Genomic DNA, 60,948 nt, shown 5'->3' on the forward strand with positions numbered 1-60,948 from the left:
TCATGGGGTATGGATTACATCAGAAAGGGTACCGTTGCTACCACCCTCCTTCATGTCGGATGTATACTACCATGGATGTTCTTTTTTCTGAGTCTGAGATGTATTACTCTTCGGCTTCTTCCAACCCTCCTCTTCAGGGGGAGACACTGCATGACGAGCAGGTTTGGACCATGGCTGCTGCTACCACTGATCTTCCGTTGCCACTATTAGCCAAGCCCGCAGTGGCTGCACTGCCAACCCAGCCAAGAGAAGCAGCATTGCTGCCCACAGAACTAGCAGCAGGCACTACAGTGCCATGCTCACCCACGACAACAGTGCTACCACTTGCCGATCTTGAGACTTTTACTAATACTACCCCCTTGTCTCAAAATATAGTACCACCAGATGACCATACGCCAGAGAATATTCCTGAGGTAAGATTTACTATCCCTGTTGATGTATCCGATGTTCCGAATTATCAGTTACCTTTCAGGCACAACCAGGGAAAGCCACCCAATTGATATTCACCGGAAACAACGAAAGGCTTTAAATATCCCATCGCCAACTGTATGTCATCACATAAATTATCAGAACCCGGCAAAGCTTTTGTACAACAAATATCCAATGACAGCACACCAAGTTCATTGAAGGAGGCATTATCTGATGATCGATGGACCAAGGCAATGGAGGAAGAAATGGATGCACTTCAGAAAAATCAAACATGGGATTTAGTTCTGCTACCCCGAGGAAAGAAGAGAGTGTGATGTCGATGGGTGTACACCATCAAGTACAAAGCTGATGGGTCGATTGAACGATACAAAGCACGATTGGTGGCCAAAGGATACACTCAGACGTATGGTGTTGATTATACAGAAACATTTGCTCCGGTATCAAAGATTAATACGGTAAGAGTGTTACTTTCGTTGGTGGCTAACTTAGATTAGCCATTACAACAAGTTGATGTGAAAAATGCTTTCTTACATGGTAATCTTAAAGAAGAAATGTACATGGATATTCCACCTGGTTATGCATCGATTTCACAACCCAGACTAGTGTGTAAGTTGAATAAGGCATTGTATGGATTGAAACAATCACCTCGGGCATGGTTTGGTAGGTTCCGGACGGCTATGAGGAAGTATGGGTTCAGGCAGAGCAATTCCGATCATAAACTTTTCTTGAAATGTCGAATGGGTAAATTGACGGCACTTATTATTTATGTGGATGATATGATTGTTACATGTGATGATAAAGAGGAAATCTCAAGGCTGAAAAATTACTTAGCAACTGAGTTCGAGATGAAAGATCTTGGTGGATTGAAATATTTCTTGGGCATAGAAGTAGCTCGATCTAAACAGGGTATATTTCTATCTCAAAGAAAATATGTTTTTGACTTGTTAGCTGAAACCGAAATGCTTGATTGTAAACCGGCTGACACCCCTATAGTCCAAAATCACCATATTGTTGTGCACCCTGATCAAGTTCCCACTAACAGAGATTGTTATCAAAGGTTAGTTGGGAGGTTAATTTATTTATCTCACGCCAGGCCTGATATTGCATACGCAGTAAGTGTTGTTAGTCAATTTATGCATTCTCCGAGTGAGGCACATATTGGTGCAGTTGAACGCATCCTACGATGCCTGAAGTCCTCACCAGGTAGAGGTATCATGTTTTCCAAGAATGATCATTGCCGAATAGAGGGTTACACCGATGCAAATTGGGCAGGCAACGTTACTGATCGTAGATCCACATCTAGTTACTTTACATTTGTGGGAGGAAACTTAGTGACTTGGCGGAGTAGCTTTATCAAGTGTAGAGGCGGAATACAGGGGTATGGCAAAAGGAGTATGTGAACTATTATGGCTTTAGAGGTTACTTGGTGAACTTGGGTATCCTTCGAATTCCGCCTCAGATTTATTTTGTGATAATAAAGCAGCTATCGATATCTCACACAACCCAATTCAACATAATCGCACAAAACACGTGGAAGTTGACAAACACTTCATTAAGGAGAAGTTGGATGGGAATATTATTCAATTCCCATTCGTAAAGTCAGAGGATCAATTAGCGGATATCTTAACTAAAACTATTGCAAGTCAAGCGTTCTACAACTCTCTTGTCAAGTTGGGCATGAACGACATTTATGCACCAACTTGAGGGAGAGTGTTGGAGAGTTGACTTTTTGTAATTAGTTTAGTTACCTTTTTTTTAGTCCTTATGATCAGATTGTAATTAGGTTATTTGATGTTTATTTCTTTCCTTGTAAATCACTCTTGTACATTATATATTTTCCTCCTTGGTGAGAAAAATGATATCAGAAAATTAAGTCCAAAAGATAAGCTCTAATAAGCAAATAGTATCTAAAAATCACCCATCTTAATACATATCATACGATAGCTAAAGATTTAAAAGTATAAGTTGTATGGTGCATGTCGGTAGTGGCGAAACTATTGATAAACGAGAGGATGCCTATGATTTTTTGTTCTCAGATGATTTAGAACATATGGAGTATAGCTATAGACTGAGAGCGAAGTCATGTGCTTCGAAGTTTGTAACCCCCTATGATATATATATCAAACCGGCCTCCACTACTACATGTTCCTCTTATCGTCGAGATTCTACTATGTAACCCGAAATATATCTCGACTATTTCTACAAATCTTTCGTCTCTACACCTATAATGTGCTAAAGATTAGAAACCATAAAGTTGTTAAGTTGTCCCCGCCATTTGCATGGTTGTATACAACTCAATTACAATTATAACTGACACAAAGTGAACTGTCCAAAACGACAAGAAGTATATAAAATGGTCACGCACTTTAATCATATAGCAAATGAGAACAAAAAAAACTTGATTCCTCCTTTTCACTTTGAGACCAAAAAATAAACCCTGTGTGTTTTCATTTTCATGGAAAAGAACTTCAAAGTTTTCAAAGTAAACGCAAGGACAAAAACCTTGGTTCTATCGAAAAAGAACCCCTTTATTTCATTTTCGTCGAGTAGGGTTAGATTAGTGATCAATCAAAAGATTTACCCACTAATGTACCATTTTGTAATATATATTTTTGTTGGAGTTACTTGAATGGTTGAACCTTATCATAAGAAGATTTTTTAATATGTTTGGAACATTTAACACTGAGCGATATGTCATATGTTATTATACAAGTAGATAAAAGTTTTTTTTCTAAATGTCTCTCTACTTGTATAATCACATTTGACATATTCCGTGTTCCAGCACAATGAAAATCTCTCAACCATAAGGTCCGGTCCTTTATTTTTTAAGAACAAAATCTTGAATTTTAGTTATCGAATGAAGATTGAAACAGAGAGGGTTAACGATGGCCCATATTTTTTTTTTTTAAAGAAAAAAGTGGAGCAATAAACGACAAACCAACACATAAACATCCGTAATAATTAGCTAGGTTAAGTTCTTCACTTAAATAATCCAATAACCTTTTTCTTTAAGCTGTAAACAGCAATTGTCTTTCCAACTTTCTTTTGGGGGAAAAAAATCAAGTGAGTTTTATCGAAACATTTTCGTTACTGTTCAATTTTAACGAAAATGAAAAAATCATTTCTGGTACTATTGATCACTTAAAACATATTTTTGTTCTTTTGATTAAAATTCAAAGTTTTCAAGCCATTTTCATTAGTTTTCCTAAAAATGAATATATGTTGATGATAAAAGGATTGTAAACTTAAAATTAGGTAAAGGAATAAGACCTAATTCATGAGCTAAGTTCTTGAACTCCATAATTTTTACAAACAATTAATGTTGAATACTTAAATTACATATCTCTCTAAGTAGCCATCAAATGTCAACAATCTCTATCTTAAGGGATTTTTAGACGAGCCGTGTACGTGGAGAAAATTAGTGCGAGATCCTATATTTTAGTGTGTATTTGTGTATATTGATTTCACTAGGATGAACTCTAAGCCCTTAGTAAGCATTTTTTAACCAAGTTAGAGACGTGTTATGCTATGCATATTTCACATCACACCTGATGATTAATATTACGAGTAAGCTTTTGAGTTGGAATAATGTAGATTAGCACTATATGCATTGCATGGAGATGACTAAGTTATGTGTTAGCTTGCTAGCTGATTAAGTTAGGAGGTGGCAATAAAGTTACATGCAAATGGGATGTGTAAGTGAGTCATGGCATGAGCCGTGCACGTCAGGCAAACATTTATCCATATATAGAATATAGATGTGCTTGCCACCATTTCATCCTATAGAATGTGTTGTTTTGCGGTCATTCTTGTACTATTAATAGGAGCAAAGGCTCCATGCTTTACTACACGCAAAGCTTGAGGAAGTATGCAATGCATGCAGAGTGCTTGCGTAGAGAATGAGGAGAAGGGAAAAAATTAGAAAAGAGAGAGTAGAAGTGAAAAGAGAGAAAGTAATTGGTTGTTTAATTTGGTGGGATTTGGTAGATAGTTGTCTTGCTAAGGTTTTGTCAAGGTTCTGATTATTAAGGTGTATGAGATGTTTATGTAATATGTTTAAAAACTTCTTACTTTTCAATAATGTGAAACCACAAACTATTGTGGATTTTACTTTATTTCTAAATATCTCTCTATTTTCAAGTCAAGCATGTTTGATTTCGTGTAATCGCTTTCGATGTGTATGTATACATTTTATGTAGAATTACCTGAGATTGTTCATGGAGCATGAGAACTTTAGTGGATTATCCGAGGAATAAATGTATGGCACACGGGAACATTAATGTAGAATGGCCAATTTAGGGGTCACGTTGTGAGCTACAAATTATCAAGGATAACCAACATGTGAAAAGACGATGTGATATGACATGATATGTGATGAAGACTTTGATATAATTATACTATGTTATAGTGTGAGTAAAATAGCACGCTTGACTAACATACTACATATTTTACTCACTCAGCGATGGTGGTTGTTGCCCACCCTGTTTGGGAAGGCAAGTCTTAGACAAGTTGGGTTTGTGTCAAATGAGAGATTTAACAATTTGATTTATTTATGTACACCCTGTTTGGGTTAATATTTGAATTTTGGACTTAAAGGAATGGAAGACTAAAAGAGCTAAAGTGAAAGAACTCACCCGAGGCCCAACACCGAGCCCATCCATCCATCTCAAGACAATATGGTGACTCCTTATTCATGAAAAGGTTATGTGCTTACAAGAAAAGTGACAAGCGATGGAAATCAACCTACTCTTAGCCCAAAAGCACTTTCTAATAGCAGGATATGTAAAAAAGATGATGACTCACTGATGTGCTTTCGGGCAGAGCTTGCAAACAGCCAAAATAAAAGGTCTATAAAAGGAGAAAGAGGCCCCAGAGACAAACACACTTAACCAATCAAACAAACAAACATACAAACTCTGCTCTCAAGCCAGATTTGCATCTAAAAGCTGTAATCAACCCAAATCTCAATCATTTTCAGGATAACTCCCTACAAAAGCCATCTTTTGTCTAGTTTAAAGCTCTGCTATCACCCCTAGTGGCGTAGTATCGATTCTCTCGTACAAACTTATTTACCATCCATCCCTTTTAAACACGCAACCCTCTGTAATCACAAAGAAAAGAGATTGCAAGACTTTCAACCTTACCCGACAAGGTGAAATCTTGCCCGACTCTCTTTGTTTCGCCTGTCAATTAGTAGATCTGATATTATGATGTACTCTCCAATATATATTCAAGTTATTTCTAGTTAGTTGGTGGTCAAAAGTTTCATTGGTCCTCAGATCTGGTTCACTTAGTGGTTTTACTATCATAAAAGCCAAAATGAGGATCGAACTGATAACTTAGTCAGATGTGGATTTCCACCATTTAAAGCATACATGATAATGAACTAAAAGTCCTTGATCTCAAGACACAATCCTTTGATAACAAGAAGTTAGAATAACTTGGGGCGCAAGTGATCGACTTAAACACACTTGTTCTACATCTGCCATACTGAGATGGCAGTGGCACGCCTAAACACTCAATTAGTTTTGATTGCATGCCTCAAGGCCTACACCTAAGGCCCCACAAAGGCACATTTCAGAACTAACTATGTCCTCCTTTTGTAGCCTTTCTCCTCTTGCAGCCTCTTAAACACCAGGAGCTCGACAAATAACCAAAGTGCCAACTCCTCAGGGAGCTGTGTGCTCGTGCCAGAGATCCTCCCCAGTGAAATTCCTGTCTGAACACACCCAATAAAGATTTTGGAGTTATTTTTTTACAAGAGAAGTTTATATTTATTTTTACTTATTTTCACTCGCGTGCTGGAGGTGGGGTTAATTTTTCCACGACACTGGTCCAAGGTGCGACAATTAGGTTTTCTCTCTAACCTTGCTTGCACATTAAAACCCTAATACGTATTTTTCATTAGTGTACACATTAGATGGGGATGTGCTATTATAAGCAGAGAGATAACCCATTTCTTAATTAAGTCCATAATTAATTATCACCATCACAATAATAAATATGAAACCAATTCTCGTAATTTGACCAATAAATTGCTTCCAAACCAATATCGTTAAACTGAATATATTACCCATAGACCATATCATGTGCACCACACTAGAATATTAAAATACTCTTACAAAGATTACAACTGAAAGAGAAAAAAACTTAATCCGAGACAGTTTAAATGAATAAGAGTACACATCAGAGTCTGGACTGAGATTGCATGACAACATACCCCTTTTCTGGTTATTATATTGTTAGAAAAGTTTAAATAGTTATGCCTCGGATTCGCACTTTGGTTTTTCCTTGTGGCAATTTTCATATGGCAGAAAGGGATTTTAAGTGTGGTGCGAAATAAAATGCTGTACTTATGCATGATCAAGCTGATCTTGGTAATTCATACTTATACTTGTTGAACAAGCAGAAACGATCAGATTCATACAGGTGTGCGACATATATCTTACTCTCCTTTCAAATGTATTTTTGTTTCTAAATTTAGAAAGTTCGGAGTGCACAATAAAAATTTTGAGTGAAATCTACTATTATTAAAAGAAGAGCGAGAGTTTGAAACTATTATAATAATTTAGGGAATGAGGAGTTTCAAACCCAAAACTCATGAGTAGAAACTCAACACCTTAATCACTAGAATATTGGACACAACAACACCCTACACAGCACCCGAAATGCATGGGTATAAAACTAGCTATATAACTTGTAGTATAGAACTCGAATAAACAATTGTCAATTATATGCAAAGCTCAGCCGCATATATACTTGTGCGTGATCAAGTTGATCTTGTTCATTCATACAATATACCTGTTGACATAGGCGAAGCTACATAGGAATAGGGAGGGGCCGCCCCTCCCCTCGCCAGAAATAAAGCCTAGGAGCGACGGAAATCAAGCCTAGAAGCAAGATTCCGCCCTTCTGCCTACCGCTATTGCTCTATTGTGGCGCTATTGCGGCATTGCGATGGGTAGCAAATCCCCTTCTTTCTTTAGAAACCCAGGCCAAAACGATGTCATTTGGACCTGGGATGAAAAACATAATTTAAGTGAAACGGTTCGTTTGGTTAAAACGAAGAACAAAGTAGCAGGGGACCCATATACACACCCATCGACGCACTTTGTGATGAGGTGGCGATCTGCCATGAGATGAGATGGCAGGTTCTGGCATTCCAAAATCCAAATATGGTATATTTTTCTTACTAAGTTTTTGGTGATCTATTTGTTAGAGTTTCAATAACTAGCTAAGTTTTTAAATCCGATTAACAGGTTAATTAGATGCCATATATGGCCTATACTTATGAAATTTTATCACCACCAAAAAAATATTTGCTAGGAGCCTTTTATGGGTAATTCTATTAACACCTCACAATCTTATGAAGACACCCTACACCTTAATTTTTTCACTTAAATTTCACCCTTTACCCCTACAGAACCCGAATAAACAATTGTCAATTATTTGCACGCTGAGCTTGTAAAATCTTCTGACTATATCATGTCAAATAAAGTACAATGACAAATTTGAGTGATTGACTCCTAATATATAGAAAAACAGATCGTCAAACTAGGGTTTGACTACACAACAACATATGGAATTAACTAACTCAGAAAACAATGTCAATCCGGTGGCTTGTATAAAACAAATGATCATCGTGATCGCTATGTAGTTTAGCACCAGAGTACATGTCAGTTTGACATTTGGCATATTAATTTATAAGTATTTCATTCAGAAAAATAATATTTTAACCACCATGGAGTAATTCAATGGTTGGAGACAAATTTCAGACCGTATTTCATACGATATGTTCAAGATTCGATTACTTACGCTGGTTAATAACATGTGGCAGCCAGAGAGAAATTGAAATGTCTCTCAAGTCTTCTCGGTCCTCGAAAGAGAGTGGTCCTTTTTTAAAGAAATAAAATATATATATATATATATATATATATATTGACCTTTATGGGATGTAAAAGGATTCTCGCCGGATCCCTTTCCTAGGGATCCCATGGTCTCTCACCCGTTCATTATATAGTGCGGTCAGTTTTTGTTAGGTACTATTCATATTTAATTTTAAATTTTAAAATTTGAAATGATTTTTTACCGCACGATATACGATGAACGGGTAAGATCACTTGATCCCTAGGAAAAGATCCGGCGAGGTTCCTTTCCCCAACTCCACTAATACCGCATGTTTTAGCAAAGTTTAGTTTAATTATAAGGATTAATTTGCTTCTAATTAGTCTACTGCACTTCAGTTCAAGTATCATTATCGCGCGATAAACAGTCTAGTATACTTCACTATTTCTTAATTTGGTTGACTTTTGGTAATTAGGGTTTTGACATTTAATGTTTTTTTTTGTTTTATGGTTTTTTGTCAAATTGACTTTTAATGTTTCAGCAGCATGAACATAGCATATAATCGGTTATTACGGGTACAATGTACTGACTGTGCATGCCCAACTACATATCTCAACGACTCCGTACCTTCCGGCCTGTGATTTTGTTACAAGCATTGCTTCTTATGCCAAATTAAAAGGAAAGAAAAAGTAGGTTCATAAACAATTAATTATACATAAATCACGACAAGTGGTCTAGTAGTATTGTGGTAGAATATGTATATTGTAGCCAAGGGCGAATCCATGGGGTCCTCCTGGTCCCAGGACCCTACGGAAGTTGGAAAATATAAGAAAAAGGTTGCAGGAGGAGCCTATGGCCATCGGGTATGGGACCTGAGCATGTCAAACAAACAGTTCAATGAAATGCCTCTTAGGCAGAATTTGACACGCATTGACAAGTGATGCTCAACAGCCATTGGGACAAGCCTTGGCAGCACGCCTTGGTAAGTAGGGCTTTACATCATACCACGGAAACTGTCGATAGAATTCGAAAGATAACGAAATGCCTCAACAAAATTCCTCAATAAAAACAATTGAAATTTTTTTGAACTTCTAGATCCACCATTGATTCCCAATAAAATATTCAAACTATAGAATATTGGAATTATAACATAAGCTGTGTTGACTTAATTAACATTTTTTTTATATATTGCCTGGTCACAACATATTCATATAGCATTTGTTTCATATTCAGCCTCTCTTTTTTTTCCTTCTTTCTGAAAAATACGTTCAATTGGTGATTATGAGATTCGAATGGTGCTTTTGTTATAAAAACAAAAAAAAGGCTAAAGAGTTTGATTTTATTTTACACACGACAAGAGTTCACCACAACTAAGTATCGAGTTCACTAACAATATATATTATTTTCACATGTGTATGAACCGAACTTGAAATCTCCTCTAACAAGTCACGAGCTAGTTTAAAAAATTCTTAGCTGGCTAATAACTCATATATTAACTATTTTCTGGCATAACCATAATAAAATTTAAACTTTTGTGAGCCAATTACAAGAAGCCATGTGGAAGTTGGACCATGGCAAGTCTACATGGAGCCCCGCCTCTAAAAGGGTAATGCTAGGGAGACTAAATTTAGAAATTAAATTTGTAAACTGAATGATGTGTCACCAATAGGAATGAATACGTTTATCAACACTTAAGTAATAAACCAATCATCAACTTCCATTCATTTAGTTTCCAAAATTTAGTTTACACATTTAGTCTCCCTAGCATTACCCCCTCTAAAAACCTAAATATTTCTTCTATTATTCCAACAAAAATAAATAAATCTTTCTTCTATTTTAATTACTTAGTCATTTGAAATACCATTTCATCTACACTTATTTTTTTCAGGTTGATCAATTAGTCTTATTTTTTGTTTATTATTAATTAACCAACAAATGAAACTCACGTAATAAAATCTTCGTTCGACAACTACTACTTCGTCATAAAATAGTTAGGTTATAGCCAAAGTCGTCGAAGTGCAGCTGATCAGGGTTTTTTGAGTTGGTATGGATTGTTTACTTTGCTAGACCAAGATTTATGTTCAAGTCCCGTCGCCTGCAATCTCTCTTGGTAGGTGATTTGTAAAAAACAAAAAAAGAAAGGTTATAACTCCATCGGTAAGTCCTAAAAAAAACTTGTAGCATTCCCTGCCTCTGAGGTAGAGTAGCCTCACCTCCACTAAACTTTCTTTAAAGAAAAATAAATAAATAAAAAAAGCCGTCGAAGTGTACAAGCATTAAGGTAGGCATGCTGCTTTTGTTAACTATATTGGAATATATATGTGTATAAATATCGAATGTCAACAATTGAATAAAAAATACAATAATTAAGCAATTAAATATGATTAGAAAATGCTTAATTAGTTAGGTTAATATAATATTGGCTCATGGACTTGAACTCATCAAATGTCTTTACTATCTGCCTAGAGTCCTAGATATAGAACCAAGTCAGACTTTCTGTTCTCCTTCCGCATAGTAATAGAGTCTTAAGTTCAAAAATAATAGATTCTTAAGTTAATTAAAAATAGAGTCTTACGTTAATTAAATAAGAGAAAAGTTGACATTTTGGCTGCAACCTTAGATAAATAAATTATTTCCACTAACTAAATAAACTGAAAAACTGCGGAAAATGCCTCACATATCGAACGCCAATTGTGTTATCATTGAATAAGAATTTGAACAATTTTATCTTTAAATCATTTTGATTTTTGAGTTTTATGCCTGTCTACTAAAATATGAATATTATAATCATGGACAATTAGCCGAAACTATCAGTTTTTGACATTAATTTGGTTGGTTGCAGAAATGATCACTTTTTACAAACGACGACACATATAGATCATATATCGACAACAATAGACAACGACAACCCAACAACAATATAGTGACGACATAGTAAAAAAATGATCATTTGTGCAACTAAATGTTAAACATTGATTATTAATTATAGCTAATTGTCCTACAATCATGTCCTTGTGCTTAATAATGGTTTTCCTTAAGATTTGTAATACAATACCTGAAAATTACAAATCAACTCGAGATGATCCTAGTTGATCCGATTCTCCTCCTATTTCCCCTTTTCCTAAGTTTTCCGATTCCTTACTCTTTTTTCATATATTGTTACGTAACCATACAATTTTTACACATTCTAAAAATAATAATAATAAAAAAATAAAAAAGAAACATCAAACCATTTTTCCTTTTCATCCTCGGATGTCACATATGAGTGTAGTTTTTCAGACCCAAAAAATAGAAAGTTTGTACGTATCAAAGATGATTGTTCATTATGCTTGTTTTCTACGGCTACAACTAGGGCTGTTTTTTAGAAGGATTGGATCGGAAACCACATTTTTAATTTTTGCTTCGAAACTTCAAAATCGGAGATCGGAACACAATTTTCAATTTCAGAATTTTCGTAAATTTTTGAATTGGAGTTTTCTTGGAAATTTCATAACATAATTTGAATACAGTTAGCAAGTTTTTGAATACTCTCAATTTTTTTTGTACATGTAATTTATTGTTTTTTTCTAAATATTTGGTATATCTTTAGTGTATATTCAAATAATTTGTGGAACACTAGTATGGCTATCCATGTTAAATATATAATTGTATATAAGTATGTTTAGGTTCGATTCTCACTAAATACGAATTTCAACCATATTATTGCTAGCCCATTGTGAGACTAAACCCACGTTGTAGTATATTTAATATCGTTTGTTAAATGTCACATCCCAACCCGGGCAGGGCTACATCCCTGACCCGACTCTACCGTAGCACGATATTGTCCGCTTTGGGCTTACCATTCCCTCACGGTTTTGTTTTTGGGAACTCACGAGCAACTTCCCAGTGGGTCACCCATCATGGGATTGCTCTAGCCCTCTTCTCGCTTAACTTCAGAGTTCCTACGGAACCTGAAGCAGTGAGCTCCCAAAAAGCCTCGTGCTAGGTAGGGATGGGAATATACATTTAAGGATCACTCCCTAGGCGATGTGGGATGTCACAATCCACCCCCCTTAGGGGCCCGACGTCCTCGTCGGCACATTTCCGGCCAGGGATAGGCTCTGATACCAAATTTGTCACATCCCGGCCCGGGGCGGATCACTTCCCGGCCCCGCTCCACCACCGTAGCACGATATTGTCCGCTTTGGGCTTACCATTCCCTCACGGTTTTGTTTTTGGGAACTCACGAGCAACTTCCCAGTGGGTCACCCATCATGGGATTGCTCTAGCCCTCTTCTCGCTTAACTTCAGAGTTCCTACGGAACCTGAAGCAGTGAGCTCCCAAAAAGTCTCGTGCTAGGTAGGGATGGGAATATACATTTAAGGATCACTCTCTAGGCGATGTGGGATGTCACATTAAAACTCCGCGCTCTTCCCCTTAATATAAATAATATTGTTTGTTAAAAAAAAAGTATGTTTTATATAAAATCAATGAACAAAATATATTCGAAACTAGAAATAAAATATAAAAGATAGTAACAAATTACATAATTTGAGTAATAACAATAAGAAATCGGAATATCTTGGATTTTCTTTTCCAAAATAAGTTCGGAACACTTTAAAGAAAATTGGACCAAAAATTTGGAATTATTGGAATTGCTAAATGCATTCCAATTTCTATTTCAAATTTTCAAAAATATTTAGGTTTTGAATTTTCGAATTTAAATTCATAAATTTTTCCTGTCAAAAATCGAAAACACGTTCAACCATCGTGTAAACTAAAGTAATAATAACTAGCCGTCCAAAATAGACGAATAATTAAAACTTGCATGTGACATGCATGCATCATTAAATAACAACAACCCTCTCATTAATTTTGCAGCCGGAATTTTTGTAGGTAGCGATACAAACCAGAATTTTCTCTTACCAAATTCTTTTTTTTTTTTTTGGTAGAGCAAATAGGAGGACAAAAATTTGTTGAAAAAGAAAACCAACAACTACGAACGGAGACGTAAAGTTTTTTCCGCCACAAGCATCTTACTAGAAGATGGACAATCGATTTTTCAGTGTGTTCGGAATATGAATGTATACGACATATATCATTATATAAGTGGATAGATTTAAACCTTAAAAGGTTCCAATATTAATTTTCCGAACTCCAAATAATCCCGATACCACCAATCACTATTTTCATCCGCCTCTGTGCTCCGTGTTCAAGAAACTTTAAACAATCTCTTGAATACGTGCTTAATGTATCATCAAGGAGACGAGTAAAATTAAGCGAAAAAATCCCTCAACTTTTCCGTCAAAACTTAATCTGATGTGTCATCATAACGTCAATCTTAAATTCTTAATCAACAATTAATTACCCTAAACTTACTTCCTCAAGGCCAAGTGGTACAACAAAACAAGGCATTTGAAAGAGGATTTCCACTAATAACCACTTAACCATGTAATCACGCACTACAAGCTTCCAACAAAACAAATATTCCAAAAGCTAAATTCTTTTTTTATTTTTTATTTTATATATATTATGTGGAAAGTGGCAGACAGAGCATGTCGATTGGATCACAACGTCAAACACGATGTTAAACCTATCCCTCCTGACGTCATTAATTTTATTATTCACTTAATTATTTAATAAATATATTAATTAATAAATCATTTTTAATTCCTCAGGAGGGGTGACACGAGTATCAGCCGCTATTTAAAGCGTAAACTCCAAACCGTAACGACCACACAGAGCAAAGCAAGCAAAGATTACTGCACTGCTCTACTACTGCTCTCTCTCTCTCTACTATCTGACACGGGATAAACGAAGCTTTCTAGAGAGAGAGAGAGAGAGGGGGGGAATCGAAGCCTAACCGTCTCAGATATTCTGTTTCTGTTATTTTTCCGGCAAAGATGATAGCTTACCTGGAGTGCTTCGTCTCCGAATCGAGGCCCGACGACGGCGTTTCGAGCCTCTCCAAGGCGCTGGGCCTCCAGGGCACCGTCGTCGACTTTGGCGGCGAAGCCGGCAGAGACTTCGGCGGAATGAAGTCGTTCCCGCCTCTGGCTTTCATCAGGCCGGCCGGCGCCGACGACGTGGCGAGGGTGGTGAAGGCGGCGGCGAGGTCCTCGAATCTGACGGTGGCGGCGCGGGGGAACGGCCACTCGATCAACGGCCAGGCGATGGCGGATCGAGGCCTCGTCCTGGACATGCGTTCGTTGGGGGAGCATTTCCGGGTTGTGAGGGCCGGCGACGGTTCCGTATACGCTGACGTGTCGGGAGGGGCATTATGGGAAGACGTGCTGAAACGGTGCGTTTTCGAGTACCGGATGACGCCGCGGTCGTGGACTGATTACTTGAGCTTAACGGTGGGCGGGACGTTGTCCAACGCGGGCGTCAGCGGTCAGGCTTTCCGTTACGGTCCACAAACGTCGAACGTTACGGAGTTAGAAGTCGTTACGGGGAAGGGAGAAATTTTTAACTGCTCCGAAACGGAAAACTCGGAGCTGTTTTTCGGCGCACTCGGCGGACTCGGTCAGTTCGGTATCATCACCAGAGCTAGGCTTCTTCTGCAACCTGCCCCGGACATGGTCGGTATATTTTTAATTTTTTTCCCAAATTAATTAAAAAAATGGCTGCATTAAACAATACGGAGCGTAATTAAGATTAATTAATTATGTGATTAGGTGAGATGGATAAGGTTGGTGTACACCGAGTTTGACGACTTCACTCGGGACGCCGAGTTGCTGGTGACTCGGCAGGACGACGGCGGCGACTCGTTTGACTACGTGGAAGGCTTCGCATTCGTCAACAGCAACAACCCGGCGGACGGGCGTCCCTCGGTGCCGCTGGATCCGCAGGAGACATTCGACCCGGCCCATCTCCCCCCAACGTCCGGGCCAATCCTCTACTGCCTCGAACTCGCTCATCACTACCGCAACACCGATCGCTCCTCAACTGTCGATACGGTAAACAATTACCTCCTGCTTCTTGCTGTAGAATAACAACTTTGCACCCCCAATTTCTGGCAGTACGATTTGATCAGATAGAGCTTAATCGTAGTTTGCGTCTACTGCCAAAATAAAAAATTGTAGTTTGCGTCATGGGCGTGGTTTTGGGGGTCCCACGAAAGTACAGTTTTATCTGTGGGGTCCATGCGGTGATGACCGAGTTTTGACCTAGGTGGTTCCTAAGTGGGCCCGTAGCCGCGAGGATTTTGACCCACTCTGGAAGTCCAGCGCAAAACCGTCCAGCCGGGGCAGTGAAAAAGTCAAAACAGCCCCCCTTTTTCTGTGTACCCAGTCTCACACGTGTACAAAGCTTGTCGATGGAAGGACGGCTTTATTCCCGTTCGCCATCATCACTCTATTTCTTTTTTCTACCTTCTGTTAGAAACTTATAATAAAAAATAAGAACGATTTGAATCCAAACCGTAATAAGTTGATGTTGAAATTTGAGAATCCATTCACCGGGAGATCCACGGCATCATATTTTTTTTCTAAGTTCTAAATTTGAAAAAAAAAAATAATAATCATTCATTTTTTCTAGGAAGATTTTTTCGTTCGTCGTTTGGTTCAACTTGAGACTGACAATACGACAGTAGTGTATCTTACTATCTTCCCTTGGATTTTCTGACATGATGCTGATCACAAAGGCCCTTGATGTTGCTCTTAATTACTCAAATGACACTCATTCGGGGGTAATATGGTAATTAAAATACACCAGTGGGCGTCGATGATTGAGATTTTGCTCACGGTGTGGTCCCCGCCGTTCCGCAAATGGCCAAAAAGCCATCCTTTTCTGATATCTGTAGATAATGAATGTATGTCCTTGTGCGGTGCGCAATGACGCAATTGCCCTCGCTTTGACGTTATTTGCTGAATTTTTTTGGCAGGGCGTGAACGGATTGCTTGGAGGCCTCGGATTCGTTGAGGAGCTGAAGTTCCAACTGGACCTCAGCTACGTCGAGTTTTTATTGCGTGTGAAGCGCGCAGAGGAACACGCCAAGGCCAATGGAATATGGGACGCTCCTCACCCTTGGTTGAACATGTTTGTGTCGAAATCAGATATTGCTGATTTCGATCGGACGGTGTTTAAGAAGATCCTCAAGGATGGGATCGGAGGGCCCATGCTTGTCTACCCTCTCCGGCGAAGCAAGTAAGTTTTTCCCTTCCCTCCGCGTCACCCTTCTGTATTTATGATCATTGCAATTTTTAGCAGAGAAAATATTCGGTAGGACAACCAAATCAAGCTAATTAGGTCAATTTCATAATGGGTTATGTCATGCGCATGCTGCGTTACACCTGTTTAAGCTTGGACGTTTCCATTTACGAAAGGGATTGTTCTTTCGTTAGAGTGTTTGAACATTCAAGTGATGAGATTGTCCTACCAAAAATTTTTCTTTATTATTTTGATATGACGGCGTTTCTTTGTTGACCTTTAACTCTACACGTGTCAATCAGTAAGTTTTGGGTACCACCTTCCCTTATCACTTTAAATCTTAATTTGAAACTTACACACCTGCTTTTTCGAGCTGTGTTAACATCAGATGGTCATACATTCTCTTACTTTTCTTACCTCGATGATCACATTAACTTTGTATACACCAATCAAAAGTATGTGATATTCGCACCTTTCTATACTTTGCTAGATTTATGCTTAATTTGCATGCTATGTAATGTTGACATTTTATGCCTAATTTTGTGCTTGTAAAAGATGTTACAGATTATGGACATCTTTTTCCGAATTAGATACGCTGACTCAGGGTAAAACATTTTAAATCGGATGGTGAAACATTTTAAATCGGATGGTGGTTAAGATTAGGTCAAATATTTTCTAGGAGCATTTTTGCTCATCATTGTATTTATCATTATTAAATGAGTTTGAATTTCGAGATTCGTATAGTGGATAAACACGAATCTTAAAATTCAAACTTATCTAATGGTGATAAATAAGATGAGAAACATACACCACATAAAATGATGATGAACAAAAATGCACTCAATATTTTCTATCAAGTGGGACCCCATCGGAGGATTGATGACGGTTGTACCATTTGAACTCTGCACCGGACCCGTAGGAAATCCGGACCCTCATGTGTTCGAAGTTACCATATACGTCATGTGGAGGGCTGGGCAGCGTATAAGCAAACGTAGGAAAGGCTAGGCCTGGCCGGACAAAGATACAGTGGGCCCCACCGGAAGTAGGATGAAAAAGGGTAGTTCAGTAAACTTAAGCTGGCGCTGTCGTATTTTTAGCCAGACAGGAAGTGCTGGAAGGACCTGCCAAGGGCATGTTGGTCATATGAGCAGAGTTTTTTTTAACTTTTATGGAAAATTATATTTTATACTCCAGAAATCTTTTGCCATTTCGACAAAGAATTTGGTATTTCTCCAAATGGAATTATATTTGATGCTCCACTTTTTAAATTTACAATAATACCCTCTTGTTTGGTAGAATTATGCGACTGGATTTGATTAATTATTAATTAACACTTAATTACGTGTGCACAGGTGGGATACTCGTACATCTGTGGTGCTACCAGAAAGCGAAATCTTCTACATAGTGGCATTGCTACGCTTCACTCCACCATACCCAAAAGGCCCCTCCGCCGAGAATCTGGTGGCCCAAAACCAAGAAATAATACAATACTGCACCAGAAAAGGGTTCGATTTCAAGCTGTATCTGCCTCACTATCGATCCCAGGAGGATTGGAAGCGACATTTCGGAAATGATCAATGGTCGAGATTCGTGGAGCGGAAGACGTGCTTCGATCCAATGGCCATCCTTGCTCCTGGACAGAAAATCTTCTCGAGGGTTCCTCAACCCTAGCTTTAGTTGAATAAATAGTCATTGTCGATGGTTCAGTCCAATGTAATTTTGTTGTCATCTATTTTTTTTCTTCTTATTGGCTTGATTAGTTTCTACTGGTGGGTCAGTACCCTTGTTGTCAATCGACAATCGACAAAGAATCTGTTGGAGCAATTTAATGTAAAGAAATAGTTTTGAACAAAAAATTTTGGTCATCTTTCTATTTGTTTCTTTCTAGATGAAAATATTGCCAAAAGACATGGATGGAAGTATTATCAACTATTCAATGATATGACCATCATGCTCGTATATTGAAATGTTGCCAGGATCATCACTTTGGTTCATTCAATTATCCATAACACTGATGTTGTACTTGTGTTTATCGTGCCACGGTAAGGAGAGAGTTTGTCCAATAATAAAAAATACATCTTTATTATATATACGATTTCATTGTGGTTAACTCAATTATTCATGACGTTGACGCTTTCAGTATGTGTTTATCATGAATGTTGTGATAATGTGAGATTTTGCCTTACAACCAAAATAATTGGATGAAAATACTGCCAAAAGAAATGGATGGAAGTGTTATTAACTAGTCAATGATATGACCATCATGCTCCTATATTGAAGTGTGGCTAGGATCATCACTTTGGTTCACTCAATTATCCATGACATTGATGTCGTACTTGTGTTTATTGTGCCACGATAGGAGAGAATCTATCTAATAATCAAATATACATCTTTATTGTGAACGATTATGTACGATATTATTGTGGTTAGCTCAATTATTCATGACATTGACGCTTTTTGTATGTGATTATCACAAATATCATGATAATGTGAGATTTTACCTTAAAACCAGTTATATATATTTGATTGTGTTTATCTCTCTCATCACATAAACAAAATCAAAGATAACTAAGAATCTCTCTGTGATAAGCCCATCTCCTTTTCTTCTCTTTTGCTTTAAATTTGCCTTTGCTCCTTTTTTAAGTTTAAAACCTTAAACCCTAATGCACAAGCTGAATTAAAATAATTATATTGAACCATTCAGTTTAATCCAATTTAATTATGCCCTATCTAGGATAATCTTAACTGGTCCTTGATGTTCAGCTGGAGATGATTTGACTTCAACTTGTCCAAAGTGCCACTCCTCTTTCGTTTCAACAAAAAAGAGATGAAAGAAAAAAGTGTTGCTAATTAGGCGTGTAGTTAGGGCATCAGATTCTCTTTTCATGCATTATAAAAGCTTCCACTTTTTATCTTAATCGATTTGGTTCTTACTTACCAAACCTCGAGCTTCGCTTTGGTTTGTTTGGTTTCTAGGAAAATCAAATCTATCTTGGTTTTCTCTTTTTCTTCCCTACTTTTCCTTCTTCTCCCTTTATTTTTCCTTTTTATCTTGTTTTTTCCATGAAAAGTAGAGAAAAGTTGGGGCGCGGGTGGCCCCTTATCTGGCTTTAGAAGGCAATTATAAGATCATGATTTCTTGTAAGCCACAATCGAATATGTGATTAGAGGAAGAACAGCCTCGGTCAATTAAATTGCCATGCAAAAAGCATCGTATACGTCCTTTGTAAACGTGCCATGCAAATGAAATCACGTGTTTTACTTTTACTATTTAATTACCTCCGGCGAACCTGAAAGTACTCTGCGTTTTGCATAGCAAAGCTCAAACCATGCATTAAAATCAATAAATTATTGTGGTAACATGTTACGTTGGAAGGTTTGAAGTTTGAACCATGCAAAAGGCTGCAAATATTGGAAAACTAAAGCATGGAAATGTAACATGTTACCTTGGAATCTAAACCATGCACAGATAGATGAGCTAAATATTTGGCTGTTTACTTTTATTTTGTTACGACGGAAGGGAATCTAACCATTCCAAATGCTAATCTTTGTTCTTTTATGTTAGATTGTGAGTATTGTTGAAGTAAAAAAAATAATTAAAAAAAAATTTTGTCCGACGAAATGAAGTTGCCTCCCAAAATTCAACGCTAGTACATGATCCATCGCTTAAAATTATGTGCGATGAAACGTTTATAAATAAAAACAACTAAAAAATTACTTGAAAGCCAAATATGATAGAATAAATTTCATTGCAAAAAGAATTTTGTAACAAAGAGATGTCTTCCCCTGAACCTTAACGCGATGGAACATTGTCGTCTCCTTTAAGTTCTCGAGACGAAAGAGCTTCATCCCTTAAATCTTAGCACGATAAATACCTTTGTCACAAACTTTAGCTTGACAAAATTTCTCTTTGTGCGACGACTGAAATTTCCTGAAAAAAACACTTTTATGTAGTAGTGTCATATAATGGATAGTTTTATTTATTGATAGTTTTTGTATAAGATATGAAAATTTACGACCTGTTAATTTGATATAATATCAATGTCAATCAGTCATAAGGCCCTACCATCTTTAAAACTTTAACAAGAGTCTAACTTAAAATGATTGAAAAATAAGTGAAGAAGATATTTAAGATGGAAAAAGCACTAAATACAAGTCTTCCATCCTCAACACGAAGCCTCTCAACAAGCCTCCATACATGTGAAGGATCTCTTCAGTCTGACACGTGTGATTTAATTTTTATACTATTAGCCGTCATGCATGTTAAAATTCAACGTTCAACGAAAAATTAATTGACAACACGTAAAGATTTGAAGATTTAGAATTTCGATATAGATGCATGTTAAAATTGAATGTTCAACTGAGTATCAATTGGACATACGTAAAGATTTTGAAAATCTTACGACTTTGACATAGATCATCATTAGTTTTTTTTTTTTTTTTTTTTTTTAAGTAGAACGATATATCTCTACTAATTAATAAAACATTATTCGTCAACCAAAAGAGGGTGAAAGACAAATTAGTCTTCTATCACACAAAAAAATGATGGGCAATAATGTAATTTCACATGTTCAAATTTTACTGTTTTTTATTGAAGCCTCATCTACAAGTGATGTTAAAATACCTCCATTACTATAAAAAAAATAAAAAAAAAACTCCCACTCCCCCACATTCTCTCTCTCTCTCTCTCTCTCTCTCTCTCTCTTCTTTTCATTTTCTAAAAAAATATGTTCATACACATAAAGTTTGTAGGCAAATGCTAGTTTTATATTAAGGAGAGATGGAGTTCGGAAGCCACACATAATGGGTAGCCTAATTTGGTATCAAATTCGTCATTCATATGATTAGTACATAAAACATCTCACTTACAAATGAAAAAAAATACTTCACAAGAACGTAGTATTAAGTGGCTAGATCATCACTAGTTATGTTAACCCTAAAAGCCTAATGTTCGGTGTTTGATATTACGGCGGGTCCTTGCATGGATTTGTACACCTCTTCCCAAAGTTAGTACAAAAGGAAAAATCCTTGACAATTGAAATTATCGCAAAGATAGTAGATAAACTTTAAGCACGTGAAATTATCGCATGTGTTCGACATCCTAATTAAATTAGCCACAATTAATTCTTCCATCTTGAAGCTAATTTAAGTATTGGATCAAGCCCACCATCAAATATTTGGGCTTTTTATGTAAGGCCTGTTTTGTAATTTTAACCTAGTGAGGGCTTGGGTTTTAGAGGATTCAAATTATGTTTGAAATTTTGAGCCGTTAGTGGGCAGTCCAATGTTGTCTACCATTTTTATGTTAAAGATTTGGGTCAAGATTTTATGGACTTTGGTGGATTCTTCAACATCTTTTTGTCACCATTGATTATGTCCATTGGGGCCTACATGTTCCCCCTATTTGCAATTTGACCACTCTGTCTAAAGTCCAAGGTTTCCCATATGGGTAAAATGCCTAATCATTCTTAATTATCAAAGTTGAAATTAATCTAGCTTTGTTTCCTCAAAGTTAAAAGAGAAAAACTTGTGTACTGCAGACTGAGCAGTCGTGTCATGTTGTTGTCGAATTACTCTCACAAAAATCCCATTTTTTTATTTTGATAGGTTTTTCTAACTATATTGATTTTCATCAAATTTGTCTGAGTAATTATACTACAACAGTTATACGAATATTTGTACCAAAATTGTTTTTGAGATTATAGTTTTCTAAGTAAATAGAGAGCGGTAATTGAATTTAAGATACCATAAGAAAAGTATCACTAAAAACTAGTTATTGTAATGAATGAGTTCGAGATGAGAAGTGTAGATGGAAAAATGTAAAATTTAGCATATAATTTTTATTTTTCTCATTTTCCATTTTAGGATATAAGACAGATTCAAAGCATTGTGTTAACATATTCTTCTTTTTAGTTAGACATTCATACTCATTAAATGCGACCAGATTATTTTGACCCAACAAATATGCTTTCTACGTTATGACCAAAAAGAAAAAACCAAAAAAAACCAATATGCTTTCCATGATTTTTCTTTTAGGAGGGAAAATCATGACATAATATATAGATTTCCAAACATAAATCAATATTTTTTTTCTTTTTTCCAGAGAAGAACGAACAATTCTATCAATAATCATAATACAACTTGAAATCAAAAAATTTGCCTGATGATTACCTAAAACAAAAAATTTTCAAAATTTAATCCCCAAAACCAAACTGTTTAGATCAATTACCTACGGGAATTGTGTTTGACGGGTTAAATTGTAATCTTAGGTTGGAAATCGAGTTTGACGGGTTAAATTGCAATCCTTAGGTTGGATATTAATGAGGAGACTGGTCATCATTTTCTAAAGGCTGAAACTAATGCAATTAGTTGTATTAATTATAATTTTTGTTAAAGTTTTTTTGTATTTTTATAATTAGAGTTATATGCAATAGAGTTTGACGGGTTAAATTGCAATCCTTAGATTGGATATTAGTGAGTCTTGCAAAAGCAAGGGGCATGGTAGGAAAAAAAAAATATAAAATCAAGAAATTACCATATAAAATAGAAACACAAAAATTAAGAAAACAACCAATGGCAAAAAAGGAAAGAGAAAAATAAAATAAGAAAGTAAAAAATATGAAGAAAAATCAAAACGGCGCCGGAACGTTTGTAATATAAATATTTTTGTTAATCATTTATTCTTTTAAGGAAAGACTCTCATATTGCAATTTGCAAGACTTGCTGGTTCATTTTCAAGTAGAAAAACAAACACAGAGAGGGATTATTTTCAAAAGCACTTTCGAGGGTACAAAAAAGCACCTCACCACAAATAAGCCCTTTCAGGAGGATCCCCAATCTGATCTACTGAATTCCCTGTCTTCCTCTCAAGTTCCCAATTCAATTTTGTATATTCATGTAGATATCGATCAATTCGTGTTGTAATTCGTGTCGAATAACAAAAAAAATTTGAAAAAAATTCGAATCGGTGGTCCTCACATTTCTAGGGTTTCGCGAGCCGTTTCTGTCATTACTGCGCCAATTAGGGTTTTAATTTCGGAGGAGGAGGCGGAAGGGGGATGAAGATGCGTCGGATCGCGGCCTAGGGTTTGCGGAGGTCCCGAGAGGTTTGCTCTTTCGAGTGCATGAAGATTTGGTGCTGCCTATGCTTCACCCAAGGAGACGAACCAGAAGAGGACGATAGCGAGGCGGAGGCGATCATGAAGGAGGGGGATTTCGGAAATGACGGCAATTCGGAGGGCGCCATCGGAAATGGCGACGCAATTGACGGCAATGCTCAGAGTTTGGGGCTGGTGGGGAATGAGCGCGGCCGTAATGACCATCTGGTATTGTTCGAAGGGATGGTTGAGGCAATGCGTGGTGGTGGCGCTCAGTGGGATGAGTCTGTTTGTGTTGATGCTCTTGCGTCGTTGAGGGCGTCGATTGGGAACCCTTGGATTTCCGAGGGCGAGAGTAGCTCAGCTGCAGACAATAGCAGTGATCACGATTCGCACCATAAGCGAGCCAAAGTTCAATCCTTTAATCAGTGAGTTTCTCACTGTAGCTCCTTAGTTTTGATCGATTGGTAGATTTTAGATAATTTGCTATTGGTTACCAAAATTTTCACCTTAGTAGTTAATTGGGGCTGAAAGATTTAACTTTTTTGTTTCATTACGAATAGTTTAGGGGTTTATATGTTTTAGATTATTTGGTTTCAGTATAATTTGATTTTCTGCTGGGAATAGATAACATTACCCTAATGAGAGCATTTGTTATATGCTATATCTATTATTTGGTTCCATTATAATATTTTTCAGCTGGGAATAACGATACTCATGATGGTCTGCGACATTATTTCTTGCAGTGATTTCCACTATGCAATGGCTATGTCTTCAGGTGCTGGAAATTCCAGTTCATCTGCAGAAAGAGACTACAGAATAAATGAGAGCTCTTTTGTTCCATATAAGAGCGAGACATTTTTTCAAAATACTACTCCTAATAATGGCGGTGAGGAGGGCCCCTTTGATTCTGGCAGTGGTAAGGATGATGAAGGTGATCAGAGTGGCACCTCAAAAACAGAAGATTTAGAAGTTCGGATGGATCTTACAGATGACCTATTACATATGGTAAGCATTGCCTTGCATATATTGCATTTAAAGAAGGGCTATTATCAGTTTTGGTCCTAAATTTGTTTATTATAAATATCATTTTCTCCTTATTCTCAGGTTTTCTCTTTCTTGGACCACATTAATCTTTGCCGAGCTGCAATAGTCTGTAGGCAGTGGCGATCTGCTAGTGCTCATGAAGATTTCTGGAGGTGTCTGAATTTTGAGAATCGAAGTATATCTGTGGAGCAATGTGAGTTCTACTTTATTTTCGTGGTTTACAGGTAGTAAGTATAAAAATTGAAGATTTATTTGTGTTAACTGCCCAAGTAAGTAGAGAATTTGTACCAGTGGTCACTTATGTGTTTTGCTTTTTCATATTTTGGTTGTTTTTCTGTATGTAATTTTTACTGCTTGTGTTCGGACATAGCTAATGATATGGATAATGCATTTGGGAAGTATTCATTTATTAGATTAAACGTTGGTTGGTTATTATTACTCATAGTTTATGAGGCATGGATAATGTGTTTGTTGAGTTCATAATATTTTAGTTTCCATTTGTAAATTTTAGTGAAAGCGTAAATTTTAATAAAAGTCTAAATTTATTCTTTGACTAAAAATACTATATGGGGTCAATTTGATATTATATAACTGAATCAGAAAAGTTAAAATAAAAAATTAATTTTTTAACATATCAAATTGTGTGCTTATTACTCATTTTATATGGAATTACAGTTGAGGACATATGTTGGCGGTATCCCAATGCCACAGAATTGAATATTTCTGGTACCCCTGCTATTCATTCGCTTGTCATGAAAGCTCTCTCTTCATTGAGGTAAATTGCTTTTCTAAATATTTATGCTATTGTATTTATTCTTTGATATAGTTTTCAGTTCAAGTAACTTGCATTTTTGTTTTTTTTTTTTCTCAGGAATCTCGAGGTTTTAATCCTAGGGAAAGGGCAACTAGGGGACATCTTTTTCCATTCCTTGGCAGACTGTCAAATGTTGAAAAGTTTGATCATCAATGATGCTACTCTTGGTAATGGTATCCAGGAGATACCTATAAACCATGATAGACTGCGTCATCTTCAATTAACAAAATGTCGTGTTATGCGGATATCCATCAGGTGTTTTTCTATTTTTATTTTTTTTAATTAAAATTGAATTGTCACGTGCTGTCTACTTGGCTACATTTTTGTGCTAAATCTGATTTTTTGCAGGTGTCCTCAACTTGAAACTCTGTCATTGAAACGCAGTAACATGGCGCAGGCTGTTCTTAATAGCCCTCTTTTGCATGATCTTGATATAGGCTCTTGCCACAAGCTTTCAGATGCTGCAATTCGTTCAGCAGCAATCTCATGTCCTCAATTAGAGTCATTAGATATGTCAAATTGTTCATGTGTTACTGATGAAACTCTACGTGAGATTGCTCTTACTTGTGCTAATCTCCATGTTCTCAATGCGTCGTACTGTCCAAATATATCCCTTGAGGTTAGTTTGTAGTGGTTTTCGCCGTCCTTTTTTTAGTACCAATATTTGGTTTATTTTATTTGACATGCTTCTGTGCCTTGTTTTTGTTTTGAAGTCTGTAAGACTGCCAATGTTGACAGTTCTTAAGCTTCACAGTTGTGAGGGCATCACCTCGGCTTCAATGGTTGCAATATCTCATAGTTACATGCTTGAGGTATGAATCTGGTCTCAAATATCAGTATTGTTTGTCTGTCTCACTGAATGCCTTTAAACATATTAATCTGATTATTACTCATTGTAGGTTTTGGAGCTTGACAATTGCAGTCTACTTACCGCTGTGAATTTGGACCTTCCACGCTTGCAGAATATTAGACTAGTACATTGTCGCAAGTAAGCTCATGTTCTTTCCGGTCCCCCCCCCCCACCCCGGTGGAAAAACCTAGAAAGCTTCGCAATTGGAGAGGAGAATTTCTCTTATTTGTTTATAAATTTTTCACCTTGCATATTTCTTCTGCAGATTTACTGATTTGAATCTACGATGCATCATGCTGTCATCAATAATGGTCTCTAACTGTCCTGTGCTCCACCGTATCAACATCACTTCAAATTCACTTCAGGTAAGTCTTCTGAAGAACCATTTATATTCTTTTAGTGTTCATTTTATTAGACACATGAAATCTGAACAAGTGGTCTTTGGAATTTGCAGAAACTAGCATTGCAAAAGCAAGAGAGCTTAACCATGCTGGCACTGCAATGCCAAAGTTTGCAAGAAGTGGACCTTACAGATTGTGAATCTTTAACAAATTCTATATGTGATGTTTTCAGCGATGGTGGTGGGTGTCCTTTGCTCAAAACATTAGTTCTTGAAAACTGTGAGGTTTGTCAATTTATTTCTTCTCATTACTTGAGTTAATACTTTTTGAGATTTGATTACGCTAGCTTATGGGATGAGATAAATTTTGCCGTCTGAAATTATTTTATGTATTCTTATGTGACTCTGTAAATTGATGCAATAAACTTGTGAGTTTAAACCATGTTGTCAACAAGTGCATAACCTGTTGGTCATTCCCCTGAATCATATTGGGGGTTGTGAAAAACCCTTTGATTATTATTTGTTCCCTGATACTTGGACTGTTATTCAGGGAGGGTTGAATCATCCTTAATTACTTGTTTGGTCAATTGAGATATCAGCTGGCTTATCTTATGTATACTTCCTTTGGCTGACATAATCTCTTACTTCACCCAGAGCTTAACTGCGGTTCGATTCTGTAGCACTTCTTTAGTCAGCCTCTCACTTGTTGGTTGCCGGGCAATTACATCTCTTGAACTGACTTGCCCCTATCTTGAACAAGTTTCTTTAGATGGTTGTGATCATCTTGAAAGAGCAGCATTTTGTCCAGTAAGTGAGAATGTTTGTAAACTAAAAAGATTTTATGATAATTTATGAGTTTTACAGTGTGAATTATGTTGCTCTTATATAAAGCCATGAGATGTGCGGACTCTTATCACACTTTTTTCACTACATGTCAATTCTGACATTAAGCAGTCAATAGGAAACTGAATCTTTTCATTCCTTTCTTCAGGTTGGTCTTAAGTCACTAAATTTGGGAATATGTCCCAAATTGAATGCGCTCAGTATCGAAGCGCCAAATATGGTGCTGCTGGAGTTGAAGGGATGTGGTGTGTTGGCTGAAGCATCCATCAATTGTCCACTATTAACATCTCTAGACGCTTCCTTTTGCAGGTTATTTTCATTACTTTTAGTACTTTACCTGCCAGCCCGCTCTGATCCCTACTGTTTCAGTCTCAATTAAACTCAAATCGCTCATAATTTGTGCATGCAGTCAGCTTAGGGACGATTGCTTGTCTGCAACAGCTGCTTCATGCCCGCTGATAGAGTCTTTAATTCTAATGTCATGCCCCTCTGTTGGTTCTGATGGACTCTACTCTTTGCACTGGCTTCCAAATTTGATTCTGCTTGATTTGTCCTACACTTTCTTGACGAACTTGAAGCCAGTTTTCGAGTCTTGTATGAAACTTAAGGTGATTTTTACGCTCATACTTTGTTGATTTGTTGTTAAATTTAGCATGGTGATCCTCCTACCATAGGATATTGATATTTCATGTACTTTGAGCAGAATGTGGATGTTTCTTTATTTGAACTAAAATTAGAAGAATCTTGGGCAGATTTTTTGACATGATTTTTTGGATCTTATCTTTTCTTATCTTTTCCCAGGTGTTGAAGTTACAAGCCTGCAAGTACTTATCTGACTCATCATTGGAGCCTCTTTACAAGGATGGGGCTCTTCCAGCTCTCCAAGAACTGGATTTGTCTTATGGAACCCTCTGTCAGTCTGCTATCGAGGAGCTTCTTTCTTTTTGTACGCACCTGACTCATGTGAGCTTGAATGGCTGTGTGAACATGCATGACCTGAATTGGGGTAGCAGTGCCGGGCAACCTTCCCTATCTGTCATGTTTTTACCTGAGAATGTCCAGGTGCCAATTGAGCAGCCAAACCGGTTACTGCAGAACCTCAACTGTGTAGGTTGTCCAAATATTAGGAAAGTTGTCATTCCACCAGCAGCACGTTGTTTCCACATGTCATCTTTAAACCTTTCTCTTTCTGCAAATTTAAAGGACGTTGATGTTGCTTGTTTCAACCTCTGCTTTCTTAATTTGAGGTAATTCGTTTATTTAGTTTGAACATCTCTTTGTATATTTAGTTCTAGATTTTCATGATGTTTTGTCTTACTACTAACATTTCTGTCTTTTTATTCAGCAATTGTACTTCTTTGGAAGTTTTGAAGCTTGACTGTCCGAAATTGACTAGTCTCTTTCTTCAGGTACGCATTCTGCCTCTTATGTGGTTATATTTATACGGATTATCACCTTAAAAAAAAAAAAATATTTAACTCCATGTAAAATTCATGTTCGACCATTCCAACAAAATGTTGAAAGGCATGGAACCTGGGATTTTTTTTTTTTTTTTTTTTTTTTTTTTTTTTTTTTTTTTTTTTTTAAGAGACATGCATATAGACTTTTTTAATTTTTTTTTTTGCTTTCTATAAAATCATTTTTATTTAGTTTACTGCTGGTCGCTAATTTCATTTTCTTGCTGGGGTTTTGTATTAGTCTTGCAACATCGATGAAGCAGCGGTGGAAGCTGCCATATCGAAATGTAGCATGCTGGAGACTCTTGATGTTCGTTTTTGTCCCAAGGTCAGTACAATCTTCTACTCTCCCCTGCTATATCGTTGTAAGAAAACGTGCCTCTTATAATACAATCTAATACTGTCTTTTATGGTGATTGACAGATAAGCCCGATGAGCATGGGGAGATTACGTGCTGCATGCCCTAATTTGAAGCGCATCTTCAGCAGCCTGCCACAGTCTTGATTATAGCAAGAAATGCATCTTTTCTTCCGCGGGGCTTATTTGACTCGGCTTTTAGTCCAGCAAGCAGATTTGGTCATCCATCCCGGAATTTGTGTGTAAATGGTATTGTGCTTGTATTTAATTTAGGTATTATATAGGTAGCAGACATAGGCTTCATATGTAACCCATACCATTAGTAATGTTTGCTTTTATGTTGAGCTAGTGTTCATCTTGAATTTGACTTTTCCACGATGAGTGGAATTCTAAACCATTTGAATTCTGTGTGTATAGGGTACTGAATTTGTTACTGCCTTTATGTATACAATAAATTGTTTTTCTGGATTAATTTTCCTTAGTTCCTGTTTTCGATTTCCTGGAATTTTCATAAGGATTCGCTATTTTTTTACCGTAATATCAAAAGATGTATGTCGTCAATGTAAATGTTTTGCTGACCAGTTTGCATCTGGTCCATCATGTAAAACACTTTGATGATCGTCTTGTAAGGATTTGGTTTCAGGTCTTCTTGTACGAGAGATGCTTCGACAAGTGGGCGAAAAATATACAAATCAGGTATGTGTTGGAAGATTTTCATAGCTCATGAGTTTACAGTATTGATTCCAATTGCTTCAGGTCCGGGTCCAAAATATCAAGATCTGCATTCTCTAACGAGTTCCTGTAGGAATCGGCCGCGATCTTCCCTTTGCTAGCACTACTGAAGGTACGGTTTTGAGGTGGCTGCAAAGAAGACGGTTATCAGAAATTGTAGCTTTGTTGTGTATACGAAAGGACATGAAGATAAAGATTCACCTGTCCGGTGCATCAAGGGCAGTATTAATCTGTGCCTTCATACAACTGACCGGAGCTCGTTCATTCCTCATTGCCGTCGTAAGCTTGTGATTGCTCTCTTGTATCCAGTCCAGAAGAACCATGTTTTTTCGCTGGGACAGTGGTGGTACCTGAGACATCGATCAACATCGCTTGAAGCGGTTTTCCCATTGCCATCATCGTCTGAAGCATACTGCGCCACCTATAGTTCCGGTAAACATTTCCGAAGCTCTTAGGAATTCATAATGTACACAAAAAACTGCCATAACGTAAAGCAAATGGACATAAAGCATGTAGACTGATGCTCCTCGAGGAATCCTCTCAACTTAAAGCTCGAATATTTACGTGAAGTGACGCTGCCGGGCCTGAACGCAGCCGAGACCGGCAAGTAGCAAACTGGGGTTGGTCACCTTCCAGAGATGTCTCTGCAGTTGTTGAAACATTACAACAAAATTCTACCACTTTAACGAAGTGATGATACACCAACAACAAAGCCTTATTCTATTTAGTGAGACCGGTTGTATGAATCTTAGAACGTCACTGCGTTCGGACAAAATAACGATAAATCGTCGAAAATTACAAGAGAGAAATCGAGGATCAAGTAAAACAGAAGCAAAGGATATTACCAAAGTCCTTGATTTGTAATTGGGTTAATATGCCTGGCGACACATAAGCCTCGAGAGGGTCAAGCTTTTTCCAGAGTTTATCATATTTAAGCATAATTAGTGCTACTTCCATGGGGTAAAAACCCCTTTTCATCCTGTAGCGGAGAAATTTAGAAGTACTTTTAGGTCATAAAATCGTTTTCTAGAGCTAGAAGCACTTGGGTTTAAAAAAAGAGAAGACTCTGTAATTCTAACAAAAACACTTCAATCGAAAGCACTTGTGACCACAAGTGTACATCATTCGTTCCCAAATGGTTCCGTTTAGGCTCGTTTGAAATTGCTTCTCTAGAAAACACTTATGCTTATAAGCCACAAAACTGCTTTTCTAATAAACAAATTCAAATTTTTGTTAAATTTTTTTATTAAAATACTTCTTCTTATTAAAATTTTTATTAAAATACTTCTTCTTTCTTGAAAGTTTTTCAACCAAACACAATTGGAAGCACCTTTCAAAAGACGCTTTTAGCTCCCTCCCAAAGCTAAAGCTTAAAGCATCCGAAAGATGATGCAATAGCAGCCAAGCACTGATTAAATAAACTAAATTGCAACGACCTTTTCACGTACTTATCGAATCCGCTGCCGGCAACAGCATCTGCATTAAACCCAAGAACACAAGTTTAAGTTAAATTTTGATTAGAAAATGTTTAATTTTCTTTCCTGCCAAACAGAGAATAAGGATCTACGAGCCGTGCGGTTAGGGACAAGGAGCAAATTAGAGAGGGCGAGACACAGAGGATGGAGACAAATCGTCTGCTTTCCCGCCAATTCGATGGTGGCGATCCGCACCTCTCTCGCCTCGACTTTTTTGACGCTGCGGCGAGCTTTACGGGCTGTGAGAGAGGGACAGCTGAGGAGCTGAAGGGGTTGGTGCTAACGTGTGTAGCCATGCCACCAAAGCTGTCTTAAGACACATCCGCTGTAAAGAACTCTGCGAGTTTTATCCGTTTGTACATTTGAGTTGGTCCTTGATAAAAGTGATTTTAAGTTTGCCCATCATAAATCATTTTCGTCGTTCATTGAAAATTTATTAGTATTCTCGTTAATTGTCACATGATCACATTTTAAGGGTGTTTTAGTCGAACTAATTCATTCCCTTAACGAGGATATTGACATATTTTTTACAAAATGACAACTTCTATCAATTTTCACCGAATGACCCCTCCACTTAACGGATGACAAACTAAGGACTACTTCTGTCGATTTTCATTGCAAGAAATCAAAGTAAATAGTTATGATAATCTCATAGATATCTTGACTGAAAAGTCTTAACAACTAATTAACCAACCAACCCTTGTGATTAAATGCTCTTATATTCTCTCCCTAGGCCACCACAATCATCAACGGTCTTAACTGTCAATAACTTTTCATAGCGACATTCAGTTAAGCCATGTTGTACCAAAGCAAATCTACCAAACTGCCAATGACTGGCATCAAATGAGGTTGTGAAGGGGCTGAACTTTGAAGGAACATCTATTCACTGTCCAATAGCTCGTTTGAAAATATTTTTAAAATGATTGAAAGATATTTTTAGGTTTCAAAAGCTCTTCATATGTGCATCTTACATGACGCACGTTAAGTGTTCTTTTTTTTTTCCCATAATTTACTTATATATTTACCAATAATCAATTTCAAAAATATTTTTACTAAATTTTTTTTACACATTTTAAAAGACTGCTAAACGAACCCAAACACGGATTGAATTCGATGACCCGGTTGGTGGCCTATAGCACTCCCACAAGGCCCACACACACAAGTTTTCTCCTTTCTTTCTTTATAAAATTAATTAAAATTTATCAAAAATTAATCAAATTTAAAAAACAATTAAGAATAAAGTGCCTGCCCCGCAAATAATAGCTGTCCAGTTCTAGTAAATCCCAGACCCCAAGTGAAGCCGACGCATTACTTGCTATCCTCTCCTCCCCTTAATCTCTCTCTCTCTCTCTCTCTCCCCCGAGCTTCAGCAACGATGGCGGCAAACAGCACATGGTTTCTCTTTCTTGTAGCTTCTGTACTCATCGTTTCAGCATCGGCTGGTACCCAAAGTAAGTCCCCATCAAATCCTGCAATAAAAATATATTCAAAGTTTCCATCTTTCTGCTTATGTTTTATTGCAAGAGAACAATGCAAGTACAAAATGTTGGAACTTTGTGATGCCTGTCTTAGATTTGGAACATATATATCTAATTCGTACTGATACTAATTGTTGGATCTGCTGCTTTAAGGTTGTTGGGTTTCTGTTTCTTTAGTTTGAACTTTGAATGTCTTGTCTTTGATGTACTTTCTCAAATGTGGATGCACTTTTCATATCTGCATTTCCATAAAAGTCTCTGAATTTATTGGTTGAGAGTTTGTTATGGACTTAGATCTTTGTGGTCAAAGATCAGAGATTACATTTATGGATCTTGGATTTTTTATGTTTAAGGGTATGCTTGAATTTTAGTCAAGTTGGGTAGAGCAGTGTGATCTCCACCATGCACCCAAGTTCAAATCACCCTTCTCGTAATTTTGATTAGATTTGAGTATCGCTTGAATAAAAGAAAAGGGCTGGTTTAAAGCAAATACAATATTTTCTTCAGTTGAAGATTTGTTTTCTGGGGACCAAAACAGCAGATTAGATTTAAGAGGTGGTCTGTGATTTGGGATGCAACTAATAACATTGCCAGGTTTTTATTTCTAAATTTGGCATTGGACCTTTTTAATCCTAATGGAATTCACTTTCCCCCTAATTTGATGCTGTGCTTATACGAACTCGATACATTTTGGAATCTACATGGTCTTGCTTTTCGCTTCCCGCTTTTCACCACAACTCTCGTTAGGTTCAGTTGTTTTGCTTCATTGGGTTCCTTTTTTTTTCACTGCATTGGATGCAGTTTTTGCTCCATTAGGGTTCCGCTTTTCACTTCATTGGATTCAGTTTTTCGCGTCACTGGGTTCTGTTTGACCTATCAGTTACATGCTCTCGGATAGTATATTCTTGTAAGGATCAAAACATTTCTCCTTATTAGTTATTTATTGTATTTGCGGCTCACAAAAACTTATATACTCCTACTTATGAGGCCATGGGATAGTATATTCTTGTAAGGATCAAAACATTTCTCCTTATTAGTTATTTATTGTATTTGCGGCTCACAAAAACTTATATACTCCTACTTATGAGGCCATGGATGAAAATTGCAGTCAAAGTTACTAATAACCCAGCGGATAAGCTAGTCGATATAATTAACAGCAACAGAACTGCACACAAAGCATCATCCCTCTACGACAACCAGGGTTTGGCGTGCATTGCCCTGCAGTACATAAAAGCGTACCAAGGTGACTGTGATGCTGTAGGAGGGTCCGACGCCAAGAAGCCTCCTGATTCTGCATTTGCTGAAACATTTGCTCCCAACTGTGGTGTTCAAACTTCAACCCTCGCTCCAATCACCGGTCGTTTAATTGGCTGCCAGTCCAAATATGTCCACGCTGATGAAGCATTTTCGAAAATCTTGATTGAAAACAGCAAGGCCTTGGACATTCTCTACAATAAGAACCACACTGAAGTGGGTGCTGCTGCGAGTGGCAGTGATGGTGGAACTACGTATTTCTGGTGCGTGTTGTTCAGCAGCGGAAAAACTAACAGCAGCTTTGTAACGGAGGGAGGTGAGGCTAAAATAACAAGGCCCGGATGCTTTAGTGGTGCTAATGACGATTGCAGTGAATCTAATCACCCAGCCAGTGGTGCCGATGATTGGTCTAGAAGCAGTCGTCTGTGGCCATTTTTCACCACGGCTCTGATTGCCATGTCGTATGCCTTTGGATTGTGATCATGATCGTGTTTTTTATGAAAAAAGCTGGATTTGTTTTCTACTTAATTTTGGGGACCCTTTTGATCTGTTGTAATTTGAGTTTTGTCTATCGCATTCGTTGTCTGTAGAGTCTAACAGCACAATCAACGCCATTCATTTTCTTCCGTTGTAAACTAGTACATTATTGGCTAATGGCTGGCGAGAAGCATTTGTTCTATATTACATATGAACGATGAACGATCTGTTCGGCTCTAATTTTTTCCTAATTTGGTATGACTGGAAAGATAATGGAGATAAGAACCTGCTTACTCTTATTTATATAAGCAGATACATGAACTTCGTTCGGTACAACGATGAGAAAATTACACAGCGAAACGAACAAGTACTGCAAACGATTTGAGCTTAAGGCTCCCAGTTCCTAATGGAAGATTTACACTTCAAAACCAAAGCCAGAACCATGAGAATTATCGTTATACCACACGAAGAACCGCCAACCCTGTGAATCCAATTAGGATCAAACCTGGAACAGCTTCGGTCTAAGTAAAGCGACAAAGCAATGGCCAAGATCAACACCAAGAGAAGAAGAGGCAGCCAAGAAGCAAAGTTGATAGGCTCATCTGGATCAAGCTCTGAATCATCTGTAGTTCTTCGGTCGATATAGAGAGGAGAAAGCACGGCTAGAAGGGTCAACCCTATCGCCACCAGCTTATCGTATGACGAAAACCTGCTTGTCCTCCTCGTAGCTCCGAGCTCCATTTTAAGCTACCAACACAGGAGCGGCAGGAGAAACCACCTGCTGTTTTCTATCTTAGATGCTTTTTGAAAGAGTAGAAGTTAGCAGCTTAAACATGAAGGCTCAAGTGCAAGATTGAGTGGGAAAGATTATTCTCCATTAACAAAAATTTATGAATAATTTGTACTGGCTGTGGCTGAATAATAATTTGGAATCGGATTCCACATGCTTCCCATGAATTTTCAACACTCTCGTCTTACTTAGTTGAACATGTTGAGAGTATCAATCCCATATCGGGAAAAGGAGGGGTCTTGCATGTGAATATAAGTAGTTCGGCTCCTCTCGATATGCTAATTGATTTTATAGTGGAACTTCAGCTTTGTTAAAAATCGTTGAAAATGTAGTGAATCTGACACTCATATTTTAACAATATGCACTCTAAATTGAATATTTTATATTTTTTTCTGCACGCTCAGAAACGTGCAATAGGCTAAAAGACGAGCATTAAAATCATCGGCCTAGTGTTTGCCCCAAAAAAAAAAAAATCATCGGGCTAGTTGAAAATATTACTAAAGTTGATTAATTTATCAAGAGAAGGAATATGGGTACAGGCAAAACTACCCAAGTCAACTTAGGTCTAAAGTATAAACCCAACAAGGAAGGGGGTGGACGTTTCTCCTGACATGGCTTCTTATCTGCATCATATTTCATATGATGGTGTTATTGTGACGGTATTCCACATCAATCAAGCACCGTCGTATGCTTAAACTGCATTCACATGACCATGTTTGATCGGTTGAGAATAGCGCCATAATGCCGTCCCGGTTACAGGTAGTTTCCCTCCTCAAGTTCATTGCTCCACACTATCTATAGCAAGCAACAGATGAAAGCATCAATAGAACCACTATTTTTATGCTAGGCAAAAATTTTCTTCAATTGCAGCCAAGTACAAAACAAACAAGGGACTAGCCGGAAGATTAGTGTTTGGTACTCGATATTACAAGAGAATACAGTGTAAACCTAACTGACACCGCCGGAGCTCTTCGTGGTGTTGTTGTTGCTGCCCTGGAGCCTCGTCAACCATTTCTTCTGAGGTGTAGAGAGGTTGATAATTCCGGTAGGGGTAGCAACGAGTTGTTGTGAAGCTCCTGACGCCGGTGACGCTGGAAGCTCTGCCGGTAGAGCGGCAGCTGTGCTTGTCAAGGCATTCAAAACCAAGAATGCCAGAATGGGAGAGAGATCCAATGTGCCTCCAAGTGGTGGGATTAAAGGACGAAATATGTTCAAGTACGGATCACATATCGTGCTGCACATCATATCCACGTCCACAGCATAATCATTTCAATGTTTTTTTACCCCGACAATTAGTCATATTATGTTGTCAGACTGAAAAGTAGAATTCAGTGATCCTAATTCACGGTTTTGTTAAAGTAAAATATCGAACATTGACAACCAAAATCAAATCATGACAATACCTGAGGGGTGCAACAATGGCAGGAGGGGTGTTGGGGAACCAGGTGAGGACAAGCCTAACGACCAAAAGAGTGTTTTACAAGTTCAAGAAGTTGGAGATGCCGTTCGCCACCACAAGCCCAGCCACCTAATCTCCCGGCAACACCGCCGCAAAATTGTGAGCCGATAATGTCTTCACCTGCCTATGATATCTGCACCCAATCTGAACTCAACCATTTTTAGACTACCTTTTGTAGACCACATAATGTAGCGGTTGATGGTTGGGCTAACTTTTTAACGATGTTAAGAAGGAGTCCAACCATTAGTGAGACTGTAAAGTGTATCGATACTGAAATTAATTTACCTGCTGGCAGATGCTTTGAAACTCACAGCGCAAAGAGATGAGCTTGCTGAGAAATGGAGTTTGTGAAGCCAACGAGTGAAGAAATTGGGATAACTTATCATCAGCGGATGCAACCGAAGCGGGAATGTCGGGAAGAACGAAATGGGGCTTCTTGGAAGCTGCAGCTGCCGAGGAGGAGGATGACGACGGTGATGCTCTGAGAAAGGTACGAAATTGGTTGAAGAAAGTAGCATTGAAAAGTTTGGCGCCAAAGACTTTGGGGTTTCGGTGGCGGAGGCGGAGGCCGACTCGCCGATCGCCATTGTCGAGCGTTGGTGGTGGCGGGGAGCCAGGTGGCAGAGCTGAACCAGATACAGCGTTGGATCAGGGGAGACAGAATATTTTGGATAATTGGTGTATTTCCCAGGCGTTGTGCTTGGGAACGACGACGTTTTCTCTCCACTCGTTTTTGTTTTGTACTTGGGTCGTTCACCAGTTTAGCTAAAAAAAAAAAAAAAAAAAAAAGAGGATTGAATTGTCATTGACTTCAAACTAAATGGACACAATAAAGATACTTGTTGATTCATTCTCCAAAAGAATTGAGCGACACCAACATCTTTGTTGATGCAACAATTTCATAAATATCAAACTCTCATGGACAAGAAATGTCCGAAATCCTACTATCAGATGAAGAAGGAGACAAAATACTTTCTATACATAATCACTCTTTTGTTGTAAAATAGACGATATATCTGTAATGACATATAAAGTAAATAAAGCCCAATATGTACCGATCAAACTAACTCTGGTTAACTCGTTACATCACCATTGTTTTTTATATTTAAAATTAATCCATTCATGACTTACGTGTAAAAACTCAAGTAATTTTTTTCCCCACGATGGGGTATATGATTTATTATTTCTTTTCCGAATTAGTAATCTGTGGTGAAGTATCATCGTTTTGCATTATTTTTTCACGTCCTGGTTCATAGTTGACATGTTCCACCAGCCAAAAACTCGCTAAATTATTTAGTCGAAGCATAGCCGGCATGCAGAGGGGGGCCGTAGACTGGATTCGGACATTGTCTAAACCAAAAACTATGAACGAGAGAGTACTCCCAACTTTGAAAGCTCACTGACGATCCAGGTCCCCTCCGGCCCTATGAAACCAGTATCACTCACTGTAACGTCCTGGTTCTTTTTTCCTCTTTTTTTTTTTTTTTTTTTTTTTAGACACTTATGGTACTGTTCACTTTTAACGAAAAACTATATTTTTACTTTTCTCTGATACTATTCACTACACCTTTATTTGTCATTTTTCATTAAAATTAAAGGTTTTTTTTTTTTAACTTTTCGTTAGTTTCCCTGTTTTTTTTTTTTCGATTTATCGAGAGGATGAACCCAGTTGGAGGCCTCTTAGTTTGCAATGGAGGAAGTAGGGCAGCTCTTTTCATACAAGATTTCTTAACTTCTCGGATGTTGGAACACTCTCTACATTCTCACGTGTAGCGGCATGCTAAATAAAACACTTGGATGACACAAAAAAACTATACAGTGATGTTCGAATTTTATCTTGTGAAACATGTTGTTGCCTATTATAAGTGATCTAAGATTATTTTGAACACAAATAAACATTAGGTTCATACGTAGGCGGATTCAAGATCTTATCATAATGTGGAGAGTTTCGTACATCCAAAAGTTAGGAGAGTTAGACTACTCTCCCGTTATCTATCGGATCTCGATTTTGAAACTTTATCTTCGCTTTCAATATTGACATGTTGTTAGTTATCTATACCTTTCACTTAGTTGTCACACTCACTTTTTTCATTTTATTCATTAGACCAAATAAATAAAAGAAGAATTAAGGGGCATGATTAAGTTTCGATTCTCAGTAGAATTGTCCTTCCTTTTATTTGATATTATTTAATATCTTTATAGATAGAATGTTGAGTTTCTACCCATATATCCCACGTTCATAACTTTCCCTCTTTTGAACCCTTCCCTTTCTCGTTAATAACAATAAATTTATAGTAAAAAAAAGGGCATAATTTAGAGGAGGTGTATAGGTTTTTAAACATTTTGTACATTACAAAAGGTATTGATATCAAGAAAAATCCATGCAAAACATGGTAGGATAATTGAGTAAATTTCTCGGTCGGGCCCATCAAGCTTTTTGTTTTTGCCTTTTTCCTCGGGAGTGGGATTCTCACTGACTGGGCCTATTGGGCCATTTCGAAGTGGTCCACCGAGAAATTTTTTATAGCCGTTAGAAAGAAAGAGCTCCCTGCTACATTCCATTTAAACCGACGGTTCAGATTCACCCAATTCAAACTTCAATTCAATCAAAACCCTCCCCTCACAATCCCTCCGGTCCATATAAAGAATCTCTCTCTCTCTCTCTCTGATCTTCGTCTAAAATTCACAACTCTCTCTCTCTCTCTAGAACTCTCTCTCTCTCTCTAGAACTTGCTGTGAACCGAATCCATGGAAGGTACTCTCTCTCTGTCTCTCCCTCGAATTATTTCTTGTTTTTTTACTAAATTTCTGTTAAATCGTCGAGCGAGCGGTGTAATAGTCGCGAATGTTTCCGCTTTAATCAGATCAAACGGCGGAAATGTTCCCCCAGAACTGCAAAGACCACATTCCAGATCACGACTCCAAGCCCTCTTCGACCTCTGAAGCAGGTATGTGTTTTTGTTCTATTTTATTCAATTTGCCCCCTTTTTAATTTGTTTGAATTACAAGAAATGTTGAATTTGAGGTTCACATTCGATTATTACTGCTTCTTATAATTTGAATTTTATTTCCGGTCAAAGAAAATGTTGAATTGGGAAATTTTCTGATTCGATTTCATCCCTCTTTTTCTTGAGTTAAACCCTAGAGACGATTACATCTGCAATTCTTGGCTTTTTTTAATCTCTAATTTTGTAATAAAAATTGGAAACTTTTTCAATTGAACTGTTACATTGTGAATTTCAATTGAGTTGTTCTGTCGAGGGAGATTCTGAGTTGATTGGTGAGAGTAGCACGTCGAACGGAACTCAAGAAGGTTCTCCATGTCAGATGGTCCTTCCAGTTTTGCAAAACATACTAGAGGCACCATTGTTTTCCCCAAATTTCAGTCACCAAATATGTGGAAGTTGGTATCAGACGCGAGTCAGGCGTCACCAAATATACTGCGACTTCAGGTTACATGTAGAATTTGGGTTTATTTTGGTGCCCGTAGCACTGCTCTTAAAATACAAAGGCGCTGCCTTAACTATTAAGCAACCCCAGTACTGTTTCGTTTCACTCTGAACTATCTGCCAATTACTTGACGTATTTCTGCTTTTTGGAGAATACATCTCATATGGAAAACCTGTCCTTAATGTTTTTCAAACAAGCATGTATGTTTCTTTCGCAGGTTGTTTCTTGCCCTTGTGCACTGGGTCTTGCCACACCTACAGCAATCCTAGTTGGGACTTCGCTCGGTACACCACCTAATATTTTCTTTGATGTTGCATATTGTTCCTCATATACCAAAAGCTTTTGAATGTGACAGTTTATTCGAAAGAGAGCCGCACTTGGTTGCTGGCCCTTTTGAACGTGCTTACGATTATGACTCGTTATGACATTAATGTAGTTCTGGAAAGTTCTGATTTTACTTTTACTGCACTGAAAAATGAGCAGGAGCAAGGCAAGGGCTCCTTGTGAGAGGAGCAGATGTGCTTGAACGCTTAGCCGGCGTAGATTAGATTGCTTTAGATAAGGTATATTTACATTGCAGAACATCATGCTCACACACACAAACTGGTTTTCGAGCTCTAAAAATATGTTGAATCTGAAATCTAGTTTATATGTGAATCTGAAATCTCAATCTGAACCTCAACCTTACAGAAGGAAAACCCGCAGTTTCTGGTATTGCATCTTTCAACTATGAAGAATCCGAAATTCTTCAGATTGCTGCTGCAGTGGCAGACGTGGGAATTGCCCTTCAGCTTCTATTATACTTCTCGGACACAAACTATCACAAGTAATTCTACGATCTCGTAAACAAGGCTTACTAGCTTCTCCACATTTTTATACTTAAACCACGGAACCTGTTGGACAGTGACTTGACGGCAAAGGTGGGTAATTTCTGCAATTCTTGGCTTTTTTAATCTTTAATTTGTTAATAAAAATTGGGAACTTTTTCAATTGAACTGTTACATTGTGAATTTCAATTGAGTTTTTCTGTCAAGGGAGATTCATAGTTGATTGGTGAGAGCAGCACGTCGAACGGAACTCAAGAAGATTCTCCATGTCAGATGGTCCTTCCAGTTTTTCAGAGCATACTGCCTTGCCTTGTCTGATGAAGCCAAGCTCGCAATGAATCCCTTTCCGGACCCTGCAGTTCTAAACACCATTCAGCTGCTATGTGAGCCCTTTTATATTTGATCACTCACGATTATTTTCTAACTTTCCTTCTCTCTTTGATTGTAATTGGTTGTTTCTGGATGTCTAGGTATTGAACATGAACTTTTAAACAAGAACAATAGAGACTTTACAATGAAGTGGTTGGTTCATGGGGTGGGAGTGATTCGAGTGGAGTGAGTCAGTCCACATGCAGAAGCTTCATCAGAATTGTCCTGGTATGCTTTCTAAAAACCCATTTTATAACTGCTGCTTGCTATGACTGTGCTTAGAGACATGCATAGGACTTAACTGCTAGATAAACAAGATTAGGAATGACCTTAGAGACTTAGCAATTCAATGATATGTTAGGACCATATATATATGCTTGTCTGCTTTGACTGTCCTTTGCGTGAAATTCAATTGCTTTGAACTGCTTAAATTGTCTACGATATGATAGCTTATAACTCTTGTGGTTGATGTGAATGAATGAATTGCTGCTGGATGCAGGATCCAGTTTTACTTTATTTTCCTTACACGTCTTAGATGAAATAGGGCCGTCTTGTACGTCTTAATTGCAACCAACGAAAGGCCAAAGTTTTTCAATCAATAGCTGGTTTTTATCAACTCAGCTTTTCACAATAGAAGTTTCTGCAAACAAAAATTTGATTTGAAAAGATAAGAATTTTATCCAACAAAATAAATGCTTTTTCGAATTAAAAACACATTAGGCAAACAAGAATTTTATTGCAAACAAGGATTTTCACATCTAACAATTTGTACACGAGACAAAATAGAAAGTTGAAAATACAAAACTTTAAATTGCTTTGAACTGCTTAAATTGTCTACGATATGCTAGCTTAGAACTCTTGTGGTTGATGTTAGGCCTAGCAATTTCTGACACGACCCGATAATCCGACACGACACGACACGAAATTAACAGGTGTTTGGGTCGACACGATAACGAATCGGGTCGTTATCGGGTAACCCGATAAGCACCTGTTAAGATAACGGGTTGGTTCGGGTATACACGTGGGTAACACGATACACGATAAGCAGAATATTATTTTTATAATTTTATAACCCTAAAAAAATACTGTAATAATTATATACATTAATTTTACAATTTTATACCCCTAAAAATTATAATAAATATATATTAAATTAACTATAAACTTTATAATAATTATATATACTATAATAATTATACCCCCAAAATATTAAGTCTATCTATAATAATTATATATATATATATTAAATTTTATAAAAACTATAATAATTATTAATTAATAATTTAATATGCATGATTTTGCATCCATTGAAATTTGATGTGATTTCTTTCCATTCAAATTTCAATAATCAATTTCTTGCCGTTGCCAACTTGCCGCCCTTTTTGAAAAAAAAAATGGAGGGAAAATGAAAATGTTAAGAAAAGTTGAAAATAAAACAAAAAAGTGAGGGAATTAGGGAAAGATGTTGGAAGGAAAAGTGAAAATGATAAGAAAAAGTTGAAAAGGAAACAAAAAAGAGAGGGAAAAATGAAAATTAATAGAAGTAGTGAGAATTTTTGTTTTTTTTTTTTAAGTTATTAACTTTTTATCACACACATGACTATCATGACATATCTCACTATTTTTATAATGACACACGTGACACGTGATGTATGTATTATTCCGTGAACCAGTCAATTATAATTTATACATACAAAATAAATAGATTTAAATCTACTTAATAAATATATATACACACACACACACATGGAACTTGATTGATCGCATACGAATTCTCCAAAACTAATTTCAACGATCCCAACCGTCAAAATTGTTTGTATATGCTTTGAGATCACATCAACAAAAAATCATAAAAAATAAACATTCAGAGATCAAGTAACGGGACAAAGCTTTTCAACGGTTATAAACGAAAAATCACGATTTAACGGTTATTTTAACTCCGATTTTGATGATTTTTTATAACTACACTCCTTGACCCTATATGAATACAATGAATGAATTCGATCTTCAATTTAAAATATTTACACAAGTGGATACCACAAAATCTTATGTTATACTTAATAAAAGTATAAATAAACTCTAAGTGTTAGTCAATCTATCGTTTTACGAATTCTCCAAAACTAATTTCAACGATCCAAACCGTCAAAATTGTTTGTATATGCTTGGAGATCACATCAACAAAAAATCACAAAAAAAAAACATTCAGAGATCAAGTAACGGGACAAAGCTTTTCAACGGTTATATACGAAAAATCACGATTTAACGGTTATTTTAACTCCGATTTTGATGATTTTTTATAACTACACTCCTTGACCCTATATGAATACAATGAATGAATTCAATCTTCAATTTAAAATATTTACACAAGTGGATACCACAAAATCTTATGTTATACTTAATAAAAGTATAAATAAACTCTAAGTGTTAGTCAATCTATCGTTTTACAAATTCTCCAAAACTAATTTCAACGATCCAAACCGTCAAAATTGTTTGTATATGCTTGGAGATCACATCAGCAAAAAATCACAAAAAAAAAAAAACATTCAAAGATCAAGTAACGGGACAAACTTGCTTGTAAGTATGGTAGGTTAAAAACTTGCTTGTAGAGTTGGTCATTAATGACCAGGTAGCGGGTAGACTTGTATTGAATCTGCTTAGCTTGGACTTTATCATTTGGGAGTGTGCCATGACAAAGGAATTTATAAATTAGGGTAATCCAACTGTCCCCCTATTGTAAGTTGCACACTTCAACAACCATGGTGCTTTGTGCTGCCAACAATTCGACATGAATTTTTCTCCTAATCTTGTCTTCCACTGCTGTGGCAAGGCGAGCCAAAGCGTCTGCATGACTGTTTACTGCTCGAGGGACTTGGGTGATCTGGTAGTGGAAGTATTTGAGCAAAAGCTGCGTTTGCGCAAGATACGCTGCCATAGAGTTATCCTTAGCGTCAAAGTTGTTCGTGACCTAGTTAACCACCAATTAAGAGTCACTAAAGATATCAATTTGTTTAACTCTAAGGTGTTTGGCCAAACGTAAGCCTGCTAAAAATGCCTCATATTCGGCCTCATTGTTTGACGCCTTAAATTTGAAGGGAATACCATACTTCATTGCCACTTTATCAGGGGTAGTCAGGACTAGTCTTTCTCCACAGCCTTATTGGTTGGATGAGCCATCGACAAATTGAAGATATCAATTTGTTTAACTCCAAGGTGTTTAGCCAAACGTAAGTGTGCTAAAAGGGCCTCATATTCGGCCTCATTGTTTGACGCCTTGAATTTGAAGCAAAGAGCATACTCCATTGCCACTTTGTATAGGTAGTTAAGACTAGTCCTGTTTCACAGCCTTATTGGTTAGATGAGCCATCGACAAATTGAAAATGTCAATTTGTTTAACTCCAAGGTGTTTGGCCAAACTTAAGCCTGCTAAAAGGGCCTTATATTCGACCTCATTGTTTGACGCCTTGAATTTGAAGCGAAGAGCATACTCCATTGCCACTTTGTCAGGGGTAATCAGGACTAATCCTGCTCCACAGCCTTGTTGGTTGGATAAGCCATTGACAAATAGAGTCCATACTGGTAGTGTTGGTTCTACCTTCCGAGCTTCTAGGGGTAATGAAGCCAATGCCTCAGGTGTAGGAAAAATGTCAACAGGATAAGTGAATTCGGCGATAAAATCTACAACCGCTTGGCCATTCTCAGCTGGCTTTGGGCAGTAGGAGATGTCAAACTCACCTAGTGTTATTGCCCATTTGATCATTCGCCCCGAAGTGTCAGGACTCTGAAGTATTTGTCGAAGGGGGTGATTGGTAAGCACGATGATGGAGTGTGCTTGGAAGTAGGGGAGAAGTTTCCGAGTAAACATGACTAATGTTAGAGCTAATTTCTCAATGTTGGAGTATCGTGCCACTGCAACTTGTAGAGCCTTGCTAACGTAGTAGACAGGTCGTTCGATACTACCATCCCTTCGAATGAGGACGGAACTGACTGCTGCAGCCGAGATAAATAGATAGACAATTAAGGTGTCACCAACTTCAGGTTTAGAGAGCAAAGAGGCTTTACATGTACTCCTTGAAGTTCTTAAATGCTTTGGCACATTCATCAGTCCACATAATGTACCTCTTACTTCCCTTAAGTGCTTTGAAAAAATGAGCGCATTTGTCTGTGGCTTTAGAGATGAACCTAGTCAAGGCTGCCATCTTACCAGTAAGGCTCTGGATGTCTTTTGAAGTTACTGGTTCTTTCATGTCAATGATTGCTTTGATGTTCTCGGGGTTAGCTTCAATGCCTCGTTGGCTAATCATGAAGCCCAAAAATTTTACAGAGCCTACGCCGAATGCGCATTTATTGGGGTTCAACCTCATTCGATACTTCTTCAGGATGGAGAAGGTTTCAAACAAGTTCGTGATGTGTTAGTCAACATGTTTTCTTTTGACTAACATATCATCAATATAAACTTACATGCTCTTCTCAATCTGTTCAGTGAACATTGAATTGACTAACCTCTGATAAGTCGCCCTTACATTCTTTAGGCCGAATGGCATAACTTTATAGCAATACAGTCATCTACCAGTAGTGAAGGCCATGTGGATTTGGTTATACCCTGAGTAAGCATCCATGAAGCCCAAGAGTTCACACCCTGCTGTGGAGTCTATAAGTCTATCAATGAGAAGAATGGGAAAGTTATCCTTTGGGCATCCTTTGTTGAAGTCGGTATAGTCAACACATATTCTCCACAAGATCTTTTGAAGCACAACTCTACCCACGTTGGATAATTGACTTCACAGACGAAGGCAATGCTTTTGAGTTTTCCACTTCTGCCTTCATTGCCTCGTATCGTTCAGCATCATAAGATCTTCGCTTATGTCTCAACAGCTTGGTATGGGATCAATACTCAAGCAATGACAGATGGTATCGGGAGAGAGGCTTGGCATGTCTTCGTATGACCAGGCGAAGACTTCAGTGTTCTCTTGCAAAAAAAATGTCAATGTCAACCGAAGGGGTGGTGACAAAGTAGTGTCAATCTTCATTATGCAGTCTGAATAATCTTTTAAGATAGAGACCTTCTCCAACTCTTTAGCAGGTTGCGTTTGCTGGGTGAAAGAGTCATCTCAAGGATCGTCAGGTTGAATGCTACCACCATGAAAATCCAAGTTGGCTTTATTCAGGTTGGTCTTTATAACCTGGTCATGTATAGAAAGTGTTTCTTTGGGCACAGGCAAGTGTTGCACAACATCACCGGAAAGGCATGTACCGATGATGAAGGGTAAATGTACCTCTTAAGGGTTGCACAACATCACCGGAAAAGCTTATCGGAGGAGAAACCGGGCGATAGACCAAGCTACATTAAGTGCTCTGAAAGCTTCAACAAACATGATATTGACCAAAGCCCCCATGTCTACCAGGATTCATCGTACATTAAAGTTGGCTATGTGAGCCTCTATGATCAGTGAGTTGTTGTGAAGGTAGGTGATACCTCTTTCTTCCTCAGGGTAGAAACATATTGGATTCCAGTTAGACTTTTGATACTTGCCTTCCCTGATGTCTTCTAGGTGAAACACTTGGTGGCCAGGCCTCAAAGTTCATTCACTGTTTTTCATGGCCCTGTTGGAAGATTCAGATACGGATGTGCCGTCGCTTATGGAATAAATCACGTTCACTTGGCGTTAGTTACGGTTATCCCTTGAAGGGCGAATGAATAATTGATCAATTTTTCCTTCACGTACTAAAGCTTCAATATGATCACGGAGGGTGATACACTTCTCGCCATCATGGCCATTATACTCGTGGTAACAGCAAAACACACTCGTGTTCTTCATGGACTTGTAATCTGGCTGCCTCAGCTTTGGCTTTGGTATCAGGTGAGCTATACTGGGGTAAATGGTCGTACATGTGGCGTTCAAAGGTGTGTACATCTCATACCTTGGGGTAAGGCCTGTCTTGACATGTGTTTGGCCCACTGCGTTGACTGCCTGGAGGCGGGCATTATTGTGGCAATACCATTGGTTATCGTGATATTACCCCTTACTCTTCTTACTAAAATGGGACCGGTGAGGATGGAAATATTTCCTCTTGCCCTGAGGTTGGTATATCTGTTATCTTGTCGAAACATTAAGTAAGGCAAGGAGGGACGTCACTGCCGTTTGGAATGTTGAGGTCTTCTCATTTGGTTGGATCTGGCTTTCATTCCCCACTTGCTGATAAGGGGTAGCTGTAGAGGGTTTCCCTCGATATGTCCTTGCCTCGGTAGATGCATGGTTGTAAGCATGTGCCATCACCTCAGAGTACATCTTCCAAGTATTGGCATTGATCATGTACTTGAAGAAATAGTCACGTAGGCCTACCGTGAAAGCCTTGAGGGCGGTCTTATCATATGCCTCAGCGCAGCAAGAATACTTATGGCTGAAGCGGCCGGCATATTTTCGCAGTGACTCGTCCGGTTTCTGGCGAATAGTGTACAAGTCATCTGCAGAGTGCAAGCAATCGGTCTGGAAGATGTGTTGAGAGACAAATAGTTTCCTTAATTGCTCAAATGAGTCTACCGTCTCAGGTGGAAGACGGCAATACCAGTTTAGAGCTCCACCAGAGAGGGTGAAGGGGAAGAGAAGATATCGTTCTTCATCGGTATGCATCCGGTATGCCATGATGGACTTAAAGAGATTAAGGTGTTCGATCGGATCCTCCCTTCCAATGTAGAGTTATAAACCGAGTTTTTGTTTTGTCTTCGCTTGAATATGGTGTTGAGGATCTTCCTTGTAAGAAAGCCAGGCCTGGGTTGGTTCCAGTCAGGTATCTCAGCCTGACGTTCAGCCGTCAACTTGTTTACTTCCTCAAGGAGTTGAAGGACAAGGGGGTCCTAAGTGGAGTCATGTATTATTGGAGTTTTCTTCTGTAAGTCTCCATTGCCTCTTAGAAGTAGGAAAGTTTGATCAAGAGCGTGTGATGGACTCGCCGTACTGATTTCTAAAGCGGGTCTGTTGGAATAATTCCGAGTCCCATGTACCTTCATGTTCCTCTGGGACCTGTCGCTCCTTCCCTAGATTGACAGCTAGCCTGGGTCATGAGAGGGGACCGACTTTGGGCACAGGCAAATGTTGTTGCTTGACTGAAGTGTTGTAACATGATCGTGCACTAAGTTGATCTCCTCTGATGTAACTGTTGCCATAGGGGGTTGGAAATTTCATTAACAACATATATATATATATATGAATACCACGGCCTTGAGATCATTGATGCTCGTGTGCCCAAAGATGACATTGTATGCTGTTGGGTTGTCAACCACCAGGAAGTTGGTGGTGATGATGGCTATGTAAGGGCATGTACCGATGGTGAAGGGTAAATATACACTCCCTAAGCTTATCAGAGGAGAAACTGAGCGATCGACCAAATGTTCAGCTATATTAAGTGCCCTGAAAGCTTCAACAAACATGATATTGACCGAAGCCCCCGTGTCTACCAGGATTCGTCTTACATCAAAGTTGGCTATGTGAGCCTCCATGATCAGTGGGTCGTTGTGAGGGTAGGTGATACCTCTTTCTTCCTCAGGGTAGAAACATATTGGATCTCAGTTAGGCTTTTGATACTTGCCTCCCCTGATGTCTTCTACGTGAAACACTTGGTGGCCAGGCCTCAAAGTTCATTCACTGTTTTTCATGACCCTGTTAGAAGATTCAGATACGGGTATGCCACCGCTTATGGAATATATCACGTTTACTTGGCGTTAGTTACGGTTATCCCTTGAAGGGTGAATGAATAATTGATCAATTTTTCCTTCACGTCCTAAAGCTTCAATATGATCACGGAGGGTGATACACTTCTCGCCATCATGGCCATTATACTCGTGGTAACAGCAAAACACACTCGTGTTCTTCATGGACTTGTAATCCGGCTACCTCGGCTTTGGCTTTGGTATCAGGTGAGCTATACTGGGGTAAATGGCCGCACATATGGCGTTCAAAGGTGTGTACGTCTCATAACTTGGGGTAAAGCCTGTCTTGACCAGCTTCATCACCCTCACCATTTTTTATCATCGGGTCTATCTACCTCCGCATATTCAATGCACATGTAGTCCATGAGGGTCTCATCGTCATTTTGGCGGATCATGATACCTCATTATTCGCTGAAAAGGCTTTCATGAACTTATCACTCAGAATTTTAAAATCTGTGAAAGGTCCAGATGGAAACCCTGTATACCACTTCATGGTTTTTCCCTCAAGTGTGGAAAGGAACATTTTGCACATCAATAACCTATGGTTGTACAAGGCATAGGAGAAAGGGTCACATTCGCAGCATGACTGCATACCACCCTCTAACTGCACATGGCTTGGGTCATTGAGGTCAAAGTTCTGTCATCTTAGGTTGACATGGAGGGCCCTGGTTTGGCTCTGCGCACCCCAGGACTGCATGACTGGGTTGGCTTTACGAGGGTTTTCCTCGCTTGATGAGGCGTTTCTACAGTTGCTGAGGCTAGAACACAAGTTGGGAACAACATTGAAGCCATACCTTCCAAGGTGTCCAGGTATCTTGTGCCGGTACTGAGATCCCAGCAGTGTCATGAAGGTAATTGGGATCATTTTCTTGGGAAGGCGTTTCTACGGTTGTTGGGGTTGCGTCAAAGGTTTTCCACTTCGAAGCCTATTTTTCTCAAGTAAGCCATGAATGAGGTTGTGCAATGTTTGCAGAGCCATATGAGGTGTCGACACATGGCCTTTTGCCAAAAACAGGCAAATACCGTGAGTCCAAGAGCCACAGTGTGGTTCCTAGCGTGGAGGCTTTAATGCTTAAGTTAGGAAAGTTTGAGAGGAAATGGGTATAATGTATTTCTGGGGTTTTGAGTGTTTAACTTTCGTGAGAAGTCACCAGGTGTATTTATAGACCTTGCGGAGTTGATCCATGTTATCCGACATTCCCCTGAGTTATCGGGGACATTAAAGACCAACAAATGAATCATTCTGACGTATGTATGCCATATCACGGAGGACAATTTGTCTCTTCCTCATCATAGACGGAATGCGCAGTAATCTAACACTTCACGTGGTTGAGAGAGTACTTCTAGGGTTTAGCCCGAATGAGTGTGTTTACATTATCATCACTCTGGGAATGTGGTATTTTGGGCCTCACAATCTTCACTATCATGAAATTATAATCGAGATAGGAAAGTTTATACCTAGGTGTTGTGCCAGCCAGTTTCACAATACTACTTGGTTAGAAAGGTAGGCCAACCTTGAAGCTAGGAAGATTGTCAAAAGAGTCGACCGTGTTTAATGAAGAAATGGATTCAAAGTCTACAACCCCATGATGACCCCCCGGTAAATGGTCATCTCGGTAAAGATAGCCACCGATGAGGTTACACGAGTCTTCGTCAACAATTGTAGCTCTGTAAATGTCATATTCCTTTCGATATTTGATCAATTAAAGGTCAACAGGGATCTCTTGTGCAAAAACATGGAACCCCTTGTAGTGTTAGGGGACAGTCTAGTACACCTGGTCGGAGAAATCGGGGTTCATCCTAAAAGACCCTTCATCTTACAATGTTATCTTAGGACGACCATTTCTTATAGAGATAGATGTGACGATCAATCAAAGAGTGCTAGTGATAAAGTTCCTTACCCTTGCAAGAGTATGAATAATCATATGTGATCAGGCGTTAATAAGAGTGTGTTATGTGTTAGCAGTAAAAGTGAAGACTAAGGTGACAATTGAGGGGTTTGTACAAAAACTTTGAGGGTTTCCTACACCAGACCCCAATACTTGTTAAACGGCCTGACCGCTCATTCGAGCGGAAAGGTCACCTTGGAGGCATTACCCAAGACAAATAGGACACAGTGATAAGTTAAGGAAAACCCAGTGTAAGGCATTTACTCCAAGCAGTAGATAACGCGTCAATTAAACTCTACAGTAAAAGAAATAGTTTCATAATGACCACAACGTAGGGCCAAGCGCTCAATGATAGAGGTAGGCAAGCTGGGAAGACAGATAAAAAATGAGAGAATATTGAAAGAGGTATAGGGACTTGACCCAGAACTAGTCGTCGAGGCCGCTCAAAAGTAAGTAACAGAGAAAGTTGGAAGAACAACGGCCTTGAAATAAGTTGGCATTTTGGATCAGAAGCTAGTTAAATGGTGTAAGGGCATCACCTTGGCCGAGTCGTATCAAAGTGGTAAGAACATCAAAACCACTTATTATAAACAAAGGTTTTACCCACCCGATGACATGCTCCGAAGCTTTAGGAGGGGCAACCTCGAAGAAGGTTTCTATGGCTCATCTTTCTCCTCTCTGCCCTACTCAGAGTTATCATCCTCAACAACGTATCCTTCAATTTTTTTTTTGTAAAACTCCACATAGTTCTGGAAATGAAGTTTATTGGTAAGCTCTTGGTTGGTAGGCGATTGGAGGTAACTATCTATATCCCGACTATCGATCTGGAAGGATTCATCTAAGGCCCTCTTCAGCTACTCATTCTCCTTCCTCAATACCCGAGTAGTATCTTTAGCCTCGCAAGGCTCCAGAGCAGCCGGAAATTTCTTGGTGACCATTTCATTCACCTACCTCCCTAAGTACTTATTCCATTGCTCCAACCAAACACTCTTCTTCGATGGATTTCTTAGTGGCCTCGAGCTCAATCTTCTTGGCTATCAAGGCATCTTGAAGCCTCTTTAGGTCTCACTCAAGTTGAACACTTTGTTTTTTTAGAAGAAGTGTTGGAGCCCCCAGTACTGAGCAAAGAAAGCTTGCACAGGAAAAAGACTGAAAATTAATCAAGAAAAAAGACGTTTCGTAGCATAGGGAAGTGAAATAGGAAGAATAACTTACTTTAGTCTGTATATCAAAGGCCATGATTTGCTCATGCTAACTCTTTAAGGGTGCACTAAACTGACTAATAAGAAAGGCCATGATTACCGAGCTGAATGCTTAAGCTACTCTTGTCGAAACCTCTGCCAGCTAGTTGTTTGCGAGCTCCACCAAAAGCATTCTTTTTTCCCATGGCTTAGCGAGCAATTCGTTAAGTAGAAGTGAGTCCATTCAGATTAGGGACAAGTATTGAGAGACCATGCAATTTATCTTTTAGAATGCCGAACGCTCGTAAACAAGAGTCAGTTAAGATAGCAACAGTGTAAAGTTCTCTAGAGAGCAAAAAAGTGACGACCGCCCACTGAAGTTCTTCCTTCTCGGAAGATCTGCCCAGACCAGTCAACTATAAAGAAAAAGGGGGGACGTTGTATTTAAGTTTAAAAAAAACACATAACAGACTATGAGACACTAAGATACAAAAGAGGCTGATTATGTTGTTTCAACCTTTATTCCTAAAAAACACTTAGCAACCCAAGTGCATGTTACTTCTATCTTAGCAACCTCTCTCAATTGCCGCTTATAAAAAACCAGCTGCTCTCCTTGTAAGGTCGTTAATTTGATAAGTTATCAGCAAATAGTACACAATAGCCAAGCACATGCAGAATCTGTTATGGTCAGGAATGTTTCGTAGTTTATTGCAATTCTGGATAAGGGCAATGCTAGGGTCAACTTTGAAAAACTTATTTCAAAACACATATGTGCTAAGGAAAAGCAAAAATTGTTGAGATTATTGACTTATGAAGAGCTAAACTTGTGTGGGCTATGACACGATAAAGGAAGGGGTGCAAAGGCAATTAAATGCTAGATTTGAAAAGCTCAACAAAAACTGCCACCTAACCATGTGGCGGTCGGCTAGGTTTTTCCCCTATAGCAAGCACTTAGAGAATGACATCAGAAGGGATGTTATATTGATGTCTCAACTTTTCTAACAATAGTTGAGTTATGATGTTGGGGGTATGATCGACACTGTGATCACAAGCGTTATAGTGAAACGAGTCGATCTTGGTATAGGAACATCCTTTAGGCACTTGCGATCAAAGTTGGGGAACTTGTAACGCGCAGCACTCAGATGCATTGGGAAAGCCTTTATCTCTCATCTCGCTGAGGGTTGCCCGGTTGGCATATTGCTCTTATTCACGATAGCCAGAGGTAAAACCTTCCTAATTATAAACGACACAGGAGAATTCGTCTAGTCCACTATTGGTGGTCGAGTTTGTGGCCGATGAGGAGGAATAACCGATGATCAAATCAGAGGTATATCAAACGTCTCAAAAGAGTTAACAGGGTCAGTGGAGATGGTCGTGTCATCGCCAGCTGAAATCATTACAATTTAATATGCAAGCATTCGAGCTTTAGTGATAAGCCGAAGCAAGCTGTTTTTCGGTATTGTAGAAAATTACGAAACCACGTGACCTACCCTACCCTGCCTCATCAAGGGTATTAAAGTTAGTCCCACCTACATGAAAGTACACTGGCAGATATCGGAAAGGAAAAATTCAACTAATAAAGTTAGCAAACGAAATAAAGTGATTTTTGTAATTTACAAAATGCAAAGAGGATGAGAAGATTAGTCGTGGAGGAAAATCGATCGAAATACAGCTTTATATAGCCCTGAACGTATGATCTCAGTTGTTGATAACGAAATGCATAGACAAAAAGATAGCGACATGTGGTAGTTCTCTAGGTCGAAGAGACGTGAAGCGACATCATGGTACTCAAGGCAACACCTGTCAACTACACCTTCAATGAACGGACGCCTATGTTACTTCTCTAGGCTAACAAAAACACGCGGATTAAGGACTCAAACAACTCTTAACTATTGCCTAATATGGGCCGACTAGCATGACGACAAGCCATGAGCAGACCGACCATTGCAGATCCGAGCATTACAACTTTATGTCTAAAAAGGAACCCTTGACCAAAGAGTTGTGAGACTTGTTAAAGTTGGGCGCTTTTAGGCCCAACCAATGGCACAAGCCAATGGAAATACCTAGGAGCCCAAGGCCCCAAGATGTCATAGAAGGTTGGCTCGAGCACTTGAGTTGGCCGAGACAAGAAATGAGTTGCTCGACCGCATAGAACATGTGGGCAAACTGACAACTTTATGGCACAAGTCTCTAAGGATAGAACTACTCGAGTATTATTTGGACTGTGTGGTGTCTCATAGTCAGCAACAGAAGGCTAGGATGAAATGTAAAGGTAGTCGGGATCATGCTCGGCGAGACGGAACGAAGTAACCAAGGTCCGAGTAGGTGGAAAGGTGTTAGTGAGTTAGTATAAGTTGTTGGCATATTAAATGCCAGTTTGAGAAGCTCCAAGACTGAGATGCCTATATAAATAGATGAAGTCCTCCAATATAAAGGTCGAATGAATAGGAGAGAAAATAGTGATTGTATGAGCCGAGCATTATTGAGTCTTAAAGTCAACAGATTATGAGCAATATAATGGATGTAGCCCAGTTTTGAGTGGTGAAACACTTATATCTTTGAGTCCATTTCGTTTCAATCAATATCCTAAGCCCATCACAAGCGATTTAATTAAATATTAACACCTTACAATTTTGAGCTTTAAATTTACAATTTTTCCTTTGCTGAAACGTTAAGTCTGGATGTACAACTTCCCTTGTCAGATAATTCACAGTGTCAACAACCCAAGGTGGCTATAGGCAGCAAAGATTTGTTCATTTGGAAAGGTTTCACTTAGTTGGAAGAATTAATCACAATAAATGATCACCCACCACGTTCGCACTACCTTTCTTATCATTAATCTCTAAATTAAATTCTTGAAGTAGAAGAACCAACGGATTAACCTTGGTTTTGCATCCTTCTTAGACAACAAATACTTCAAGGCAACATGATTAGTTTAAATTACTTGCGGTAACTTATGTTTTTGTTGTTCAAGAACTGATCTAATAGCATAATATGATGCATCCACATCAATTCGAAAGTACCAATCAGGTGCGCCGATGATTGGTGCAGTGGTCAAAAGCATCTTCAACTTGTTGGAGAAATCCTTGATGAATCATCTGTAGAATCCTACATGCCCAAGAAATGATCTCACACCTTTTACAATAGTGGGGGTCGGCATGTTGGCAATAACATCAATGTTGGCTTTATCAACTTCAATTCCCTTACTATTGTAATCTATTCACAAAGAGTAATACAAGGGAATCATAATTCTACACAAACAATATCAGAAGGCTCTGTCAACAGATATGTCGCTTAGAATTATAGCACACCCGAGAAAGAAATATTAACCATGTCCCTCGTTTCAGTTCTCAGGTGGGCTACAAGTTACACACCTCAGCTATCGTGCTTTCCAATTAGCTATAGTCGAACTAACATTGGTTAACTCCTTGCATCACCATTATTAATTATACGTAAAATTAAACTCTTCACGACGTAAGTGTAGGAGTCAAAGTATTTTTTTTCGGATGGGTTGTATGATTTATTATTTTCTTTTCCTAATTAATAATTTGGGGTGAATTATCATCGTTTTGCATTGATTTTCGATGTCTTGGTTGATAGTTGACATGTTCCACCAGCCAAAAACTCACTAAATTATTTAGTTGAAGCATAGCCAGCATGCAGAGTAGGGACGCAGACTGGACTTGGACATTGTCTAAAACCAAAAACTACGAACAAGAAAGTACTCCCAACTTTAAAGCTCATTGAAGTTCCAGGTCCCCTCCTTATGGAGAGATATTTCAATGTATGCGGAATTTAACATAAGCGGTACGTCCTTTGTAATTATACAAGTGGAGGGAAAGATTGTTTTTCCACCCTCAACTTGTATGATGAATAATGTGGTTGGTTAAGTCAAATACGTGCACAATTCAAACAAAGTGACATTGGGCATGTACAATCCTAAGGCTCACACGTAAACGGTATTAAGATCTAATATTATGATGTGGAGAGTTTTGCACATCAAAAAATTAGAGGAGTTGGGCCACTTACTCCCCTGTTATCTATTGGACTTCGATTTTGAAATATGTTTCGCTTTCATTACTGACATGTCGTTAGTGATTAACATTAATATTTTTTTTTTAAGATATCAATTGATCGCTTCGCTACAGCAGTCTACCATTTCGGGGATTGAAAATGCTCACAAAGGTATTTCAGTCTCCCTCTGATCATCATCATGTAATTCACCAGTGATATAAATCAAATTCAAGACGTGCAGTGTGAATAAAAAAAAAGAATTAAGAAGCATAATTGAGAGGAGCGTGTATAGGTTTTCAAACATTTTGTACAATTACGAAAGGTATCAAGAAAATCCAAACAAAAAATGGTACGATAATTCAGTTACTTCTCGAATTTTTTATGGGGAAAAAGCAATAAATTCGTGTTTTGTATGTGTTTCGTTCCACTAGACAGTCACTTTTGCAAATTGGCGATATTTGTTTCTGAAATAGGATGATATTCTTCTTCTTATTATTATTTGTGGGTCGGGTGGTGAAACCTTTGAGAACAACATTGGGTCGGGCCCATCAACCTTTAGTTTTTGCCGCCTTCCTCAGGATCATGTGGGCTCATTAAGCTTTAATATACACATTTAATTGGGCACGTGAGTGAGAGCAACTGGTGTTGAGAGAGAGATATTTTTTCATAGTCCGAAATATGGGATGAAATACCACGTGTCACTATATAAATGGAGATGCATTTGAAAAGATAATTTTTGTCCAATTATATAATGATATGTAGTGTTTTACCTCGTGTTTTAAGCACACTGAAAAATCTTCCGTTGAAAGTGAGTTTTCTCTAGTGCACGTTTAAGTTACGTATCTGAATAAAAAGTTGTTAGGTTGATAATTTAAAACACCAATGATAGTTCCCATTTTATCAAATTGTGCTTAAATGGTATGCCAGTAAACTCAATATTTTTACGGCAAAGTACCATAAACTCTTTATTCAACAGGGGAATTTGGAAAATTCATGGGGCTCATTTAGTTTCTTTCGAAAAATAGTTGGCTTCTTACATGTCGATGCATCATTTTTATACATAAATCTTAATTAAAATTTTTACATGTGATTTAAATGGCTTCTTACGATCCTTTTCATCATTTTAAAAGATAGAAATTCTCAATACAAGTGGTTTTCCTCCCTCTTCGCCCAATACATCAGAGTTGATTATATACGTTTAAGCCAAACAATTTACATGTGTATTAAGTTTAAATTATATCGCACATAAGTACGTGTGTTGAGAGTAATTTTAACTTTATTCTTGATCCTCTTGCATAAGAATTATACATTGCATCAACATTACATCAAAGCAACGCAAATACAGACTTTGCTACAATAAATTCAAGTACTTAATATAATCACTTACTACTACTTAGTACTACGGTCTAGTGGTATTTTTCTTCACTTGTAAGTGAGAGGTCTTAGATTTTATTCTCGCATTTGAACCACATTATTGCTACATTGTGAGGCTAAGCCCACTCATATCTTAGTTTAGATAATATCGTTTGTTAAAATATATATATATATATATATTTGTGTTCGAACCATTCATTTGAATTCTACCGCCTTTGTTAGCCCATCCGTTGGGCCACTTCACACAAACCAAGGATCCGAATCTCTATCTCTCTCTCTTGAACAGTCCGAATTTCTGAGTTTGTTGACTCTAATCTTCGAAATTTAGAAAGGATCTAAATTACGAATACAAGATACTTTGAAGGATTTTTAGCCAAAATAGTCTCTGAAATTTACATAACTCTTCACTTTGATCTCTAGCGTTAAAATCGATAGAAGTGGTTTCTAAGTTTGTCTACCGTTAATTATTTTGGTCATTCTGTGAAAAATCTCTTTTAAATTAAGGTCATTTTTGTTCAATTAACTCCTCCACTTGCTTTTCCAATTAATGAAGATTTTTCATAGAATGATCAAAATGATTGACGGTCGGCAAACTTAGGGACCGCTCATACCAATTCTCATTAGCAAAGATCAAAATGAAGAATTATAACAATATCAGTAACTACTCCGACTAAAAATCCTACTTTGAATTAGCCGCGCGTAGGCATCGTTGATGCCTTTACATTAAAACATCACCTCACCGTGACTTCCTAGGTCAAAAAACGCTTCACTATGACTGCCATTTCCCTGCCCTATGCATGTGCAATTTGTCAGATTGTACTCAGATTCCATTCCACGTGGCGGTCTCTTATTGGTAAACTGAATTTTTTATTTCTCTTGGTTAGTGATGGGTTATGTTGCTTTGAGAGGAACATACTCTAATCCAGGAAACATTCGCGGATTAGCGAAAATCCCGAGGTCGTTAACCTCAAAAATCAATATTATAATACGCAGACAGGACAAATGAATGAAACGACGGCGTTTCGCGTCAACGTAAACTGGGGCCGTCAAATGGCCGTTGTCAGTCGACCAGGCTTTTGCCATCGGGCGGGACCCACCATAGAAATCATGGCGGGGAGTCAGACGGCGAGTTAAGGAAGAGATTTTTCAGTATGATTGTCTGGTACATCATGTGTTTTTATATAAATGATGGAATATGTGTATTAAAAAGTTAATAACTTTAAAATTAAAATTTTTTACCACTTATATAAAAACACGTAATGTACCATCTGTATTTTCGTCAAAACAAAAAAAATTTCCCGAGTTAGAGGGATGAGAGGACGGATACAAATTGCCTTCCCGAGGTAAAATGATAAAAGCGGGCAAACAAAATTGTGTTTTATGTCGTATTATGTTTATTATTTTTAGAAATTATATCGTGGCAAACGTGTTATTTTATTAGGTTATTTAATAATTACGCAACTCATTAACGTGTGATGTTGTTTTATATGAGAAGGGATAATTCTTGCTGGATTCTTTTTGTGAGCATTTCAGAGATTCTTCAATCACATTCGTTAATTGTACATCGTGAGATTATTTTTTGTCAAATACTGTTTATATTCAATTTTAAATAAAAAAATTTACAATGATTTCTGACTGCATGATGTACAATGAACAAATGTGATTTAAGGATTCTCAAAATCCTTACAAAGAGGATCCGGTGAGGATCCTCCTGATTATATTAGATTATTGGGTCATGCAAGAAATTATTATACTTAATGTCTATACTTGGCAAACGTGCCGTATTCGTATCAGTGTATCATACACGTTATCTTATCGAGTTCTTAACATGTGTGAACGCTACAACAATTCGAATTGTTAATGATTTTTAATGGATGACCCAATAACGTCCGACTTGTTAAAGTCGCTTGTTATTTTCGTGTCATTTTATGTCATAGTAACCGATCGTGCAAAATTTGTCAAACCTAAATAAGAGTGAATAAAAATCAGATGACGAAATGGGCTTACCGTCCGTGAGTCTTACATTGTTTCAGTTCTGTTGTATGAAGAAATTGTTGCATATGGAGTTGTATATTGCTGGTAAAATCTTTCATATGTATTTATGTATGTATGTTTTTGGTGGGACGTTTCCTGTTGGCAACCTTCTTGGTTTACTTTTTTAGTTTTTTCTTTCATTTTACAATGTTTCTTGATAATTAAAATTACTTATTTTATAATTAATTAAAAGATAAATCTACGAACTATCAAATAAAAATTGTTTAATTAAAGTTGTAAAAATTTTATTTTTGAAAAATATGGTTTTCTCATTTATAGATAACTGTTAAAGAACTAAATAATTTATATTTAGTTCCTTTTTTTTTCCCAAATATTTTTTTTTATATATTTAGTTCTTTTGTGTAGATATTATTTGATGAAAATAGCTAATAAGAATCATAATATAACATTGTAAAATAAGAAAAAGAGTGAGAGCAACTCCAAATAAGAAGTCAAATTGTTCAGATCAGCAATAATAATAATAATAAACCACATCATTAGTATACTTCTACCGAAATACTAATTCCTATGTGACATGGTGTTGATTGACAGCAAGGTAGTTGCTGTCAGATTTAACAGCAACTAAAAATCTATTTTTAGCGATTAATAAATGTTTTTCTATCATTTTTCTCATTAGTTTATTTAACAACAACTTCAAATCTAATTAAAAATAATTTTTTTATCATTTTTATTTATATTTGTTATAAACATACATATTATAATTATGAAAGATAAAATGATGTAAATAAATCATTTTTGGAATTTACCGGAATCCCCCACTTTCACCAGCTATTATATTATAATTAGCAAGTGTAAATTGGGTAATACTCTATTATTCTACTTTCCTTTTGTCGCTTTATTTAATTTACTAATTCACCACAGCAAGGTATGATTTTCTATTTATAAATTAATAATTGTAAAATTAATAATTTAGTTTTTGACTATATGGAAGATAATTCTGGTGAAGTGGTCCCCTGCCTGTGGCTGAACCAAAGCATGTGTGGTTTACAAGAAGGTTGGAAGGTCCAGACTTTCAATGGCATTTCATCTTAAAAACATGTGTGGTGTACAAGAGATTTTCAAAGTATTCGGAACACAGGGCAGAACATCACATGTCATCATACAATTAGAGAGACACTTGAAAAAAAAATTCCTCCAATTGTACACTAACATTTAGTATTTCGTCATATGTTCCAAACACATTGAAAAATCTCTAGTACTTTACTTATC

General features: G+C 37.8%; 4 protein-coding genes, 1 long non-coding RNA gene and 1 pseudogene across 5 annotated transcripts; 4 read left to right on the top strand and 2 right to left on the bottom strand.

Annotated features, from left to right (window-relative positions):
- The first annotated feature begins 13,981 nt into the window (after positions 1-13,981).
- On the top strand, positions 13,982-18,272 carry LOC137717591 (cytokinin dehydrogenase 7-like). The gene is made up of 4 exons (XM_068457003.1): positions 13,982-14,835; positions 14,932-15,213; positions 16,140-16,402; positions 17,758-18,272. The coding sequence occupies exons 1-4, from the start codon at positions 14,158-14,160 to the stop codon at positions 18,074-18,076; spliced, it is 1,542 nt and encodes a 513-aa protein (XP_068313104.1). The 5' UTR covers positions 13,982-14,157; the 3' UTR covers positions 18,077-18,272.
- A 4,843-nt stretch (positions 18,273-23,115) lies between these two features.
- On the top strand, positions 23,116-29,692 carry LOC137717383 (F-box/LRR-repeat protein 15-like). The gene is made up of 17 exons (XM_068456745.1): positions 23,116-23,930; positions 24,249-24,510; positions 24,610-24,742; positions 25,225-25,324; positions 25,421-25,618; positions 25,712-25,982; positions 26,077-26,175; positions 26,263-26,351; positions 26,479-26,578; positions 26,668-26,838; positions 27,208-27,360; positions 27,545-27,705; positions 27,806-28,004; positions 28,198-28,643; positions 28,742-28,805; positions 29,095-29,181; positions 29,277-29,692. Exons 1-17 carry the CDS (start codon positions 23,530-23,532, stop codon positions 29,355-29,357), a joined length of 3,015 nt encoding a protein of 1,004 aa, XP_068312846.1. The 5' UTR covers positions 23,116-23,529; the 3' UTR covers positions 29,358-29,692.
- A 2,991-nt stretch (positions 29,693-32,683) lies between these two features.
- On the top strand, positions 32,684-34,877 carry LOC137718657 (uncharacterized). The gene is made up of 2 exons (XM_068458208.1): positions 32,684-32,868; positions 34,004-34,877. The coding sequence occupies exons 1-2, from the start codon at positions 32,793-32,795 to the stop codon at positions 34,627-34,629; spliced, it is 702 nt and encodes a 233-aa protein (XP_068314309.1). The 5' UTR covers positions 32,684-32,792; the 3' UTR covers positions 34,630-34,877.
- A 1,369-nt stretch (positions 34,878-36,246) lies between these two features.
- On the bottom strand, positions 36,247-37,552 carry LOC137716850 (ylmG homolog protein 2, chloroplastic-like; annotated as a pseudogene).
- Positions 37,553-40,541: 2,989 nt separating this feature from the next.
- LOC137717425 (uncharacterized) lies at positions 40,542-41,120 on the top strand. The gene is made up of 3 exons (XR_011065773.1): positions 40,542-40,609; positions 40,809-40,888; positions 41,016-41,120. It is a non-coding gene; the product is annotated as an uncharacterized lncRNA (long non-coding RNA).
- Positions 41,121-44,846: 3,726 nt separating this feature from the next.
- On the bottom strand, positions 44,847-45,882 carry LOC137718150 (uncharacterized). The gene is made up of 2 exons (XM_068457653.1): positions 45,723-45,882; positions 44,847-45,508 (listed from the first exon to the last, which is right to left on the bottom strand). Exons 1-2 carry the CDS (start codon positions 45,880-45,882, stop codon positions 44,847-44,849), a joined length of 822 nt encoding a protein of 273 aa, XP_068313754.1.
- Between the last annotated feature and the right edge of the window lie 15,066 nt (positions 45,883-60,948).

The sequence above is a fragment of the Pyrus communis genome, chromosome 15, assembly GCF_963583255.1.
Source record: "Pyrus communis chromosome 15, drPyrComm1.1, whole genome shotgun sequence".
Lineage (NCBI taxonomy): Eukaryota > Viridiplantae > Streptophyta > Magnoliopsida > Rosales > Rosaceae > Pyrus > Pyrus communis.

Bases quoted from the DNA above. Each gene is read 5' to 3' on its own strand.
- LOC137717591 (XM_068457003.1), top strand. From the start codon at position 14,158: ATGATAGCTTACCTGGAGTGCTTCGTCTCCGAATCGAGGCCCGACGAC. The intron at 14,836-14,931 runs GTCGGTATATTT...TTATGTGATTAG, and splicing joins TGCAACCTGCCCCGGACATG to GTGAGATGGATAAGGTTGGT. The intron at 16,403-17,757 runs GTAAGTTTTTCC...ACGTGTGCACAG, and splicing joins TACCCTCTCCGGCGAAGCAA to GTGGGATACTCGTACATCTG.
- LOC137717383 (XM_068456745.1), top strand. From the start codon at position 23,530: ATGAAGATTTGGTGCTGCCTATGCTTCACCCAAGGAGACGAACCAGAA. The intron at 24,511-24,609 runs GTAAGCATTGCC...CCTTATTCTCAG, and splicing joins CAGATGACCTATTACATATG to GTTTTCTCTTTCTTGGACCA. The intron at 25,325-25,420 runs GTAAATTGCTTT...TTTTTTTCTCAG, and splicing joins AAAGCTCTCTCTTCATTGAG to GAATCTCGAGGTTTTAATCC.
- LOC137718657 (XM_068458208.1), top strand. From the start codon at position 32,793: ATGGCGGCAAACAGCACATGGTTTCTCTTTCTTGTAGCTTCTGTACTC. The intron at 32,869-34,003 runs GTAAGTCCCCAT...TGAAAATTGCAG, and splicing joins AGCATCGGCTGGTACCCAAA to TCAAAGTTACTAATAACCCA.
- LOC137718150 (XM_068457653.1), bottom strand. From the start codon at position 45,882: ATGAGGTTGAACCCCAATAAATGCGCATTCGGCGTAGGCTCTGTAAAA. The intron at 45,509-45,722 runs GTAAGATGGCAG...TCTCGGCTGCAG, and splicing joins AGACATCCAGAGCCTTACTG to CAGTCAGTTCCGTCCTCATT.